The following is a 66,650-nucleotide window of genomic DNA, read 5'->3' as shown; positions in this document are numbered from 1 at the left end:
AGGCGCTTGTAAGGTTGCATGTCGATGGATTCCACCGCGCCATATTCAGAGAAGAATGACCGGACGGCCTCTTCGGTGAATTTCTCTTCAGGGATTTGCTCAACGACAATAGTCGTGACGGTTTGATCATAATTGGGGCCAACGGAGGAGAAAGGAGCACGTCCTCGTCCTTGCTTATCGCCTCGCCCTCGACCTCTTCCACCATGCTGACCCCGAGTTGAGGTAGTGCCGTTCGGGCGGTGAGTGTTAGTCACTATAGATGCGTTTGTTGGATCATACTCTATATCAACTGATTAGTACAACGCATTGTAGGAAGAACTGGATGCTTACCATCAGCTCCCTTGTCAACGTGCTCATACGAACATGAGCTTCCTAACGTGCAAAACCCTTTCTGGTCGAACTCCCTACACCTCCCCTTTTTCTGTATTTGTGCCAGTTGACCAAATTGCCCCTGGCCCAATGGGTTGGGTGCACCCTGTTGTTGCATACCAGCAAACGTCAACGCCTGCATCGCCATCATCGCCGAAAGCGGGTTGTTGGGATCAAACTGCGGAAAGCCTGGCGGAGTAGGCAACAACGGCATTCCCGGCAGCTGCATACCGGGCGGCATTCCTTGCATCGCTGGATTTCCTAAATGACCGATTTGCCCACGTTGATTGCTAAATCGCCCACGTCCATCGCCTCCAGCGGCGAGATTGCCACGGAAGCCACCTCGCCGGAGCTGCTTGATATTGCGGTCGCCATTGCGGTGGTAATGTGGATCTCGGCCATCGCGGGGTATGCTGCCTTCGCGGTCGCCAAACGCGCGTTTACGAGAGTCAGGAAGTTTGTGACCGTTTTGGAAGGGGTCGGAGGCGGGGCGGTTTTGAACACCCGAGGGGCCAGCGGGGGGGTTGAATTCAGCGGCAGATGCGGAGAGAGTCGAGGGAGGTTGGGCTTCGGGATTGTATGATTGAGTGCGAATCGCGGAGAGAACATCGTTCACGAACGTTGCGGTGTCTAGGAGGTATTAGGGAATCCGATAGTTAGACGAACGGATGTGAGCACTCACGATCGTGTAGGAAATCTTCGAGGTTCTCCAAACAATTCTGTCTGACTTGATCATCTGGTTCTTCGGACTTGACCAGAGCCAGAACATAGTCTGCAAGGACATCGGAGTCGGCATCAGATCTAGAACAAATCAGTCGATAGTCGGCTGCAAGGAGACATGGCTCGTACATATCCTCTAAACGCTTAATGATCCACTTCTTAAGCGTAGCAGTGTTCTCCTCTTCAACACGCATTATGATGACTTCTCTTCCGTACCCTCGAATTAAAGCACTCTTCGCCCGATCGGAACTCTGGATGGGGGGGCAAAAGATCACTGGAGCTGCCCAGCAAACATGGGAGTGATGTGATAATAGGTCGATGCGATGTAGTCGGTACGGGAACACACCGGTCCAATGAATTGTGGCTTGGTTTCGGTAAATCGCTAGGCAGGTTTTGTAAGTGTAGCAGCAGCTAGAAAGTTCAACAATTAGACTTCAAGACGCGTTCTTTACCATAATCGAAGTTCAACAAACAGCGGATCATCCTCATTTCGGTGCTGGTTGAGGTGAAAAGTTGCGCCACAAATTGAGGCTGGTGCCACCACGTCAATGGTCACGTGAAACTAGATACAAAAATATATGGATAACTTAGTTACGGAAATACGGATAGTTAATACCGAACTTCCTCAAATTTGTTTCCTATGATTTTCTTCCATCTCAATTCGCCTGCGTGGCACAATTGGTTAGCGCGTGAGACTCTTATAACAAGGAATCTCAAGGCTGCGGGTTCGAATCCCGCCGTGGGTTGACAATTTTTTTCTTTTTACATACATGTCCTGCACTTCTGCTTCACTCATTCAGTCGCCTCCTTCGTCGTCTAGGTTAAGGGCGATATTCGTTTACCATAGCTGAAAGCTCCAACGTGATCAAAAATGCACGTTAAAGCTTTAGTGATCAAGGTGCTAGGTGCTACTAATGTTACCTTCCGAATGATCACAATAACTATTTGGATTACGAGTCTAGTCTGTCGTCATTCGAAAGCGTTGTTCTCTAATCTTCCTCAGTATGAAACTGAACATATGAAAATGCAAATGTTGTTTTGTTCGCCCTGGCATTCTGTTGCCCATCGGTTGTTTTCAGCGTGTCATTCTTTCAGTCTATCGCTCGATCGTGATGAATTGTAGCTTTCATAAGCTAGACCGAGATGAGACTCAATTGCATCAAAACCTGGATTGTGTCAGACGAGTTCCTCGAGGATTTTATGAGGGCGTCAAACCTTTTCGATATATCTGACCCCAACAAGGATACCGTCCGCATCTTGAAACTCACGCTCATCGCCAAAGTCTACGTTCTCGCGATCCAAACAAGTCAGACAGGTTTGAACCACCTCGGTGTACTTTGTACCCATGCGCTGCGGAAGAGCTGTACGTGCGAGCGCCACGAGGTGATCTTTCAGCGCAGTCGGATACTGCATTTCTGGTGTCCCATCTTGGAGTCTCAGTGCCGCCGAGCGGAGGGGTAGCCCATCGAGAGCGCGATATTCCACGAATGACTGCCACAAGCCAAGCTCCAGCAAGCAGATGCCCAGACTGTAGATGTCATGCTGCATGATATAGATATCTTCCGGGCTTGCACCTTGTCGCCGTGGATGACGGTACAAGTTCCGCTCCCAGTTTGAATCCCCTAACCGTGCTGTATTGCCTTGCGTTGTTCGAAACCGGTCGAACCCTACAAGGTACGCTGCCCCTATTGAGGTGTTCTGGTTGCCCAGTACGAGAATCGTCTCGGGAGAAAGGTTTTTGTGAACGAAACCAAAGCTGCGGACATTGCATACGGACCTAGCGATCTGGCTCGCAACCTCGAATCTGGCAGAGAGAGAATGGTTGGGACTGGCATCTGTCAAGAGACTCCGGAGACTGCGCACATCTGTGTAGCTCTCGGGCAGTTTGAAAACGAACGTGAACAAGAGAGAAGCCTTGGTGATTGGGTCCTCTGTCTTGAGGACACCTTTACACATGAGGAGCCCATGCAGGTCTGGATTGGCATATGAAAGCCTTCGGGCCAAATCTCGGACATCTTTGGTAATGACAAGAGCATCCTGCTGGGGAGGACAGGGAAAAGAGTCCAAGATGAATCCTCTGCTCGAAGGTGCCTTGGCTATCGTCGCGGTACTCCAACGAATATTTTCTTCTATCGCGCCCACAATGTTGACTCTCGGGACAATGATCAAAAACTTGCAGTGAAATGTTGTAAACAGGACTTGCGGCCAGCGTTTTGGTGGAGTTGAGCATAACAGCGCAGCAAGTGCATCAGTGCATGTGCTGGGAGGTAGGGTGATGTCTGGATGACTAAGAGGGGCGGCGGAGGTGGCGATACGATCAGATGTGCAGAACATCTTGATGCTCTCTGGCTCTAGGATATCACGATGCAGGACAAGATGCTACACATATATCATCACATGGACCAGACAGACGAGAGCCTGCAATGATTGCAAACGATGTAATTCGGCTATCAAAACAGAACAGCAAGGAGATACGTCCGGTCTACCATAAAGAGAGATACGTCGACCATCAGCATGCATTCGTCGTCGGTCCATCCATCCCTCCCAATCTACCCCTCACCCACCACCGACCACGGCGTTTTGATTTCATCCGGCCGACTCCTCACGACAAGCGTCTCATCACGATGATTTTGGGATGCGTGTATTTGGTTTGTTTGATAACAAAGAAAGTGGATATGCATCGTTGGAAAGCGTTTACAACTTGTCGTAGTACTGCGATGATGGTTAGTGGTGGTTTCATGAGGCATGGATGACGTGGGATAACTTACGTTCTCGACACCCGGAACTTCGACCTTGATTCCCTTCCTCTTGCGCATCTCCTCCACAACCTGACCCGGCAGCGTCGTCCGGTCGAGCGGCGATCCACCCGGCAGCACCTGCCAATGATCGAACACGGACTGCGGGAACGCCTGGCCACTGGTGGCGGCGCGCAGGTCGGCGGTGAATCCGAACGACTCCTTGACGGGGAGGTACGCCTTGACGTTGAACAGCGGGGTGCCGGGACGCTGGGCCTCCTCGAAGACGTGGCCGCGCTTGCGGGTGAGCACGCCGTAGATGCCGCCCATGGCTTGCTCGGGGACCTGGATCTCAACAAGGTAGACGGGCTCGAGCAGCGAGGGCTCGGCGAGGAGCGCTGCGGCGTAGAGTGCGCGACGGGCGGTCGGGATGATTTGTCCACCGCCGCGATGGATGGCGTCGGCGTGCAGAGTGACGTCCATGATGTTGAAGCGGACGGAGCGCATGGGCTCCTCAGCGACGGGACCTTCCTTGGTGGCCCACTGGAAACCGGAGACGACGGAGTCCTTGATTTCGTTGAGGTACTGGACGGCCTTGGTCTGGTCGACGAGGAGATTGGCGCCGTTGGTGTCAGGGCCGAAGCACCAGATCTTGCGTGCGTCGGTGACGTCCCAGCCGTGGTCGTCGGCGAGGATGCGTGCGCGCGCCTTGAAGTCGTCGCGCGGTCCGATCTTGCCGGACTCGATGTCCTTGGAGACCTCCTCGTCGAGGGGCTGCGCGGTCATGTACAGACGATTGTGCTTGTTGGGGGACTTGGAGAGGGCCGTGATCCTTGACAGGGAGGCGACGGTCTCACGGTACTGCACGACTGGGTCGGAGATACGGAGAGGGACACCGGCGTGGTCCTCCTCGAGATCCTTCAAGCAAATTTCCAAATGGAGCTCACCGGCACCGGCGACGATGTGCTCGCCGGTGTCGGAGATCATGGTCAACACGCAAGGATCGGACTTGGACAGACGCTTGAGACCTTCGACGAGCTTGGGAAGATCGTTGGCGTTCTTGACCTCGACGGAGCGCCGAACGACGGGGGAGACGGAGAACTTCATGACCTTCAGGTTGTGGGCCGTCTCGCTGGTGGTGAGGGTACCCGACTTGAGCAGGAACTGATCGATACCGACCAGACCCAGAATGTTTCCGGCCGGGCAATCCTCGATGGGCTCGGTGAGACGACCCATCATCAGCACGGTACGCTGGATGGACTTGATGAACAAATCTTCCCTGCGGCCGGGAGTGTAGTTGGGTCCCTGGATGCGGACCTTGAGACCGGAGCGGACGGTACCGGAGAAGACACGACCGAAGGCATAGAATCGACCCTTGTCGGAGGTCGGCACCATCTTGGAGACGTACAGCATGAGAGGACCCTTGGGATCGCAGTCACGGATACCGATGGCGCTCTCATCGTCATGAGGACCCTCGTAGAGAGTCTCCATACGGTAAGCCTGGGCCTCCTTCGGCGACGGAAGATGGATGATCAACATCTCCATGAGCGCCTCAGCGGCGGGAAGGAACTTGCGCATGATGATCTTGAGGATGGCCTTGCCCTCGAGATCTTTCTCGTCGCTGGTGAGCTTGATTTCGAGCTTCTCCACCAGCTTGGCGATATCCTCCCTCTTGTTCTTGCCAACAGCATCGAAGATGCGGAAGATGGGGTCGAGGATGAAAGTGTTGAAAGATCGCTCGAGGCCACCTTCACTACTCTTGGTCCACTTCTTGGTTTTGGGGTTGAAGAAGTTGTCGCCCTATCCAAAGGTTAATTCTAGTTGTTACATTCAAGGGATATAAGTTCGCTTACCCAAAGACGAGCCATCATCTTCTGCTTGTCCACACCGAACTTCTTGGAATACATGGTCGCGAACTTTCGGATGGTGAAAGCCCAGCCGTGAAGGCCGGATCCGAAAGCAACGGTACCCTTGTCAGGATAGACCTGGCAATCACCCAGAGCCTTGTCATAGTACGTCGCAATGACGACGTTGACTGACTCGATGACACGGGAGAAATTCTGGTACAAGTCCTCCTTGCCCAACTGGAGTTCGAGCAAGGCGCGATCGACTTTGTTGATGATGACGACGGGCTTGATACGTTCACCAAGCGCCTGTCGGAGCACCGTCTCAGTCTGCACGCACACACCCTCGATAGTGTCGACGACGACGAGCGCACCATCAGTGACACGGAGCGCGGCAGTGACCTCAGATGAGAAATCAACGTGACCGGGAGAGTCGATCAAGTTGATCAAGAACTCGTTCTTGGTGACCTTGACCGGAATATCCTTCATGTCCTCCTCGTCTTTGAGGGTGCCGTACAGGGAGATGGCCGTGGACTTGATGGTCACACCACGCTCCTGCTCATCGGGACGGGTATCGGTGTATCGGGCCTCACCAGCTTTGGAGGCGGAGATGATACCGGCGTGCTGGACAAGCGAGTCGGTGAGGGTGGACTTGCCGTGGTCGACTGTGTGATGATTAGCATTGTGTGGCCGGTGGGGGGGTGCCATCACTTACCGTGAGCAATAACCGACATGTTGCGGATATTCTCGGGCGTGTCCATGAGCCCACGGATCTAATGAGCTGTGAGTATACATTCTTGCCTGACGTTGCTTGGCAAATATTGGTACCTCTTCGATAGTGAAGCTGTAGACATATCGTTAGCGCTCACTCCACATTATACCCGATGCTGCTACACGGCATATATAGACATCCATGCGCATCGGATGCACGGAAAAGCAGACAAATGCCAATAATGGATCGGATGGACTTACTTCACCATGATTGCGGTCTTCGATTAACGATTTCCTGAGTGTTTCTTGATGATGGATGTTTGTACCCCGCTTCTGTCCGAGGATTTTTGCGGTCCTGATAAAGCCAAAGAATCTAAGTCAAGGACAAGTGACGATCTGCGTGTGCAGTTCGACAGAATTCCCAGGACGGATTCGAGATGTGTGGGTGAGAAAGAAGAAGGGAAGAGGTGGGGGATGGGCTGAGGTGAAAGGGAAAAGTTTTGGAGGATGAGGTGGGTGGTGAGGTTCGATGGATTCCGTCGTTGTGTGGATTTCGAAGCGGTTGGTGGGGCAAGCTTGCTTCGGATTTACGATCGAGGTTCGCTAAGCGCTGCGCAGCGGGGGGCAATTTACGAGCGATGTCACTAGGCTATTCGCATTCACCATCGATTTATAAGTCACATTCGCTCTAGATGCTATCTCTATGCCTCTATGGCCACTCGTGGATGACTCTTCTTCAATATTGGACTTGATATCGTCAGCGGATGGTTTACAGTGCGGCGATTGTGTGTGTGCACGTATCCCACAACGATTTCGTAATCGTCAATTAGCCAATAATATGCAGAAATTCAATACGCCACTGATACGCTAGCGCCGACGGCGTATTTTATTTGCCAGAATAAGTAATCACCAGCGATATCCTCATCCACATCTACCCGTGCATATTACGATCATCACTCCATCGTGATTGGAGGACTGCGTGCGGAAATATCCTGATGTATACAGTACTCACAAGAATCCCATATTTTGCTTGTGGCCATGGTGAACGTCAATAACTCGGGCGATAAGCACAATTATCCACCGTCTCAATCTTGTATCATTCCACTTCGGTAGCAAGGGATAGCAAGGCATCATCATTATACAGTAAATTTGATATTATCTATCTACAACCCGATCAAGTACCCTATCCGAAGACGTTAGCATAATATAACCATAAATATTCAAAGAGACATACCTTAACGTGCTAATCGCAAACGTCGATAACCAAGCCACCAGCGCCACCAGCAACACCGCCGTCAACGCCTTCTGCCTCGCGCAGATCTGCCCATTCGATGGACACCTCAACGAGCTCAGATCCCCCCTCATCCCCTCCTTACACGCCCACTGGCGATCCGTCAGCGCCGCGAACGCCAGACTAATATTCGCCGAATCGAACACAATGAAAAACAGATCCAGAAACAGCAGCCGCATCTTCGCCCGGTGCGACCGCAGCCCGAGCGGCTTGCTGCTGTACTCGTCGTAGGTAATCCCGACGGTGTAGACGATGGCGCAGGCGTCGAGGATAAGCGCGAGCCAGGTGGAGGAGCCTTTCTCGCAGCCGGTGGTGGAGGCAAGTTGGTAGATGGAACCTGCGAGGCCGAGAGCGAGGGTGGAGAAGGTGAGGACGGTGAGGCGGATGATAAGGGGAATGATGGGGTTGCGCATGAAGACTCGCTGGCAGATATATACGTTAGCATGTCACCATCCCACGAGCGGCGCGCCCAACGCAAAAATGAAGATCAATAAAAATGGAACCATGCATACCTGTATATCCGACATCCGCTGCTTCCGCTTATTTGGACTGAACAACCAGTACCGCGGATCCTTCTCCTCCTCACTCTCTTCCTTCTCCGGATTCCACGGCTGCTCCAAGTCCGGAAAGTTCTCCTCCATCCACTCCGCATCCACCACCTCCGAGTCGTCCCAGGAGACCCCCCGATGGTGCGGCGCGGACGCCCGCACGAAGCGCTTCCACCGCAACGCGCTCTCGCTCACCGGCTGCCTCGGCGCCACCGTGACGCGCTCGCGCTCGTGGTCATATTGCCGGCCGGGGACGGCGTTGGCTTTGGGGGTGGGAGTGTGGTTGTGGGAGGCGGCGAGGGCGTTGTGCGGGATCTTAGGGAGGAGGCGGTCGGTGGGTTCGGAGAAGATGTCGTCGTCGTCGGGGGTGTGGACCCATGCTGAGGGACGGGATTAGTGCCTATCGTGACGCTGGGAGTCGGATGACTTACGAGGAAGAGTTCGTATTAGCCGCTGCTTCTCCTTGATCTGTCTTGTTGTAGGATTGCGCCGGGATTCGGGGTTCCGGTCCGAAATCGGGCTGGCTCTGCTGTTTCTTCTCTCGTTTCCATCGTCACCGACCATCCTCCCCAGGTCGCTCTGTGTCGGTGGTGGAGACTGCTGTTTCCGGGTTGGGTCGGGGGATCGAGAGTGTGAAGAGCGCGATAGGGATCCACGGGGACGGGGATTCCCGGTATTTCCGCCCACCGTGCCACCGAACATATCTTGAAGTCGTGATAGAAGTTATCAGAGGGGGTGTTATTGTGCGTTGCTCATCGGTCAAGCCGGGGGTCGCATGCGTTCACCGGAACGGGGAGTGATTAGGAAAAGGAGGCAGTGAGAGTGGTTTCGGTGGGATATATGGCGATGAAGGACAAAACTGATGTTTTAAGCAAATATATTCCCGACATAATGAACTGCATTGTTTATGAACCGCATAATAACATCGTTATCCTGCCTCACTCCTCAGGGTGAGTGGTCTAGCTCGTATTATCACCAGCCACCACGTGCAGCTCCAGACTAAATCACTAAAACCTGCGAGAGGCGCTCGGACCAGCAGCTATGGAAATGTTCCTGATGACGTTTTCGGCGATACGACAACTTCAGGATAATTCGACAGTGCTTCCCACCAACATTTCCGTTGTTCTAGCATGAGCTGTACGATTCGCAATGGCTTCCACCCCCTGAAACCGCAACCATGAACCCCATCGACGCCACCAATCCCCCACGAACTACGATCCTCTAACTCTCCCATCTCATCCCGTCGAACAGCGCAATGCGTATCTACCTCCTCCCCATCTCCACGCGCCGCACCCTAATCTACTGCGAGCGTCTCTCCGTACACGAAGCCCGCCAAAAATCTCTCGTCGACCGCGCCGTCGACAAAGCCTCCACCACCTGGACCAACTGGGAGCGCACCGACAAAGGCTGGAAGAAGTCCGTCACACATTACGGCAGCATCCTGCTAAACCGCATCCCGTTCGAGGAATGGGGGCTGAAGACGGTTCCGCCGCTGGCGAAGCGGAAGGGGGATTTGAAGGGGGGTAGGAGACGGGTTGAGGTGCTGTATCCCGGGGCGTTTTTGGAGGAGGGGCATGCGCCGTGGATTTTGGAGAGGATTGCGACTGAGAGGCAGGGGTTGCACCGGGGGAAGATGTGGTGGAGTTTTGGTGGGATGCCGTTGGCTGCGCCGTTTGCCCTGATTCCCATGTAAGTCGTTCCGTGGGGTGGGTGTCCAGTTACTGACGAGGCGGCAGAATACCGAATTTCCCATTCTTCTACCTCGCGTTCCGTGCATGGTCACATTGGAGAGGTGAGTCATCCGTGCTATATCGTCACTTGACCACTCCTAACACTTGCAGCTTGGTCTGGTTCCAAACACCTCGAGTTCCTCCTCAAGAACGACCTCCTGAAATACCACCCATCCCCCATCCTTGACCAGATGTATACCGCCGGCCTCATGCACAGATCCCCCTTCAAATCCCGCGCCGCACCCACCCCCACCCCCGATCAAACTGCCAAGCTCGCCGACAACATAGACGCTGAGAAGCAACCGGACGCCAAAGAAGTCATGCTCCTCCGGCGCTGGAACGGGAAGCTCCTCGCCGACCAGCTGAAGCTTCCGAACATGGAGGTAGAGATCGAGCGGGCGGTTGACCAGGTGGAACGTGACATCAAGGCGAAGGAGGTGGAGGAGGCGGAGGATCCGAGGAGAAAAGGGGAAGCGAGGGCGGAGGCGAGAGAGGAGAAGAATAGCCCGTCATGATGAACGTGCGATTGTACGATAGACTGTAATTTTACTACTTAATACACGGATACATCCCCCGTTCGGCCGGCCTGGATTCGATGGAATCGACCTAACAAAGCTGTAGGTCGTGAGGATTTCGAGCTTGTCTGTCGGAGCTGCGAAACGTCCTAGAAGCGATCAGAAGCCTGGCGTGACCAACGCGCCGAACCCCATTCGAGTGCCCTAAAGATAACTATCTTCGTAATTGCCGCAAAGCGGTTTCCAGCTATAAGAATTCGGCAACATTTTCGAAATCCGGATGGAAGTCCACCGATCGCATGCCGTCCCCGCGGAATGGTCCGTAGCAGGTTAATTAACTCCAGACGCCCATTCCCGGCGTCACCCCAGGTTTCTGTAGGCGCATATTACGCATCAATATCCCCAACCCCAATGCTAACGACCCCCAGAGTCCCCAATTTACCCGGCGTCCAACCGGCATCTCGATCGCCTCGTGAAGATCCGTTGCGGTTCGTCGATCGGGATTCTTGGCCGGGGTCCGGTTCAGACGCATATCAAATAGGGCAATTCCGTCCGTATGGCCCGTTTTATACGATGTAATCAAAGCCACCCAGCTTCGCAGATGTACTCTCGGAATTCATTTGGGAGGTTCGTTGGCGGTCGTGGTTCACATGTTTCGTCGCTTCCGAGGCGAATTGGCTCGGAGCCGGTGGTCGTGTTGGTACACGCCAGTGGTTCCAGTCGTCATGAATGAATTATGGTAGTCGTCATGGATTATATTGCCATGTAGATGGTTCGTTTCGATCGCCTACCTTATATAATTTTACCAAGAGAGAAGTTCTCACGGAATTTGTCATCCAGAAGTCGGATGTCTTTCCTTTCGACTCCTCTTCAGTTAGAAAAGTTCCGACGCCCCATTCATCCATCCGTTCTGATCTCTACTTCATTCAAACAGTGTCCATAAAATGAAGAGCATCAGTCTCGTTTCCTTGGCTTTCTGGTCGGCGCTCGGCTCGTGTGCTGCGTATACGGGTAGAACTGAGCCGGAACCAGTGTCCCACCGATTCAACCGAAGACAAGCAGTCAGTCCCTCGTCTGGCAACGATACTGCCCCAGATAACGACTATGTTATGGGCGCACTCCCAGGGGGACAGGGGAAATCCACTATCGATAAACTTCTAGCCCAGCATGCCGACGGCGCTGATATCGCTACCCTCTTGAACCGTAGGCATCCTTCACCACCGTGGACCTCAAACCCGTAAATCTAACACCCCCAGCTCCCCACGCTGGCAAAGTCCCCGACCCACCCAACGCCGCCCCCCGCCGGCAACCCCTTACCCCCCGCATCGAATTCTGGCACCCCAACTCCAAAACCGTCAAGCTCCGCTACGGGCCTTACAACGTGCCTAACATGACGGAAACCGGCAACTTCGGCGGCCACGGTGGAATGCTGTACAACTACCCGGACCTCAATATCGACAAGCCGTGCGATGACTGCCGCATCGTCGGGGTGAACGCGGACCTCGAATACGCGGACGGGTCGTCTGCTAATGTGACGAATGGCATGTGGCTGCACCACTACGTGCATTTCGTGGTCGGAGAGGGGCGAACGGACGCGACGTGCGGGGGCGAGGAGGTGAGTCTTCCGCACAAGATCATTGGGGAGACGCCGAGGAATGCGGAACGGTTCTTCTCGAGCGGGAACGAGAAGACGTTGGCGGCGTTCTACGGGGCGAGTCGGATCGCAGGGTATCGGCTGCGGGAGGAGGATCAGATGGCGGTGATCGTGGACTTTATGAATGAGAATATGGAGGATAAGGTGGTGTATTTGACGGTGACGTATGATTATGTCGAGGGGGATCCGGAGGGGTATGCGGATGTGAGGCCGATTTGGTTCGATATTGTGAAGTGTGGGACGAGTGAGGTATGTCGTGGTGTTCCTATCATCGCGAGGCCGTCTATGGACTGATACCTGGACCTAGCTCCCATCTCCTCGTGACTCCGACTCTTTCGAAATCACCTCTCCCCCATGGACACCCGACTTTGACGCCGAAATCATCGGCTTCGGCGGCCATCTCCATGACGGTGGCACGTCGGTCATCGTATCCGTCGACGGGCGGTCGATAGGAGTTTCCAACGCGTCGTATACCGAGTACACCGTTGCCGTGCCGGACCACGATCCCAATCGCGGGGAGACGGGCCACGGCCACGGCTCTAACCAGACCACACATCTCAGTGGGATGTCGCCGATAATCGGCACCGATCTAATTGAGAGGGAGTTGGCGAAAGGGCAGAAATGGGAGATCAAGGCGACGTATGACTATGGGCTGTATGAACCCGAGAGGGGAATGGATGGAGCGCTGGAGAATATCATGGGTATCGCGATTATGTTTGTGATTCCTGACACTTGACCTGGAGCTGGACTCAAGGTGCGTTGCGGGTAATCGTGGGTTTGATTAAAGGAATAGCCACGAGCAACTTTTTTGCTTTGGTACAACCCCATTTCAGTCCAATACTACCCGAAGGCGTCACGATAATAGTTCCACTGCGTAAGGTGACACGAAGGTGACACGAAGATATGGGTCGGAGACGCGTCGAGGTCATTAACGAGGATCTCGCGATCCAACCCGCGGTGCCTAGATATATCGCCATAGCCCAAAAAACTCGCCTTAAACCCCATTTCGTTAGAGTATTCAATATACCAATAAGATATTCCGGATATTATTGATTTGCACATGGTTATTGCACATGGTTGCGGAGTGCTCCTTGCATCGTTTCATCAAATGCCAAATCGAGGAGTGACGTCGAATTTGAGAATTGACGACTGGAGGAAGTCCGTGCACGATCCTTGTAAACAAAATTACAAAAATACAAAATAACAAATGCAACAGCAAATCCCTCAAGGCGACAAGGCGACAAGGCATCAACACATCTCCTGTCATACAACAACATCAACTCAACTGAGTCTGGAACCGAAGGGAAAACATAACCACCGCAAGACTCACCAGGTCAACAATCTACGGTTTACCCCGCAAGCTCGTCACAATGGAAGACCAAGCGGCCGCGCTTCTCACTGCGCTGAAGAAGTCCACCATCTCCGTGGAACAGAAAGCCACCCTCTTCAACAAGCTCAAGTCCGACATCAAACACCTGCGAGTCCCCGAACCCGCGCAGGCTACCATATTCGAATGCATCCGCATTGCAATCGGCTCCAACACATCCCCCCAGCTGGTGTCCACGGGCTTCGCGTCTCTCGGCCATTTGATCAAGAGGCTTCATCTGCAAGACCAGGATAATACAATTGCCGCGCAGGCAAATAAGCTGTTCCCGTTGCTGCTGGAACGGCTTGGAGATGCGCGTGAAAGTCACCGCGCCGCCGCGTCCCAGACGCTCGCGGATATATGGCCGTACGATCATGCGGACGTGGAGCACGTCATAAAGGCCAATGCGCTACAAGGAAACAATGCGAGAGCGAAGGAGACGGCGATGCAGTGGGTAGTTAAGGTGAGGCAATCGGGACCCTTTATCAGTCCTCCGCTAATGTGGTTGTAGATGAACAAAACAGAAGGGCTACCGTTCCGGGCTTATGTCCCATATCTTGTCACAGCATTAGAAGACGCAGACGGCCAAGTTCGCGAGTCCGCCAAATCTGCTATCATCGAACTCTTCCGGTAAGCCCCTGTTAACGACCTCACTCGACACAGTGCTAACTTTCCACCAGATCTGCCCCAGAGCATGCCAAAGGGGACCTCCAAAAACAAATGAATTCCCATGGTGTCCGAAAGACCATCGTTTCCTACATTAGCTCCCAATTCGACTCCGCGCACCACGCTCCCGAACCCGAACTCAAAGCATCCACCATGTCGCTCCATGCTCGGGCACTGGATCGAAAGCCATCCGACTCAACATTAGGCGACAGCCTTGCATTGGAACCCCCACCAGCAGTCGAAGTCGTTCCTATGGACCCAATATATGTTCATACGCAGCGCGATTTAGAGGACAACTTCCGGAACATGCTACCGGATTTCGAAGGGAGGGAGTCGGAGCACAACTGGATTGCTAGAGATAAGAACGTCACCAAGATACGACGTCTTGCCAAGGGCAATGCACCTTCCGATTTCCATGGCGCATTCGTAGTGGGCATCAAAAGTCTTCTCGACGGCATATTGAAGGTTGCCAACTCCTTGCGGACCACTACGTCGACCAACGGTTGCCTGGTGGTACAAGAACTAGTGAAGCTGCTAGGTCCCGGGATGGACTCCATGACCGAGATCCTCTTGCAATCCTTCACCAAGATGACAGCGAATACGAAGAAGATCAGCGCGACGAACGGGGACGCGACGGCGGATGCCATTTTTCAGAACGTCTCCTACAATTTGCGTTTGATGCAGCATGTCTGGTCCGCCTTCCAAGATAAGAACGCCTCAACACGAGCGTGTGCTCCGGGGTGGTTGAAGACGTTGATCAATAAGCACTCTCCGCACCGGACCCATTTCGAACATTCCGGTGGATTGGATCTTACCGAGAAGTGCATCAAGAAGGGACTTGCAGATCAAAATCCCAAGGTCCGGGAGGGTACACGAGGTGTTTACTGGATATTTGCGAAGACTTGGCCTCAGAAAGCCGAAGCGTACGTGTCCCGCTGCCATGATTAGTACAATCACTAACTTTCTTAGGATCATGTCGAATCTATTACCAAAGGATCGTCTGGCGCTTGAGAATGCTTCTGCCAATCCTAATGCGTCGTTGTCAGCTTCATTCAGCAGTGCTGCTGGACCTGCGACTTCGCGGCCGCCAACGGCCACATCAAGATCAACGTTACGAGACACCATCGCAGCACAGCGGAGGGCCGCACTATTGGCTACCAAGAAGCTACCAGACCGACCCATATCTGCTCAAGCTGCGTTTACTCCCGCAAGACAGGCACCAAGCACATCAACGAGTCATACCCCAGCGACCACCGCCTCAAGAACGGCGAAAAATCCCTCGGTATCGGTATCCGCTGCAAGGTCCGCTGTTGGCGCATCGGCAACATCCAACGCTGGCCTTAAGGCAGGTCCGGTCCGGCGACCACGGCGACCAGAACTACCTCGACCTGCTACTGCTGATCCGTATGCATCCCGAAACGCATCCCGCAAAGCAGTTAAGGCTAGCACTCCTGTTATCAGTCCCAACAATAGCCCAGCCAGAGATACGGTCAAGAAGTCCGTGCCAAGTAGAGCCACTGTGAAGACACCTGCACGCCTTGCACAAACCCATGGAAGTCCAACAAGGACCAGGAACGCCCTTGGACATACCGCGACGAGGAAAAACGTGGCCACTGACCAATCCATGCTAAGTAGTCCAACTAGCACACCGTCCAAGGATGAGAGCTTGACGATGGTGTTGCCAGGAGGGGCAGATGGAGAACATGCTCCCAGCTGGCCGCCGCGGAAGCGGGCAGCGCTTGACAAGACTATGTCCGTTGATATGGGTATTGCCAGCCTGAACGAAGATGATGGCTTCACCATGGTTGTCCCGGATCTCAATTCGATCACCCGTGCCTCTCCCGCTCCTCGAATGAGTCTTCAACGATCGGAGACACCCAGAATGTCTCCCCACATTCTGAGCGAAATCCCTGTCCGGTCAAGGGCGATTTCACCGACCCGGCGGTCACCTGAACGAACAAGAGTCGGCGCTATGGCTGGTTCCGAGATGATCGACGAAGACGAAGTCAAAGTTTACGAAGACCCCTTCGTAGCCTACGACTCAACCGCTATCCCATCATCATCCTCCCCCCAGAAACCCGTCCTCGAAGAAGTCCCCGCCAACGAGCAACCCAACACCTACAGCCGCGACCTCTCCAGCGCCCACTCCACATCCAGCCACAGCACCAGCTCCTACCTCACCTCCCCCCACAAACCCCCCAGCAACCCCGCCCCCGCTCCCGTTCCCCTCGACCTCGAAAACCTCTCCCCCCAAGACCGCGCCTCCTACCAACGCAACCGTCGCCTCCTCACCAGCGGCATTGAGCGTATCCGCGCCCGCACACTCGACGCGCACGGCCTCCGCCGCGTGCAAGACCTCGTCCGCGGCTCCACCACCCTCGACATTTTCGCCTCGGATTCGTACTCCACCACCGACCAACAACCGCAACCTTCATCCCGGTTCGCCGACCTGCTCACCGCTCTCCTCGACTACCTCGAGGCGCCGTCCTCCGAGCTCAAACTCGTGCCGCAGAAGGCCCAGAGTCTCAAGGCGCAGGTCCTGGTCACCATCCGCGCGATGCTCGCGCTGCGGCGGAGGGAGATGGCCCCGGCGCTGTGGGGCGCGACATTACGCTCGCTCGTGCAGGCGAGGAGAGAATATGAAGGCACCGAACACGTTGCCGCGGAGTTGGAGCGGGCAGCCGAGGAGGTGGTGCGGATGGGGCCGGTTCAAGAGTGCCTCACCGCCCTATTAGAGGTCATGGAAGCGGTGGCGATTGGGATGGCGCCTGGAACCGACGCCCTCGACGAGAGCCCGAGCGCCTCATTAGAGGACCCCATCGGCGACGCCCGCGTCGTCGTCCTCGGCCTCAGCGTCCTCGGGCAACTCCTCCGCGTCGCGCAAGGCAACCGCAGCCCCGCGCCCAGCAGCGCGCTCGGCGTCGGCGCCACCGATACCCAGCGACTTGGCAGACTTGCGCTCCGGTTGCTTAACTCGACGGATCCGGACGTGCGGCGCGCGGATCTGGAGTTCTGTCTTGAATTGCATGAGCGGTTGGGGCAGAGCAGTGGGGCTGGGAAGGGGGACGCGGAGGAATTTTGGAAGGTGGTTGGGGGGGCGAGGGAGCAGCATCTGAACCTGATTACGTATTATTTGGCGAGGAGGCACAAGGCTTGATCGCGTGTTGTCTGGCGAGGAGGCAGAAGCCTTGATCACGGATTGTTGGCGCGAAGGCAGAAGGGTTTAGATCGTTGCCGGGATGGAGTTGGGCGGATGGGTGTTCAAAAGCTTATTGTTTGTATTGTAGCTGGGAATATTGTTTTCTGGCATGGGGTACTAGGGAGAACCGCGTGGGCCTAGAGATGGATGGATTGTGTTAGCGATACACAGGCCTTTCGGAGTTCAGTATTAATTTGAAAATTGTATTTGATGGTTCACGGCCTGTATGGCATGGTTAAGTCTGTTGTGAGAAGAGTGCATTCTACAAAGTATTTTTTGATCCGGCAGTATTGGTGACTAGAGTCTTAATCCCTTCATCTTAGTCTACCATTGTGCATACATCCGCCTCAAGCTTGTCGTTCTCCGATAATTTTTTGAGCTGGCCCACGTCGGGTCGTCGATGATGGATGATCCCCTTGCCCGGAACCGTCGACAGCTTCTCCCATTCCCACATTTTCTTTCTGAGCTCGAACAGTCTGCGGTTTCTGATCGTGTCGTGATTGTTCTGATCAACGATGGCGTCAACTTGCATGAGGGCCCGGGCGGAGGGTGTCTCCTGCATCAAAGGTGTCGTCTGGTTCACGAATTGTTCACACCAGCTGAAGTATAGGTTGGGATTTCCCAGTAGTTAGGCTTTTCCGCTTGACAAGCTCGTAGGCAGAGGAGAAGAAACCAGATTTCCCCCCCAGTTCAGGATTCCGATCAGCTTCTAATGTCCATTTGTGGTCTGTCTCACAACCATATTTTGCGGAATGAGGAGTTTGTTACAGAAGACAGTCGACTTCGAAAGCGCAGAATCATGGCGCATGTCCGCATCCTTGAAGACAATCGTGCGTGTCCCTGAAGCACGCTCTGTAACCTTGTTACCTTGATTCCAGCTTCACACACCGAAAGTTTGTGGGGTCAAGCAGTTTGCTAGTGTTTGAAATGTAACTCGGCACTTGAGAAAGTCGTGTACGTCGAGAGAAGATATAATACTGAAACGGGGGCTTCCAAAGGGTAAAGCTCCTCTCGGCAGAGTAACTCCTGGCATGATGAGCCTAGGATTCGTGTAAATTGTGTCCCGGAGAAAAATCTTTAATTTCAGGATCTTTCAAGTTAATTTGTTTGGAATTTCTTCAAAATCTCAACAACTTGTACCATGATGATTGCCCGTTGGCTGGAATCCAGTTGATTCCAGATCTCGTCTAGAACAATTCCGTGTTCCAAGGCTGAGGTTGTATACCAAACCTCGTTTCCACTCGAATCTTTCATCAGAGTGGGGCCATTCGTGAGTTAGGGGACCACCGAAGGGACTAAAGCATGTGCCAATTCTTGATACCTGGTAACGGTCTGTAAAAGAATACCGCGGTGCGTGTATAGATGAAGGATGGGGTCCTAAGAAGAACCCATGACTCAGACGCGATAGAGACATATGTCCAAGTAATCTGTAAGTGTGTGTATCGAGTCGTCTTCCTTCCCCCCAAACGCCACTTCGAGGACGTAGTCATTGAGAAAAGAAGCGCTCGGGGCCATAGTTTGATGTAGATCTTACCAGGCCAATGAATGAGCGGGGAGGGAGTTTCAAGTGTGTATGAGAGCGTTGCTGGTCGTCAAAATAGCTGGGGATCTCCGTCAAATCTTCTCGGGCACGTAAGAAGCAGACGCCAAGTTTCGGAATTATCGGAAACGAAGACGTGCAAGCCGAGACGCAAGCGAGTGGATATTTCAGCCAATTGAACGTAGCGCCTGACTACCGCGAGGTTGAACATCGTTTCTTCTGTTGTAGAAATGACCATGCCGCAGGATCAAATGACCCTAACTTTGCTTTTGATCCACTCCAACCAGTCATGTCAGTGGCCGAGGCGCAATATGGATTGCCCAAGGTGTGTCAATCATGGCCCTATGAAGACTCCGGGTCCTTCACTTCATTGGGCTGGACTTTTCAACGATGTAATTCGATGGGTTCTTAGTTAAATTCTATAGTTATTACTTCACCCCGGCGACTCATCGTTTCCAAGGGACTGAGTCAGTGGGCGAGGAACTTGACTCCCCTTGTCGATGTAATGCGCTAGATAAGGCTGCCTACAGAGCATATAAATGCTTCCTTAAACTTCACTCTACGCAACTCCAAGGTCAGAAAAAGTGCTCCCTCATATTCGAACCAATATCTTGGACTGCTTTACAACCAACCCATCAACTTCTACCATATGTCTTAAGTATGGCGCAACCACCTTCAAAAGGAAACCCCCTCCCTCCAAAGCAGAGTAATGTTATTGCCAATGGGGAGGTGGTGAATCCTTCCAAATGCCTCAGTTGCGGAAAATTTATGGGACTATCTGGAGGGACTTATGTGTGTGGTGAGAAGGCTAACCATGATCACAATACTGGTTCTGCTAGGAACGGCTATTTGAAACCTTAGAGAAAGCACAGACAGGACGATGAGATTTTAATGGTAGCGGAGGCAATTCTAACCCATATAGCTCGCTCTTGGACTAACTTAGTCGCTGTACATAAGTGAGCCACCTAGCCATTAAAACCGTTGATATTTATTGCCACCCCCTTCGGCGGCCATGAAATATTGTTGACTATAAGCATGCATCCATTCCTACATAAAGGTGACGAGGCTGGCAGAATTTTTAAAGTGCACATATCGAGATGATCGAACCATATAGCTATTAGCGATATCTTCAAATCCACGGAGATTCCTGCATTTGCAAACTGTATGTCTTCGCTACAAAACATGCCCGGGTTAAATTTTGCCGATCTCTGCCAAGACGCCCACCTCCAGCTTCTCGTTATCCTCTTTCGTAAACCCTGGGATTCCCCTACATCCGAGGGATATCGCCATGTGCCCCCAGTGACATTAGGAGGATACGAAATGTTGCCCCCTTCTCGAAACTTCTCCTCATTCCCATCCACCAATTTCCTGGCCTGGATCCAGCACAGGCCTCGAATATGATGTGCATGGCGTCGATGATGCTTACCTCCTCCGGTTCCGTGACTTTCACTACTCTTTAGTGGTTCGTAGATCGCTCGTAAAACGAATAGTCCAGGTCGGAGACGCCCGGAGACACATCATATTAGGAGTATTCGTACTCGAAAGGGCAGAACCCTGTTAACTCCCAGTCTATCATTGCTGCTAGAGTATATTGACCATTCTTGATCTTCCTCATAATAAGGTTTGAGTTGTACTGTTTGCCACAGGTTTAATTGGAATGGCTGGCTGGTGACTTTGAAATGGAATACTGCCTTTTTTCCCCATTTGACGGCTTTGGTTTAGACATCTGGCGCATACATTCTCGAAATTGAAATCGGGCAATATATCAAACATATTGTAAGAATGAATTGATATGTACCTTCGTTGAAGGTGAACTGCAAATGATTTCGGTCGCTCAAATCGGTGAGCCCCTTACCATACCCCTGACTCTTGCTCGTACTAGGTACAGTCAGGATAAACTTCAAGTACCCACCTTGCGCCGAACCTTATCTTGACCACAACTGTCACCATGAAGAACCCAAGCGACGGAAACTCATGTTATTAAGAAATTTGATAAGGCAGCCTCTGGATCATTCATTGGCTTACGTTGGTAGGAAGAGAAGAGTTCGATTTTAGCAACATCTTCTGTAGGCTGTACATCTGCTCTCTGACTTCCAGCAAGCGGTGTCATCTGTTTAGGCTCACAGTAGTGCGTCCCACTTGAGAGCATAGTGCCCGGCATCTATATTCTCGCTGTATCGATTTACCCTGAGACTCCTTTGCAAATGAGATTCCTGAGCCGGTTAGATGCACAAATTCATGTTTGAGTGTTGAAGGTTCGCTTGGCTGCTTCATCCAAGAAGCGGCTGATAAATCATGTCACGTGCAAAACAAACTCTTGGCCCATACCGTAATTCAACTACCTAAAATCCGTGCGTCGCGTAAGCTATGTCAGTTGGGGAATAATTCACTTCGCTCCATAGTTCAGTGCTGCAGATTACATTCATCTTGAGGGATTACCAAAGAATTCCCATTAGAGTTCCTCAAGTGTTACTATGAACTACAGCACGTGATAGAAAGATTGGGGCCTTTGCCGCCAACATGTGTCCCAAGTAGATGGCTCGACCGATGGAGATGCCAGTGAATAAAGCCAACCTTCTGCCTGATAGATTATCAACTCTATTTCACGCCCACTTCCAAGGTTTCATTTCTGCATCCTTGAAACCTGTTGAATGTGGTAGAGGCCCAGGATATAACATCAACCACATTTTCCGCCTCGTGTGCGGTTCATTCATCATCTATTAAAGTGTGTCCACACTGTCACCCATTCATCTTTCTGTCAGCAAGCCTCTGCCCTAAACTACTCTTCACGGCAACGCTATCTGACTTCCGCCTTATCTACAATCCCCTAGTCATCCCATACACTGGCTTTACGGGATGGCGCCGACCGCACCTATGGAGAGGTACACCTACACAGTGCCTCACCCTCCTCCGATCATCGTTCCCCCTCTTGTTGGGCCTCAGTACAACCAAGTCAATATCAGACCCTCGAACTTTTCTCCATCCTCATTGCGGTACAGCAGCAAAGCGATAAACCTCGGGATGATGGACATGCCATTGACACTGGATTTTAAACACGCCTACGACTGGGACCGGTCATGCCGATGGAAAGCGCAGCAGATCCTTCCGAGAGTGTACCTGGGTCCTCAAAATGTGGTCAAAGATCTGCAATATCTCGAAAAAGAGGGCATCACCATGGTCTTGGGGGTAGTGCAGAACCAATCACTACCAATTGCAGAATCCGCTACGCGATTGGCAAGAGAGGTGGGAATCGAGATCAAATGCCTTGGCGTGGAGAGCAATGCAACCACCTCTCATATGTTTGGGCAGGCCACTGCCCTCATCAATGAACACATCTCCCGGCTCTTAGCACAAGTACCCTCCGCGCAACATTGGGGGAAGGTCCTCGTTTTCTGTGAATCCGGCAACGAGAAGTCGGCAGCCATCGTTGCAGCATACATGATCGAGATGTTTCTAGGGATTGATGAAGTCAGCGCCTTGCAGCTCATCGGCAAAAAGAGGTTCTGCATTTCTGTCGATGACACCATCAGACACACCCTTCAGAACTGGTCAGACATGCAGCAGGCCCAACGAGATGTCGCCTCGCACAACGCCCTTTCCGCAGAAACACAGCTTCAATCAGGCATTGTCAAATCCAACACAGCCCCCCAGCTTTCTTTAGTACCGCCTGTGAAGCCACGCAAGCGAAGCTATTCGGATGTAGAAAATGAGGAGTCAATGGACTTGGACTTCGAGACTGAATCAGCATCCCGACAGCCGTTCCAAGACGTGCCAATGAGCTGAATGGGAAATAATGAGCCACACCATGTGTTTCTCAGGTGAAAATCTGTGAAGGAGACCTGAAGACCCAATATCAGTACTGTATTAGAGTTGTCCTATTAGAATTCTGACCACCCACCATATAAGCATTGCTGATTTCCGTCCCTCCTGAGGTTCAGTTAATAAGAGTAGCAAGTCCCACATTCGAACCCAGTTCTGCAGGCGAATGCCACCGTCATAAGGATCATGCCTCCCTCGTCATCGTCTTCGATGGCAATCAAATGCCTTTGAAAGAAATGAATTTATGAGTGCGGTTTTAATTGATATTATCTTGGAGCTTTTATGATCATTGTGATTATTGAGAGCCGTCCCTTATCATCGCCAAACCATTGTCGTCCATACCCCCGTCGTCAACGCCACCCCGGTCGTCGCCATCCCGGTCATCGCCATCCCCGTCGTCCCCATCCCCCCATTGCCTTAGCACTGGAAGCATTTCTATTCAGTGTGACTCCTTGAGGAGCGAGCATGAGGGAGTTTCTATTAGTCGTTAGAAGTCGCTGCCTGATACTCGTTGCCTGATCGTCATATGAAAGTCCTTGTCCTGCTTCTCTTCCGTTTGCTTCCCTTGTGAACTTCCAATGGAGGTGACCTCTTCTTGTGATTCTTCCTTCCATTGCCTTTCTCTCATGTCCTCAACTCGCTTCAACCTTCCACTTTCTCCCTTCCCCCTTTTCCTCCAATCCTCGACTCCGTTCGACCATCCACTTCCTCCTAACACGCAGTTGATTAGCACCTTGCTGACTCTCACCTATTGATATCCCAGTCCACTCCGAGCATCGTGAGCAAAAGTTTTCCCAGATGTTCCGATTGAGTCAAAGCAGATAAACTGTGTTGTTCCCCATGCTGATTTTGACATCTCTCCCCCAAAGTTCTAGTTCCCTCTCTGCCCTTCGTCTGGTTCATGTCCACAAACAACATGCCGTTTCAAGGAGAAAGATGATTTGCTATGATACGGAGGTAATTATGCCTCGAGAGCGTGCTGCTGAATATAATATCCACATGCCAGTTATATCCACAGTCACTGCCAGCACTGAATCGACGAGGGCTGAGGGTCCTAGAGCAGGCGGAGGACTCATAAATATAGGTTCAACAGCGCCACTACTTCCAGAGATGTAAGTGTAGCAATGTCACACTATTTCACGAAATGTATCTGATCGACATATAGGAATCCGCATGCATGAAAGAAGATCATGCTGGACAAGGAAGCAGCTATGTGAACGCGATGATAATAGCGAAGGAAACCAATGAAAGATTTGACGGACGGCAAGACTTCATACCAAACACGTATCTATATAGTAGACTGACAAAAGATATATATTGTAGAGGCCACCAAGAGCGAGCACAATGAGTTGCACACGATCGGAGACGTTCGAGTATTGGCATCCGGCGAACGACAACGGCCAAAACGCCTCGAACTCAACCTGACCTCAGCCACCCCCTGAATCAAATAACACAACCGCATGAGGCCATGGTTTACAGGAAACTCCTGCACCTGAAGAGACCATTGACCAGGGCTTCCTCCTGGTCAGAGGTGGGCTGCCAGTCACAACAATGCCAGGTCCGCTACAGTCACCCAACTCTCCTAACAGGCTTGTTCCCTTCTCTGCGATTGTGGGTGACACATTCAACTGGCAGAACTTTGTTGCAACCTCACCGAGGGACACTAGGGTCAGGATTACCGTTGGCACTTGGGGGGGCATCAACCACCCCAGATGCGACAGGGGCGCCACATGACGCTCATTATGAACATCCTTTTGGGTCGCTGGTGCCCGAGCATCCCATTGGAAATTCTCTTGCACCAACGGCAGTTCAATCCGGTGTTGTTGATGGTACCGTTGGAGTGTGGGCGGCCCTCTCAGGAGGCGCAAGCCCGCAGTTCAATCCTTCAGTCACTCCCTTTGTGCCATAATTTCCTTGGCAAACAACAAACATCCCAGCAATACGACCAACCATCACTAGATCTGTCCTGGGCCATATCATTTTGAACCCGTCCGCACCACCTTTTGCCCTGACCACAGACAATCACTTTCAATATTGGCATCAGGTCGAATGGAGCCAACATTTCCCTGCCGAGATCAACGCTGCTCCTCCCGCCACCTCCTCCGCCGCCCGCACAGAAAACCCGATCAACTTCCTGCAGAAGTTTTGAGACTGCATCGTGTCTCCAACCACCGCGCAGTCTTTCGACTGGTTTGCAATCGGGCACCCATCAAACACCACGGGAGAGAATCTACCACTATTCCCGACCCTGGGTTCCGATTTAGATGCCGACGAGTATTCCCAGGGGTTGCAAAGCTACTTGGGATCTCCTCCAGATTTGGTTTGGGACAGCGGAGAGCTACTGCCGCCTCACCCCTTCTCTAGGCCGCAATTCGACCGGGACGCCTACTTCCGGGGCCTGAGGTCCTTCATGGCGGCGCCCACAGCCACCCTGCGGACGCCGATGCGGAATCACAATGGCATCTGACCAGAACCGAACCCACCTCAATTTGGGAGCGCCAACCCGGGCCTTGGTGGACATATCGATCAGGCCCGTCCTCCGATCCCGATCCCGATCCCGCCCCAATTCCACAGCACGACCTCTCAACGCCCTAGCAACCACCTCGATCAGAGCAGTCCCTCGAACCACAAGCAGATCCGCAACCAGTGGCCGCAGAGGTATGTTAACCCTTTCGAAAACCCATATCAATTCAACACCCGGAGCGGCTATTGCCGAGGTGATTATTGCCCATCGAGGATATTTGCGACTCCGAAGAGACTCTACTTCATCACACCCCCAGCCCCTAGCGCCCATCAATAGAGTAGGGCAATTAAAATTTATTCGTGCTTCCAAAGTGGGAGAATTATTGACCTTGAAGTGAATTCCTTCGGCGTCAAATTCCCTCAAACGTGAGATATTCTCACCTTATATTCCATTGCTAAAGATATTGAATCGCCCTTCCTTAAGTTTGGTAAGTAACATGATTCTCCTGTTGCAGAGGGTGGGGAAGGATTTTGAGGGTGAAGAATGTTCAATTTCTTCCACCCCAGATTATGACATCTTACTTCTGTGGTAATCTCTCAGGCACTCACACACTGCTGAATTTAGATTAATGACCACTTCTATCATTGATATTTACCCATTCCTGAACCTAAGGTCGCCCATTGATGTGCACATTTGGCAGCCATTGTCCTTTTTAATCCATACCCTTCTTCTCTCTTCGCTCTTGAACGCGGTGGGCTTTCGATTCTGGATAGGGAAAATGGGAGAGCCGACGGAGGTGTGGTGACCTCTGTTTTAGTTGAAGAATACTCAAGGGCAGTAATTTTGTCATTCTCGGGACAGACCGCAGCCGTACCTACATTCTGGACTTCGGAAGCTCGATATGAAGCCTGACGCCTGCAAAGGAAGTCGGCAATGGACTCACGGTTGTTTGGTATATGGTCCTTGGGGAAATCTTGGCGGGTATCACTGAATCCACTGCATGTTGTGGACGGGCAGCTGTTGCTAACCGGACAGAACTGCGCATTAGATTTTAGCCAAGCATAACTACATCCTCAAAATGGCTGAAAGCAGTGTCGTTGTCACGCAACATGACTATCTGAGTGTGGATGTTGCTAAAATCCATATTGAAAAGGCGGCGATAGTTGGAGAGAGCGAAAAAGGGCTCACTCACTCTCTCTCTCTCTCTCTCTCTTTCTCCCTCTCCCTCTCCATATCCCTCCCCCCTTCCTTCCTCCCTCTTCCATACCCTCAACCCTCTCTCCTCTTTCTCCAGCTTCAAACTCGCCAGGAACATCGCGGTAATCATCGTGAAAATGGGTGCTAGGACGGTCGCCGCGGGGCTCCCCATCCCGCCAGTCGTGCGGGTGATTGTGGAGAGCGTGCTCTCCATTGCGTTTCTGCCAAACGCAAGATGCTGTAGTATAAAATGTGCCATTAGAAGGGGCAGTAAGAGTAGTGGTGGATACGCCTATTTCTGAGTTATTCCCCTCTCTTCCAAGGTTAACACCATCGGAAAGTTCCGAAGAGAACCTAGCATCGTCCAACTCAACACCGCGATCCGTAGGGTCCAACTCCACGTCTTGCCGGTGATTAGTCGGGTACTCGTAGACAAGTCAGGAGGGAGTACTCACCAAACTTTTGTGCTTTGCAAAAGCCACACCAACAGCAGCCAACGTCCGCAGTGACTTCGCAATATCTGCAAGAACTGTAGATTCAGCGGGTATCGGAGTACTCGTCATCGCCCCGGCGCTGGCTCGTGCACCACTCAGCGGGTAGTCGCAGCCGAGTCCTGTAGGAACATCCACCGAGTCTCCTTTTCTCGACATCTTGGTATAGACTCGACCCTGAGCGATCTTGTCAACACCAGCGACAAACCAACAACTGCCGATCGTGAGTACCTCACTACTCGTAGGCGAGAAGCCACCTACCTCTCCGGCACTGTTGAGTCGGAGTCCAGACTCGTCCGCAGCATGCATGTTGATATGGATAACTTGGTGTTGTGCAAAACTGGTTTGCGCTGTATAAGCCCCTGAACCATCAACGAACAGAGATTGATACAGCACTCACATCTTGATGCTGTTGAAAGTGAAAAAGGAAAGGAAGTTCAAAGCGGAAGTGAGATCTTTATATCCTACACAGCAGGCAACGCATGCAACATCGACTTGGTGTTATCACCTATTGATTCACTTGTGACTCTCCACTAAGTACACGTGAATACACAGGCAACAAGGCGACCCATTTCCGTCTCCGATGAGCTCTCATTCCCAGTACTTTTCCCCACGAAGGGTTTTTCTTGAGTTTTCGCGAGCTCATCCGGACGGCCATATGGCAGCATCACCACACCACTACTCTTCGGCTATTATCAAACGAATACCTTGTTTTCAACGGGCGAGGGACCGCCCTTTTCAAGGGGAGAGGTAGTGTGAAGACACAAGTCAAGCTCTTCACACTCTTTTTGTTCTTCTTTAAGGATTAGTCTCGGTACATGAGGCACGCATACATCAATACCAATCAACTACTCGCCGCCTACTCGTCCACTACTCGTGACCATATCACTCTATGCTCGCCCACTCGCGTGACCTCCCATTTTCCTCTTCTTCATTTCTCTAGCAATTCGATAACGTCTCCGCTATTCATAATCCTCATTGAACCCTCACGCCATCCCACTGTATTTTTGGAGATATACATCTTTAGGCCCTTTTGGCATGTGAAACGTAAGGAAAGTAGGCTCGGGGGTTAGGACGCTGAATTAGGTGATTCTCGTTCAATTGGGTGCTGTTCAGAACTTTTTCAGGGTTGAATGGAACCATTCTCGTTCCACGGAATCCCGCACGGGTATTATTATGTATACTTAGAGCCTGAATTCGTAATTTATAATATATGGAGTTAAATTCATGCCTCTTTACAGGCGCAGAGTCATCAAGAGATGACGATTGACTCAGTTCTTTACGGTATTTTGACTTCAGAAGTGAAAAACACGAAATATCCAGGGGCTGGAGGAGATGGGAAGTAAATATGAGCGGGCAAAAACAACAGAAACACGCGGTGTTCTTTGGCCAACTTCATAAACTCTACCCCGGTGTGAGAACCGTGCCCGTCGCATATTTAAAGGCGCCATTCGTCCGCGGAGGAGTCCAGAGGCTTGATCTCCGGTAAGAACTTCTTTTCGAGCCATTGGAGACCGATTTCGGTAGAAGTCCAGGCATTTTCAGAGCCTGTATAATTTCAATATGGTAAATCTTTCTCCTGTGGTGGAAACCACGAAGATTGGACCGTTTTTCCTTGAAAACGATCAGGGGGGAGGTTTCACGGCCGGCCGCAGAGATAGCCTCAAGAACTGAGACCCATTCCCGATCCTCCGGAGATTTGATGTATGTATGGCTCTATTTACATTCTGTTGATGAAGCCTGAGTAGGGGCCATTACTCTTCCACTGGTCCCCACACCCAAGGGAGATCCCGTGCTCGTCTAAATTCCAGTCCTCGGGTTAGTGATCGAAGAATCGAAGGAGGGATCGAAGAAGTGATGGTTGAAGCCGTGGGGGCTGAAGCCGTCATTGAAGTTGGGGGTGGAGTTGGAGTGGTCGAAAGTGGAAGTGGAGGGGAAACCCGAGAAGTTGTTCTAGAGCCTCTGTCCTACCATTTGTTCTCCTCCAACTGCTCCACGCCAGCATGTACTGCCCGCTCGTACAACTTCCTCGCATGAAGGGTCGAGTCAACACTTGCGTTCTCCCTTGCTCGGTGAATATCTCTCTGTGCAGTGCGCCAAACTCGGCAGTATTCGTGACGCGGAGTTGGGTTTTCATTTCCCATACTTTTCTCCTCTCAAATTCCAAGAGCTTTAGATAAGCGTCCTACATTGCATGTCAGAGTGGTGAATATAGATATCTGAATAGTAACAGCCTTCCTGTGACTAGCAGTAGACCTTGGATGTGAGGTTCTACGTGGCACGGTGGGTGTCGGGGATTGCCCGGCCCAGTCTTGCCGCCCGTCAACTCATCGGCGATCCTGTAGCGAGAAAAATGGGAAGTAGAAAATGGAAATAAGGAACAGACTAATATATGTATAGGAACCCCTTAATTTAGGCATAACGCGGTAAACGCTTCTTATTCTTTATCAGGAGCTTTATCGAAGAAATACCCATCCTCGTACTCATCGCCCTCCGGCTCGGGCTCATCGTCGCTATCGAAATACTCATCCCTATTCTCGTGCTCGCCAGCATCGGTATCATTCTCCAGCTCGGACTCCTCGTTTTAATAAAGATCAAGGGCTTATTTTCGTCGATATCCGTAATAGGTTCGATGGGGGAGGGGGAGACTCGTAGAGCTGGAACTGGCAGGCTAAGTATAAGCTCGACATGGCACCTATAAATGGGGCACTTTAATAAGTGGACCAAAGGTCGATTTCTCCCGTGGATGATCTGGCCTTGCGCTTAAGGTTTGGAAGTGCGAAAATACAGCGGAAGACCGGTTGCAGAACATAAATATTTATGAAATTGCTGTTGCAGAAAGAAGGAACAAACCCTCTTGACTGGCAACGGTATTGGATTTCGCTCAACTCCAGGTGAAAGAATTCGGAAAAACGAAAAGACGAAACAGAAGGGTTAGATCGAAAAGACTCGCAATGCTTAAGACGAGTGATGTTGACTTGGGATGATGAGGATATTCTGGAAACTTTGTCGCAAGCTGGTTATCATCAAGGAGCTCAATATAAGTAATCGTCCTCTCAGTAATGCCGCGTTTGCATGGCGAAAATGATCTGAGTGACTGGAATAAAGGTTTGCAGTATCCGCGTGGATCCCCCCAACTACTGCAACTTGAGGGACCGGTATTCAGAGACGGTGCCGTACAATTGACAAGATCAAACAATCGTCTGTCCAGAAAAGTGTACAAGTATTCACTAACATGACTGGTGAAACAGTGGACGAAGGTCCAAGAATGTAGTTTTGAGGCAGGAGCACGACATGCTAAAACACAAACGACGAGGTGAAGAGCAGAACGAGGACAGTAGAGTGAACTCATTACCATTAAAATATCTTAGATACCCATGTATTGGATCCAACAAATGCAAGTTCAAAATGCCAAAAGCGCCCGATTCCAACCCCATCCCCGCAGCGCAAATATCGCATCCACCACAAAAGGAATGACTATTATCAAACAAATTTTACCGAAACCAAAGGAATCCAACGCTCTCTTGATCGCCCTACATATTCGCCAACTCATAATCAATCACCCCATCCAAATACACCTTCTTCTCCCCCACCAACGCTGTCTGCAACCGCTGCTCCGCCAACGCCTTCAACTGCTTCTTCGTCACCGTATCCAGATCCACCTCCCGCAAACACTCCCGCACCGCCTCCGCGATCTGCTCGTTCGTCGGCCCGTTCGCCATGTTCTGAAAGTTCACCGTCGACACTGGTCGGCTCACCCCGCCGTACGGGCTGCCACCTGCGCCCGCACCGCCGCCCATTCCCATCGCGCCCATGCCGCCGAGACCGGGGGTGGAGCGGCGCGAGGGGCCGAGCAGGTCCGCTTGGCTGCCAGAGGCGCGGGCGTTCTGCATGTGGGTGAAGTGGTCAGAGAGGTTTCCAGTGCTCTGGCGGACGTCTTGGTTGCCGACGAAGGAGTAGGTAGATTGACGGTTGGCGGTGGAGGCGAAGGGGTTGACGGGGCTAGCGGTAGCGGGGGCGACGTGGGCGCCGGGCGGGAAGGACGTGAGGATGGTGGAGGCGGGGGGGACGGAGGAGTAGACAGAGTGGAGGTCGTCGTGGTGCATGGGGTTCATGGGGATGGCGGGCTGGATGAATGAGGTGTGGTGATTGGCAGGGGCTTCGTAGATGGAGGTGCCGAATTTTTCGAAGGGGGAGGGGGTCCCGGGGGCGGTGGGGATGCCGCGGCGGCCGGGGAGGCCGTTTTGGTCGGCGTAGTCGTCCCAGCGCTGGAGGGGAATGGAGCGGGGGTCGAAGTGCTCGTCTTCAAGGGAGACGACTTGCTTGGTGCCCTTTTCGGCGACTACGATACGGGTGTTGCCCCAACTGAAGTCGTCTTGCTTCCAGAAGGAGTAGACGGGGAGAACGAACGAGTAGATCGGGAAGGCGAGGAGGTAGATGATCATCCAGCCGATATGTTGCCATTGGCGTTTGATGATGAAGATGATCGCCTGGAGACCGTACACCGCGGCCAGCAAGATGATCGAGATCAGCGGGAACGGCCCGCTGCCGGTGGCGACCACGTAGATCAGATACGCCAGATACGCGCACGTCGCCGGCAGGATGATCGTCCCGAACAGATCGAGGATGACCACGAATCGCATGCTGAAGCAACAGAACCCGCACAGGTCCTTCAGGAACATCAGCTCCGCCAGGTTATGGATAGTCGAGTTGATCCAGCGACGTCGTTGCGAGAGCAGGACCGACCAGGTTTCGGGGGCGGCGGTCTGCGCGTAGGCGTCCGGAACGAACCGGTAGGACATGTGCGGGAAGTACTTGGTCATAAGGGTCGTGAGGTACCGATCCTCTCCAAGCGCGAGCAGATTCTTCTTATGCAGGGTATCGACCTCGCAGTCGGCGTACTCGCGGATCAAGTTGTCGGATATAACGAGAGGCTTTCCTTTGTCGGCAGTGCGAATGCGGTACATGCAGAAGCTAGACAAGTTAGCATCGAGAATTAGGGAAGAACCCGTCGAAGCGGATGAAAAAAAAAACTTACCAGCCCGGCAAACACGTCACGCTCCCAAACAAACTCTCAAACGCCTTCGCCAAATGATGACTGATATAATACTCATACACCTGAATCATCGTCCACCAACTCCTTTCCTCGTTCTCCAAGCTCGTTTCCCCACAAATCCCCGCGATCTTCGCATCGTTCGCGCAACTCGCCACCAGCCGATTCAAACTATCCTCCTTCACCATCGTGTCCGCGTCGACCATCAGCAGATACTCGTAGAGCTCCGGGTCGACGCCGATGATGTTGTTGATCTGGTGATACATCTCGAGCTCGAGCGGCGACATGGGCGCGCGATGATGCACGCGATTGAGGAATGACATGAGGAGGACCTGCGAATCCCGCTTCCCGCGGTTCCCCGGCTTCGTTTTCCGCTGTTCGGACTCCTTCCCGACCTTGACGACGACGAGGTACGGGACGACGTTGCCCTCGTACTCGTAGAGGCCGGAATAGACCTTCCCGTAGTTGAGCTGCTCGGAGCCGTTGCCGACGGACTTGAAGGGGAGGGCGGGCGGGTCGGTTTTGGGGTCGACGCCGAGGATGTCGAGGACGATTTTGGGGGTGGGGCGGTCGTTGCCGCCGCCGACGATCATGCCGTCGCAGATAACGGTGATGAGCTTGCGTTTGTTGTCGTAGGCGAGGGCGGTGAGACTGTCGAGGGACTTGCGGAGCTGGTCTTCGCCTTCGGTGTAGGCGGGGACTTGGCAGATGACGAATTTGTCTTGCTGTTCCGGGCGGCGCTTGGAGCCGAGTTGGAGGGCGGCCAGGAATTTCGTGAGGATGACGGAGGCAAGGACGACAGTGAAGGCGAGGAGGATGTAGTTTTGCACTTCGCATTTAGGGGTCTTGCGGAAGTCGGTTTTGCCGGCGTAGAAGTAGTTGTCGAAGCATTGCTTGTGGGCGCCTTTGGTGGTGCGGTTGAGCTTGTCGATCCAGCGGTCGGTGATGTCCTCGCCGGGGTTATTCTTCACCAAGTCCTCGACGGCGGGGTCCAAGAAATTGTAGCGCGGGTCACGCCCCTGGAAACGCTTCTGCGTGTAGAAGTAGTCGGTGAGATCGTAGATGCTGTTGTCGATGATGACCCATTGATGGTTATTATTTTTCCCATCATCCTTCACGAAGTTCTTATCAATGACCAGATCTCCCTTGTAAAACTCCTTCATCCGCGGCAGGAACGACTGCGTGTACCAGTTGATGTCGTGCAGTGCCGTTGTCGGGTCCGTCTGGTAGGTTGGGCCGGACGTGTGGGCGGCGGACGGATCAGTCAGCGTCTCGTTGGTGTCCAGCTTGACCATGGTGTCGGTCACCAAATTCGGACAGGCGATGGTCAGCGGTGGGCGGATGTACGAATCCATATTCACCCCGCCGAACGGTTGCATGTTATCCTTCGTCGTCTCGATCGCCGTGTCGGAGTGCTGAATCCTCCAAAACTTGGACAGATCATACACCTTTCCGGCATGCGAGACCCAGAAATCGTCGTCGCCTTGATGATAACCGACCTCTTTCTTATCCCACGCCTTGTTCCAGTTCGGACAGAGTAGTTTCCCGAACTGGATGATGTAGAACACCACGATGCCGTTTAGCAGGAAGATGATGAACATTAGCACCACCTTCTCCCGCCACGCCAGGCGTACGTCCGGGCGCTTCATCCGCCCGATGTACCGCAGCGCCGGCGAGGGGATCCAAAACGTCAGAGCCCACACCAGACCCACCCAAAACCTTCTGCCCGCCGTGATCGGGCGCGCTTCCACAACGCGATTCTGCCCGAGCTCCGCATCCAGATCATTACCGAACGTGACGCCCTTATGCTCGTCGCCCTTCGACCCCAGCCCATAGTCACCGATCGCGCTCTGCTGCGTCGTCGGCGCGATGCTCTTCGCCAGCCCCGTCGCGCTACTTTGCCGGCGCATCAGATCCTCACGACTCCCGCGCAATGTGGCGTTATCCGCGAACTGGTTCCCAAAGTAGCCGTTTCCCCCCATGCCAGGGCTCGGCGCGGGGAACAGCTCCTGAGCGGGCGGCGGCGGTGGCGGCTCGTTGAGTTTGAGATCGAGCATGCTTTCCGCCTCCCACCACGCGGACTCACGGATCCACACGCGCTCGTGGCCGAGGTAGACCTCGCCATTGCTCCAGCCGCGCTCCATGATCCAGGACTCGACGCCGTCTTTGCCCTCGAGGCATCCGAGGCGGGCGTAGCGGGCAACGAACTCGTCGACGTCGAAGTCGGCGGTGTAGTCGAGGGCGCGGTTGCGGCGGGTGGCCCATTCGGGGAGGCGCCAGGTGCGGAGTTGGCGGGAGACGGCGCCGGCAGACCAGGGGGTGAGGGAAGTGGTGAGGGAGGCGGGGAGATCGTCGGTGGGGTAAAGGCAGAGGTGGAACCAGACACGGGAGGAGGAGATGAGGGCGGAGAGGTCGAAACGGCCAGATTGGGGGGTGCCGAGGAGGATGCCGGCGTTCGGGGTGGGGAGGAGGAGGGACTTGAGGAAGCTGTCGTCGTCGATGGAGTGGGCGACTTTTTCGAGGACGGCCTCGCGACGATCGGTGGCGATGTCCCGGTCGCGGTGGGCGGCGGAGTCGGATCGCATACCAAGCTCATACCCGCACTCCGCGACGGCATTGTTCACCTCCCTTAGCACCGATGATCCTGCCGACTCCACCAACACGCCATCCTCCTTCATCTCCAGATTAATCCCATCGCTATCATCGAACACCGTCTTCAACGCCGCCGCCTTCCCCAACATCTGACCGGGAATCTCCACCACCGTGATGGACACTGAATCGCCGAGATCGACGTCCGCTCCGTGCCCCTCAATCCCCGCCAACTCCGCCTTGATCGCCTCGTTCGCCCGCGCCACCACCCAGTCCACCAACGCTTCGTACACTCCCGCAATCAGCGCCTCGCGGTCGACGGTGTCGCATTTCCGCCGCAACACCTCCGCATCGACATCCAGGAGGTCTGCAGCGTCGTCGCACACCCGCACCAGCACATCCTCGTCGACCAGATACCCGAGGGTGTCCCCGAGCTTCAGGAGGCCGGCGAGCGTGCTGATCAGGTTCCGGAGCGCGGGGCCGCGGATGCCGAGGGATTTGAGGTTCGCACGGAAGTCTTCGGCGGCGGCGGCGTCGTCGGCGGTGGGGAGGTAGGTGGGGGGATGGTAGGTGCCAGAGCGGTTGAGGAGGGAGTAGGCGGAGGGAGCGCGGAGGTCAAGGGCGTCGCGCTCGGCCTGGGAGGCGGAGGAGGAGTTGAGGTAGTAGAAGACGTCGAAGGCGCGGTGGCCGGGGGCGTCAGGGACGTTGAGGAGGCCGAGCTGGGTGTCGATGCCGGAGGTGGAGAGGGCGAGCCGGGCGGAGGCGAGGTCGCCGTCGAGGGAGAGGGCGAAGGTGGCGGAGAGGGAGGAGTGGCGAGGGAGGGAGGGATTGGTTGGGGTGACGCAGTGGGTGAAGGGGCGGAGGACTTGGAGGGCGGTGTAGACGGCGGAGGGAACGGAGATGGGGAGGGCGGAGACGAAGGGGGCGAAGAGGGACGGGATGGATTCGTGAAGGGAGCTGTGGGAGTTAGTTTGAGGATGGAACTTGGAAGATTGGGGAGGGAGCGTACCCAAGAATCACACATGCATCCTCTGCTCGCCGGCGGGCGTGTTCCCATGCTTTTCTACCAAGTTCAACGTCGACTGTGCCGCCATACCGTCCATCGGGGCCGGTATTCGACGCGGTCAACCATGTGTTTACCACCAAGCTGGTGCTGGATTCCAAGACCAGCGGCTGGCCGGATTGATACGACGTATGCAGAGCATTGAGGAGGGTGGTCGTCGATACCTGCTGGGAGGAAGACGTCGGACCCGAGAGGGTTGAGAAGGTGGAATTCCGGTTATTATTGTAACTCGCCATGTTGGCGGTTGGACGACGCTGTCCTCAGGGTGTTGTTGTGTTGATGATTCGATCGATGGATGAATGAATTATATCAATAGTAGATGAATGAATAGAATTTGAGATAGCCTGCAGGTTTCACAAGATATCCTGATGAAGTTGTGCCGACTTCTTCGAGGCTGCAGTTGTCTTCGTGTGTTTCGTCTCGTCAGCACCGAAGGGGATAGAAGCGAATGTCAAGCAAGCGAGAGCAAGATGGGAACAGACCCCCAAGCACAGCAAGCGAATGCAATGACCGTATTAGTCAAGATGAAATAGAATCAATCATGTAACGAAAGATGAAGGATGAGATGAAGTCAAAAACGATGGCAGGCCAACGGGCTCTCATCCAAAGAAAATGGGTGGTGGTCGTGGAAACATGGAGCAGCAACACGTTGTTCTGCAGAACAAGGGGACAACTGATAGACACTCTGACCAACGGAGCAGACGAGGATCCAGCGAACGAGAGGGACCTCACGATGAGCGTATTAGCCTTAGCCCTTAAGCCCTTCGCAAATCGCAGCTAAGACCACGGACTGTTCTCGAACTCGCATCGCTCTGTTGCAGCCTGCAGGATTCTCCACGGTTACCGGAGCATTACACGAAACAAGCCCCCAATCACATTCCCGGACTAATTCCTCCTTATTCTCCTGATGGTGTCCACTGTGCGTTGCCATGTTGATTGTTTAGTTGCATTTAGTATTGTTTCTATCCAGTCTAGCGCGGTAATATTGGGTGAGAGCTGCAGGGGGGCTAATAAGGGATGGTTGTCAGCGCTACGGCGTATCATATTACTGTATCATATTGCCGTGGACGGCAGCGATTCCGATGGTGGCGAAGTGTGTCCCGAATTTAGCATCGCCAAATCCAAATCGTTGAGTGTTGGTCATCCGTCTCATATCATAAGAGAGAGTTTTTTTATCGTCGAGGTTGAGACAATAACTCCTGAGTCCTGGACAGCGGATCGAGGCAAGCAGGATATCCACATGAATGATGTAGCCGCCAGCATGGAGTGGTTCGGTGCGGTTCGTCTACCACCTACCAACTTTTCTTCTACAGGGTCCGCGCAGGGAAACATCTACAACTGTCAACTGTCAACTGGAATGATATATAGGGAAATGGCAATGTTTACACTTGGTCTCATCGATCATTCTAGACCTCGGGTCAGTACAATTCATGTCCCCAGCCAATAGACAATGGGCCCTTTGAATGCCTTCCAACCGTTGTCCAGATGATTCGGATGACTTCGCTGTGAAGAAAAGCGGTTTGTCCTGTGCCGTCCCATCCCCAAACTATGGTCCACCATCCCACGTATGATCATCCGCCAAAAATAGTCGCCCATCGCTTGCTTTCGCTACCCAATACACCATCATCGGGCTCGCGAAGCTTGCTGAACTGTAATATTGTATTGAGGCTTAGGTAGGACGCCTGGCAGTATTCTCTGTCGCCTAACTATTCTCCTTTATCGCCAACAGAAACACCTAAACATATCGTCTACCTCCTCAGCTCTACAAGGATACCCGCCAGAGAAGAAAGTTTCGTTACACCTCGGACGGGACGAATGACGATCACACTCGAGCCACCCGTCCTTCCAAGTTCCATAATGTCCCTTTTCCTGCTCGTGCGGTTCCCCTTTCCTAAAGAGAATTTTTGCCATAGAGCACAGAGCCAGAGCCTAGGCCGTCTCACAGCCGGGCTTGTGCCCGCGGAGCGGAGCTTGGTAACACTTCAGTAACCCCGGACGACGGGGGATCCCTGGATGTAGGAAAATTTGGGGAGATCGAATGATGGTGTTCTGGAAGGTGGAGATGGGAAGCGTCGAGTTTAGTTGGTGGTGGGTGAAGGAGAGGGAGAGGAAGAGAAGAGCGATAGATTCAGCTGAGCTTCAACAGCCCATGAATCAACTACATCCACGAATTCATGAAATTCTCTATACAGAATTCCAGATGGAAATCAACACAAGCACATGCAGCCAAGCATCGATCATTAGACTTGACCATCGCCGCCACTCGATCCCAATTCCCAACGATACCTAATCCAACCTACTACGTATGTTGACTGATGGTCCCTTGTCTAGTGTCCCTGTCTAGTCTCGCTCTGTTTCCTCGAAATAGCCCGCACTATTGTTTTCACCCCGATTTTGCCTCACACCAATGGCCCTAAGATCTACAATGCCCCTAATAACCCCAAGTACAATGGTAATGTAATATACACCCACAGAGGCTTAGTATCATGAACTCTCTCCAAACTCGAAAGTCCCAAGTCCAAACAACTCCGGTGGACCTCACGCCTCACAATTCGCTTTCGTTTCCTGCTCCAGTAACCATCACCACGTCTTTCGCTCCACCACCCGTTCCTCTGGACGAACCTCCCTCGTTGCCATCTTTTGCATCTTCGCAATCTTTCGCTTCTGGTACTATTTGCATTTGGGGTTTATTATCATTCGCTTAATATCACCCGTCGTTGCCAGGTTGCCAGATTCAATTCCCCCTGGAACCCGACATCGTTTTCGAGGTCGTTGCTTGGGAAGAACTGTTGCCTTCCATCCTCATTTCACGCCTCTTGTCCTCGCGAGCAGCCTTCCAACACCTTCGAATCCCAATCTTGTCAATCCAGCTAATCCAACTCCTCGAAATCCATCCTTGGACTCTCGACACCCTTCGTAATCTGCCCTGCGCTCCCCACCAGGGGAGGCTACCCATCATCTCCCATTCCTACCTCACCTCATCCCCTAATTCCCATGGCGTTAAACACCATGTCCAGCTTCCCCTCCCAGCACGCGGAGTCTTCCCTCCACGCCCTCCCCGAACACCTGCAGTCCGATACCAACCTCACCGCGCACCTCGCCAGCCGGTTCCACGCGAACTTGGCCACCGCGACGCTGTCCAGTCGGGCGCTCATCTCCGTCAATAATTTCAAGTCGAGTGCCCAGGGGCCGAATGGCACAGAGGAGGGGAGCGCGTTGGCGGGGGTGAAGGAGTTGGCGTCGAGGGCGTGGACGAGATTGGGACATCGGGGGGAGAATCAGGCGGTGGTATTCTTGTAAGTCTCCTTTTCTTGTTATGCACACTATTCAGAGCTCGTGTTCGGAATATCATAGGTCAAATCTAACTCGTAATAGAGGAGAATCCGGCTCCGGCAAAACCACCCTTCGATCCCACCTCATCTCATCCCTCCTCTCATACACCTCCACCCCCTTATCCGGGAAACTCTCCTACGCCGCCTACGTCTTCGACACCCTCACCACCACCAAGGCCGCCACCACCCCCACTGCCTCGAAATCCGGCCTCTTCTACGAATTCCAATACGACACCTCCACCACCCTCCACCCGGTCCTCATCGGCGGCAAGCTCCTCGACCACCGCCTCGAACGCTCCCGCGTCACCAAAGTCCCCACCGGCGAGCGCAACTTCCACATCCTCTACTACCTCCTTGCGGGCACCACCCCCTCCGAAAAACAGCACCTCGGCCTCGACAATCCAGGCATCGTGGCCAATGAGCCCGGGAGTCGTGCGTCCGCCGGCGGCAAGTTCTGGCGCTATCTCGGCCATCGTTCGCAGCTGCAGGTCGGGATCAACGACGCCGAGGGGTTCCAGGCGTTTAAGTCCGCCCTCCGCAAACTGGAGTTCCCGCGTAGCGAGATCGCGGAGATCTGCCAGATCTTGGCGGCGATTCTGCATATCGGGCAGCTGGATTTCATGATGACGCAGTCGACCACGCCGACGGGCGACGATAGCGGCGGATTCTCCCATGAAGGTGGAGAAGATGTCACGGTGGTGCGGAATAAGGACTGTTTGAACATCGTCGCAGCGTTTTTGGGGCTCCAGGCGGAGGATCTGGAGCAGAGTTTGGGGTATAAAACGCGGACGGTGCATCGGGAGCGCGTGACGGTGATGCTGGATCCGAAAGGCGCACGGGACAACGCGGATGAGTTGGCGCGGACGCTGTATGGGCTGCTCGTGGCGTATGTCATCGAGTCGATCAATCAGCGCATCTGTGCGGTGGAAGACACGGTTGCGAACACAATTTCCATCGTCGACTTCCCCGGCTTTATGCATCAGTCGGCTGGGGGCGATACGCTCGACCAGCTGCTCACCAACGCGGCGGGAGAGTCACTGTACAATTTCACCCTGCAGAGCTTCTTCGACCGACCGGAAGACCTCCTGCAGACGGAAGACGTGACGGTGCCGGCGACGAGCTACTTCGACAACAGCGACGCGGTCAAGATGCTCCTGAAGCCCGGCAACGGCCTCCTCAGTATCCTCGACGACCAAACCCGCCGCGGCAAGACCGACGCCCAGTTCATCGACACCATCCGCAAGCGGTTCACCGGCAAGTCGCCCAGCATCGACGTCAGCGCCGCGACCGCCGTCCTCCCCGGCAGCAACTTCGCCTCCGCCAACGCCGCCGCCTCCTTCACCATCCGCCACTTCGCCGGCGCCGTCGAATACCCAGCCGACGGCCTCCTCGATGCCAACGCCGAGGTCATCGCCGGCGACATGCTCAACCTCATCAACTCCACCCGCAGCTCCTTCGTGCGCGACCTGTTCGGCCAGCCCGCCCTCAACACCATCCACCACCCCCAGGAGAAGACCGCCATCGTACAGGCCTCCCTTGCCAGCAAACCCGCCCGCAAACCCAGCATGGCCCGCCGCAAACTGGGCGCCACTACCCGCGGCCGCCGCGCCGGTCGGCGCACCAGCGAAGAAGAAGACGATGACGACCCCCGCGCCGAACGTAGCGTCTCACGTAGCCGCAACCCGACCACCAACGCCGCGGGCATGCAGCAGGGTGCGGCCGCCCAATACCTCAGCTCTCTCACCACCATCACCAAGTCCCTCTCCCTCCCCAACACCAACCCGTACTTCATCTTCTGCCTCAAGCCCAACGACCGCCGCATCGCCAACCAGTTCGACAGCAAGTGCGTCCGCCACCAGCTGCAGACCTTCGGCATCGCCGAGATCTCGACGCGGCTCCGCAGCGCGGATTTCTCCGTCTTCCTTCCCTTCGGCGAGGTGCTCAGCCTCGCCGAGGCGAAGGGCACGAATGGCGGTATGGGCCTCGGATCAAGCATCGTTGGCAGCGAGCGCGAGCGCTGCGAGATCGTCATCGATGAGCGGCGCTGGCCCGAGCAGGAAGCCCGCGTGGGGAGCACCGGGGTGTTTTTCTCCGAGCGCTGCTGGGCGATGCTCGCGGGCATCGCGGCGGACTCGCTCGTCGGGTCGCGAGGCGCACTTGGCTACCCAGAGGGCGGGGACACTGACGAGAATAACCTGCTGTCGCCCACCGGAGGGCGGTTTGATCCGCAGACGCGGCTGATGGGCTCGAACGGGTCGTCGCCGGCGGCGTTCTACCACGACGACAAAGCGGCGGGGTACTTCGGGCGGGAAGTCCCCGCGGACGGAAAGTCGGAGGCGGGGATCAGCGTGATGACCGGAGGTGACATGTTCCGCAACCTAGCGACGCGGGAGCAGATGGCGGAGAAGGCCGGGGAGAAGAAGATGGAGACGGTGGACGAGGCGGTGGTGACGGGGAGTCGGAAGCGGTGGCTGGTGGTGGTGTATGCGTTGACGTGGTGGGTGCCGGATTTTTTGGTCCGGTTTGTGGGAAGGATGGGAAGGAAGGATGTGCGAGTGGCGTGGAGGGAGAAGTTGGCGATTAATATGTTGATTTGGTTAAGTTGTGCGGCGGTGATCTTTTTTATGAGTAAGTTTCATCCTGCCTTATTTTCCTGGAGATGAGCAGCGTGGACAGCCGTGCTAATATCTTGCAGTCGGGTTCCCCGAACTCATCTGCCCTACCCAACACGTTTTCTCCGCTTCCGAACTTGCCACCCACGACGGCAAAGATGGTCACTCCGCCTTTGTCGCCATCCGCGGCGTCGTGTACGACCTCGACGCCTTCGCTCCCGTCCACTACCCCAATATCGTACCGCAGTCTGCCCTGAAGAAATACGCCGGTGTCGACGCCACGAATCTCTTCCCGGTGCAAGTCTCCGCACTCTGCGAAGGCAAAGACGGCACCATTGACCCGGCTGTGAATCTGAACTACCAGAACTCCAATTACTCCGGGTCGCCCGCCTTGGTGTCGCTGACCGACAACAACGCCAAATACCACGATTTCCGCTCTTGGACCAACGACTCGCGCCGCGACTGGTGGTACGAGAAGCAGATGTACCTCAAAGCGAATTATCAGAAGGGCCGTGTCGGGTACTCCCCGCAATACCTCAAAACGCTCGCCAGCAAGGGCAACTCCATCGCCATCCTCAACGAGCGCGTCTACGACTTTACCTCCTACGTCCCAGGCGGACGCATCGCGCAGTACCCACCAGGCATGGAGCAACCAGAAACCAAACCCGACGTCAACTTCATGGACTCCCGCGTCGTCGACCTCTTCCAGCAGCGCGCCGGGCTAGACGTCACCAAGTACTGGGACGCCCTGCAAATGACGACGGCCGAAAAATCTCGCATGTCTGCCTGTCTGACCAACCTGTTCTACGTGGGCGACGTGGACACGCGGAACAGCACGCAGTGCCAGTTCGCCAAGTACCTCCTCCTCGCCATCTCGTTGGTGCTGGTCAGCGTGATCGGGTTCAAGTTCCTCGCGGCGCTCCAGTTCGGCAAGAAAAACATCCCGGAGAACCTCGACAAGTTCGTCATCTGCACCGTGCCGGCGTATACCGAAGACGAGGACTCCCTGCGTCGCGCTATCGACTCCGCCGCGCGCATGCGGTACGACGACAAGCGCAAACTGCTGGTGCTGATCTGTGACGGAATGATTATTGGGCAGGGGAACGATCGCAGCACGCCGCGCATAGTGCTGGATATTTTGGGGGTGCCGGAGACGACGGATCCGGAGCCGTTGAGCTTTGAGAGTCTGGGCGAGGGGATGAAGCAGCATAATATGGGGAAGGTGTATAGTGGGCTGTATGAGACACAGGGGCATATCGTGCCGTTTATGGTGATTGTGAAGGTGGGGAAGCCGAGTGAAGTTACGAAGTGAGTTTTTCCGTTCGAATTTTTTATCAGTTCGGAATTCGAGGTGGTTCGGAAGATGAGGGAGCATACTGACATTCGACAGACCTGGAAATCGTGGTAAGCGAGACTCGCAAATGGTTCTCATGCGCTTCCTCAACCGCGTCCACTACAATCTCCCAATGGCGCCACTAGAGCTGGAAATGCACCATCAAATCCGCAACATCATCGGCGTCAACCCGACGTTCTACGAATTCCTCTTCCAAATCGACGCCGACACGGTCGTTGCTCCTGACTCCGCCACACGGATGATCTCCTCGTTCCTACACGACACGCGGGTCATCGGCGTGTGCGGCGAGACGGCGCTCTCGAACGCGAAATCCTCCTTCGTCACCATGATCCAGGTGTACGAATACTATATCTCGCACAATCTGACCAAAGCGTTCGAGTCACTGTTCGGCTCCGTGACGTGTCTGCCTGGGTGTTTCTCCATGTACCGCATCCGCACCGCGGAAACGGGCAAGCCGCTGTTCGTGAGCAAGGAGATCATCGAGGACTATAGCAACATCCGTGTGGACACACTGCATATGAAGAACCTGCTGCACTTGGGCGAGGACCGATATCTAACCACGTTGCTGCTGAAACATCATTCAAAGTACAAGACGAAGTACATCTTCCGCGCGCACGCCTGGACCATCGCGCCAGACAGCTGGACGGTGTTCATGTCGCAGCGACGACGATGGATTAACAGTACGGTGCACAACCTGATGGAACTCATCCCATTGCAGCAGCTTTGTGGATTCTGCTGTTTCTCTATGCGCTTTGTCGTCTTCATCGACTTGCTCTCTACCATTGTCCAACCCGTCATCGTCGGCTACCTCATTTATCTCATCATCCTTATTACTCGAAATAGCTCTGTCATCCCCATCTGGGCCTTCGTCCTCCTCGGCGCAATCTACGGCCTCCAAGCCATCATCTTCATCCTGCGCCGCAAATGGGAGATGATCGGCTGGATGATCATCTACCTACTCGCGACCCCCATCTTCGCCTGCGGCCTCCCTCTATACGCATTCTGGCATATGGACGACTTCACCTGGGGCAATACGCGAATCGTCACCGGCGAAAAAGGCAAGAAACTCGTCGTCTCCGACGAAGGGAAATTCGACCCTGCCTCCATCCCCCGCAAGAAGTGGGAGGACTATCAGACCGAGCTCTGGGAGGCCCAGACCCAGCGCGATGACCGCAGCGAGGTCTCCGGCTTCAGCTACGCCACCAAGAGCTTCATGGGTGGCCAGGGCCCCTTCGCCACCCCCGTCACCACCGCCGGGAGCGAATACGGCGGCGCGCCCTACGGGTACCCGGCGCCGCCGTCGCGGCCGATCTCCACGCTCGACATGCCACGGTATGCGGCGGGGTCGCGGCTATCGCTAGTGCCGTCGGGGTACGGCGATATGGCGGGTGGGAGCAACAACCTGGGGATGGAGATGGGCGACATGGCGGCGCTGCCGTCGGACGATGCGCTGCTGGCAGAGATTCGGGAGATTTTGAAGACGGCGGATCTGATGAGCGTAACGAAGAAGAGCATTAAGTTGGAGTTGGAGAGGCGGTTTGGGGTAGGGTTGGATGGGAAGAGGCAGTATATTGGGAGTGCGACGGAGGCTGTGTTGAGTGGGCAGTTGTAGGGGGAAAGTGTGAAGTTGAATTTAAGGGGATTTAAGAACGTGATTTGGAGATGAGGGATTTGAAGGGAGATTGCATTAGCTGGTCGTATTTCTTGGATTAGACGCTGTTGGCGCTGGGTAGGAGCTTGGGTTTGCGGAACCGTGTCTTAAACCTTATTAATGTCTCGCCTTATTGACGATCAGATCTGAAAGAAAGCTTGCTGGTGAACACCTCGAATTGCCACGATGCTCGCTAGTTACTAGAATTGGGGAAGAGTCTTGTTCATCCCCTCTATTCACTACCTTGCGATCCTCGTAGAGGGATACGTGACAATGTTGAGTTTAGGTAAGAACTAGCATGGTAGCAGTAACACTAACTAACATAATCCGCCACCGAGCTAGCCAAACCACCGGGTAGGCCACTTCAACTATACAGCAGCTCGATTTGATCGAACTTAGTCTTGTTCGATAGCCACTTTAGCTAAATTCATATTACCTTCGTTTGAAGGCAATGAAACTTGTTTTTGTCGAGACATCGGGAAAAACGGCGATGATCGTTATTGGTGGTGAGGTGGCTAACTCCGTGGTTTGGCTAGCTCTGTGATGGATTACATTAACTAAACCTATGGTAACTAACTAGCATTAACTAAGTTTAACTCTATTTATCGTATATGGTGGATGGTGGCAGGGCATCCACATGGTGATTTTGTCCATGGTGGTGTCTGAACAAAACATTAATATTGGACATCGTTATCTCCGGCGCTTACTCATGCTTAATAGTTTGCTATAGAACGATCCTAGGGGCTTACAAACGGACACCAATCGCCGCGCTTGAGAAAGAGGCGGACGTTCCCCCAATCGAACTGTACGTCCAAGAACGGGCCGCTCAAAGAGCAGCATCGACGACCTCCCATAAGGTCACTACCCAGATTGAGGGAGCCCTGACGCAAGTCTGGGATGCTGCTTCTGCTCCCCCGAGACGAACTCGAGGCCGACCCCGCCGTGTCCGGTCTAAACACGAACCCGCAATATGTACTCTCCGGACCCAATATGACAAACTTCTGTTCCCCCGGCCCGAACCAGCTAGGGGATATCAGACACAACAGCGAAAAGGCCCGCACCGGATGATCCAGGACGAGTATCGGGCGAAATGGAGGGAGAGATGGCAAGCCGAAGCGGCCAAACCAGGAAGGAGAGCAAGGACATGGAAGGACCCGTGGGAAACCCAGTGCCTTAACCGGTACGACGGCCTTCAGAAACACGAGGCCTCGGCGCTCATGGCACTACGGAGCTACCATTACTAAATCAGTCAATTCAGTGGAATTTCTGACAATAACCCTCTCAAGATGCGAGATAAACTTTAGGAAAAATTTCAACGGGGGGAAAATCTCACCAGCCAATCTCATTTGGTGGGAAAATCCCAAACTCGGGTAGGAAAATCTTACCAGCCTTGAGCAATAGGTGGGCTGGCCAATCACTAGACAAATGATCTTAATCCGTATTCATGGAGCCCGAAGCGGCTCTAGTTCTGCGTCTCAAATAGGGCTCTGCGGTCAGCCAGCTAATTAAGCTTCCAGATCCCCGCGATCTTTTCTTTTCTGATCGAGACACAGAGTAATTAAGATAGTTCGCCCTTCGAGTCCGTTGGGCATCTATAAAACAGTCCCAGCTCTTAACCATACTCCTCATCTAACCTAAGTGCCTTCAAGACAAATGGATACGCTCTGTTCATGGCTATCCTCTTGCTCTAGGAACGGCCATATGTAGTGCCCCCACAGGGCTGTTGGATATCGACCATCCCCTCTTAAGGTTGGGAGAGGTGACATCCCAATACGGCTAGTATCGTGTGAAGTCACCTCCTATTCCTCCAGATCTCCCTACTCCTAGACAAATCAATCAATCACGTATTCATACTTCTACAAAGGCCAGTGGCGGAATCGAAAACCAGCGCAACTAAGGCTCCCCCGCAATGATAAGCACTATGACATGGTATGGCCTCAAGTCCATGCCGCCTGGGGCGAGACACTCGTAGGTTGGAAGGCATTGGATGGCTCTTGCGACTATAGATAAGGTAAATTTGTGCAAATGAGAATTTCAGAGGGCTATGGAATAGTCAGCTACTCCTTCATGCATCAGACTGTTGCCCAGGGGAACAAGACCATCGTCTGCATTACAAGTCGAAAATGAAAAACTTTCGACCGGACTCAACGCAGACTTTCTATATTAATATAGATATCAAATTATAACTCTAAATCAGGCGAGTATGAGAATGTAGGGCACATAGGGAACGAACGTGGTTCCGTAAAGATATTGATAGTAGCTGGAAGCAATGTGGTTTCCGCATACAATAGAACCCTGCAGGTACCATATGTCACAGAACTGGAATTTCACGTGATTTCGCGTTTCCATCTACGCGTCATTTGTCGGACGTCGCGTTTCGACTTCAACCAACCCGCTCCAACAAATCCCAAGGAAGTCCCATCTGAATTTCCGTACTCCGCGGTACGGTGAATCTCGCATCGATTGTTAATTACGGATATGGGATGAGATGGCTACAATCAAGCCGATTGAGGGCAGATCCGTAAGTCGGTTGCCACGATTTTCAACATCATGTCTAATGTCAGTAGATCCACCAAATACAGTCGGGACAGGTTATAGTCGACCTTTGCTCGGTAGTCAAAGAACTGGTTGAGAATAGTCTGGATGCTGGCGCTACTTCAATTGGTAAGACGAGTGAGACCAGCCGCGTTCGAGATACTAACAGATTTAGACGTTCGGCTTAAGAACCAAGGCCTAGACGCGATCGAAGTACAAGACAATGGGTCCGGGATTGGTCCAGAAGACTTTGAGAGCCTTGGTATGCATCGCATGGAAATATATTAGCACATGACGGCTAACATCAAACTAAGCCCTCAAGCACTACACCTCGAAGCTCACAAGCTATGACGACCTCGAATCCCTCGACACCTTCGGTTTTCGTGGCGAAGCACTCTCCTCTTTGTCGGCCCTATCCAAACTCAGTATCATAACTACACGAGCGGAGGATGCTCCCAAGGGATCGAAGCTCGAATTTGAAATCAGCGGTCGACTCGGGAACAAATCGACTATAGCCAGCACGAAAGGCACGGCTGTTGCCGTCAGCAATATCTTTTACAACTATCCAGTTCGACGCAGGGAACTAGAAAAGAATATCAAAAGGGAATATGGGAAGGTTCTTGGGATATTGCATGCATATGCGTGTATTAGCACCGGCGTTCGATTCTCCGTGAGCAATATAGATAAGAAAGGGTAAGTGAGGACAACCCGACCTCCCTGATACTGTTACTGAGACCGTTGCATAGGAAGAAAACGGTTGTCTTCTCTACGAAATCTAATCCGACTACGAGAGAAAATATTGCCAATATCTATGGTGCGAAGACATTACTTGCTCTCGTACCACTTGATCTCCAGCTCGAGATGGAGTCATCCTCTAGTATTGCTGCGAAATTTGCGCAGAACGGGCCCGCAGAACGGCAGGTCATCATTGAAGGCCACATCTCTCGCCCTGCATCCGGCGAAGGCAGACAGCTGCCAGATCGCCAGATGTTCTTCGTGAACTCTCGTCCCTGTGGTCTTCCACAGGTCTCGAAGGCGTTCAACGAGGTGTATAAATCCTTCAATATGTCCCAATCACCTTTCATCTTTGCGAACTTGAAGATGGATACCGGCTCTTACGATGTCAATGTGTCTCCTGATAAGCGAACCATTATGTTGCACGACCAAGGGGAGCTCCTGGAATCCTTGAAAACGGCATTGGTGGAAATGTTCGGCGCACAGGATCAAACGATGCCGCAAGCGCAGCTGCTACAGAAAACCCAAACGCCCTTGCGGCAGTACCCAGCTTTTGCGAATACAGTCACAGGGCCAAAGCGGCCAATTGATGAACAATCTTCACCATACTACGGCAATGGTGGTAGCCGTGCCGCTGACAACGACCCATCATCAACGGTGGAGTTAGCGGACACCTCAAGCACTGTCGGAACCCCCAACAACCTAATCCAGAAGTTCGCATCACGGCTGGCCAACGTGCGTAACGACTCTGCGGGTGCCAAATCTCTTGCTGTACCTCATGTTTCAAACAAAAAGAGAAAGGTATCTAAGGCATTCGCGGCTCAATCTCCTACAGATGACGGCCATTCAGCGCAAGTCGATCTTTCGGATACGGAGGGCCAGGAACGTGAACCTGCGGCCCACGGAAGTCCTCTGTTCATTCCTGAAGGAGCGGAGGAGCCACCAGCTTCACCCCACGATTCAGAACAGGAGGAGATTCCATCCACCACCACAACTCCTCGACGTTCTCAACCTGGGGTTGTGCAGAGTGCTTTCGATCGTATGCGGTTCAAGAGACGCTCGCCCGACATTGCCACTGTCACGATTGGTGATGAGACTACCCAAGTGCCAATTGGATCAACACCGCATAAGCAAGGAAAAATTGCAAAGGCGAAGTCGACTGAGCGTCCTACTGTATCAAAGAAGTCAGCTCGGGAATTCAAGTCCGGACTTGCACTGTTTGCTGCGATCCGGTCGGCCGGGGAAGACACCTACCATCCTATAGCAAGCCAGATGGATGAAAGCGAAGATGAAGAGAGTCAAGCGGGCAGCCCTGCAGTCTCGTCAGAACCAGCTGAATCGGATTTGGAACGTGTCGCGGATTCTCCAGATCGTGATACCGTCAATGAGAATGAGGAAGCTCTGGAAGAATCGCAAGGAAACTTGGCTGAAGAGAGCCGCGTCCCTAGGGACGGCCCCAATATAGGTGAAGCCAGTGAAAGCGAACTACCCGCAGACGAGCCATTGCGCGGAGAATCCGATGATGAATACATCGATGAAGGCGAGGCTGCCAGAAAGCACCAAGCAAAAGAAGACGCACGCGTCGCGCGGCTAATTGCAGAAGCCGAAAAGCATTCTTCGAGACCAACAGATGAGAATTTGAAGCGGACGGCCAAAGCCCTGACGCCTAGACCCACCAAAACCTCGACATTCCACTTACAGAAGTCGGTGAAAGTCAATCTCTCTGCAATTGAGCGTCGACTGAGGGATATCTCAGACGTCTCGCTTATTGAGAGTGACGGAACCTCCGAGGCTGGATCACTCCTGGATGTGGAGGACCGAAAGGCAGAGGAGCGTCTATCTCTAACTGTCTCGAAGGCGGATTTTACCCGGATGCGAGTAGTCGGCCAGTTCAACAAAGGCTTCATCCTCGCGACCAGGCCAGACCATGCAACGAATGAAAAGTCACAGAGTCAAGACGGGGACGAGCTGTTCATCATCGATCAGCATGCCTCGGATGAAAAATTCAACTTCGAGCGCCTCCAAGCCGAAACCATCGTCCAAAACCAACGCCTCGTTCAGCCTCGCCGCCTCGAACTCACGGCCATCGAAGAAGAAACCATCCTCAACCGCCCGGCCCCCTTCCAAAAGAATGGCTTTACCCTCGACATCGACACTTCTGGCGCACACCCCGTCGGCCAACGCTGCAGCCTGCTCAGCCTGCCCATGAGCCGCGACACGAAATTCGACATCCGCGACCTCGAAGAGCTGATCGCGTTGGTCGACGAACAAGCCGTCGGGTCCGACGTCCCGCGCCCGAGCAAAGTGCGGAGGATGTTCGCGATGCGGGCATGCCGTGGGTCGATTATGGTCGGGGATGAGCTGACGATGCCGAAGATGAGGATGGTCGTGCGGCATATGGGGGAGATTGACAAGCCGTGGAATTGTCCCCATGGACGGCCGACGATGAGGCACTTGTTTGCGCTGGGGGGTTGGAGGGGGTGGAAGGAGGGGGATAGGTTGGCGGATGGCGTGGAGGAGTTGGATGAAGAGACGGATTGGCCGGAATTTTTGAGTCGGTATGGACAGGCGCCGAATAGTGATGAAGAGGATGAAGGCCCGAGCTCAGGGAACGCCGGCCCAGCCTCATTTGCAGGAATTAGAGGTGCGGCGATAAATGTCGACATGTCTGACGTCTCCCACCCATAACAATCGAGAAGACCATGATATCCATACCCCAAACCCAAAATTTCAAATTAACGCCAACTCCTCAGTCTCTCCGCACTAAACCATCCCGTCCCATCCCTGTTTCCAGCCGCGTCAAAATCCCCCATCGATTCCCCAACCGGCCTTGCTGTGCCGCGCTGTTTCACACAGCCGCCTACCCTGCCGCCTCCGGCCACGCCACCGCATCATCACCCATTCACACCTGCATCTCGCGCAACACAATGGTTAAATTAACCTCCCAACGAGGCTCAAAGTTGCTGCTTGCATACCCGCGTGGCACAGTGCGTGCGTGCGCAGACGGAAGGAATCAATAATGTGCCACTGGAATTCAGGCCGGCGGTCCCTTGCCGGACTTATCTTACGTGAGAATCGATAACTAGCGACATGGGCTACTTGTTACGATTAATCAGTTACAAGAGAACATCGCGGCCCAACCAAACGAGGGGAAATTGAATACAGTTTGGTTGAAGCCCATGTCTAGGCTTCTCGAATTCTCAGACTGGTTAAAACCCACTAATCCCAAGGGGACAATGGCACAGAATCACCAATCCCACCTAACGTCAGATATTGATCCTATAAGGCTCCATATCTATTATTGATCGGTATCCGCAGGCTCGGCGTTGGGTTGCAGCTCGGTGTCAGTTTGGCATCGCATACCTCCGTAGAGGCTGCTCGTTGGGAACGATGCCAATCCCCGGTGCTCAGTCCTCTCTGCTGCTCGTATTTACTGTATAGATGGGAATGCGGCGTGGAAATTTGACAAACCCAGCCTCATCTCTGTCTCCCACGGGAATGTCGTCCATTTTTCCTTTTCGTTCACGTCTTAATGTTTGATGCCATACTATCGCCATTCTATTCCACTGCTCGTTCATATCTCTCATGCTTCACTATTTTAATGCTTCCCTATTTTAATACTCACAATGTACTTTCAATTCTCCCCCCGCACAGTCGACTTCTCCTGCCCCGTTCAAGGCTCCTCCTGGCACGTCTGCTACGAGAAAGATAGCTCCCACTTTGTCGGCTGCTGTCGAACCGATCCATGCGCGAAAGGCTGCCCCGACGGCGCCCTCGAACCCGCGAGTTTCCCCGCGGAAGAGCACGACAAACTGGGCGACCAGTTCTGCCAGGTGGGCCAATGGTATACCTGCACCGGGACGCACCCGCCCTTCGTAGGATGCTGCGTGAGCGACCCGTGCAAGGCCAAAGGATGTCCGAAGAAAGATTTGCGCGCGGGGCAATTATCGCAGAATGCGGCGCAGGCGGCGGCGTTCTTGCCGGCGGGCGTCTCGATCGTGCCCGTCGCGGGTCCGTCCGTGACGAAAGCTAGCGATCCGTCCGCGACGAAGGCCAGCAACCCAGCCAACGGCAAAGCCAACGGCTCCAAACTCCGCATCATCGCCGGTTCGGTCGTCGGGGCCGTCTCATTCCTCCTCCTCGTAGTCTGCGCCATCATCTACTTCATCCGACGAAACCGAAAACGCGCCTACGCCTACAGCAGAGCCCACACCGCTCACACTATCCCCAACCAGCGCGATAACGACGTCATCCCCTCCATGCCACTGAAACACATGTCCACCACCACCTCCGAATCCTATACGTCTCCGCCCCCCGCCCTCATTGTGTCCTCCACATCACAGACACCCCGCTTCTCAAACGGCCAGCTCACCGGGACAATGGTAGGTTCGGAGGGGGATGAAACGGAGTCGAGGCCGGCGGCGACGCCGCATATGAGCCAGTACTCGTCGTGCTCGCCGTATGTGTCGGGGCTGGGGATTGGGGAGGTGAACAGCGCGGGGTGGCCGAGTCCGCAGCAGAGTCCATTGCCGGATTGTTTGCATGTTGGGCCCGGAATGCAGTCACGGACGGAGGATCGGGCGGTGGAGTTGGAGGCGGAGGTACCGGGGCGGAATCAGGGAGAGAGGCCGATGCCGGAGCTGGGGAGACAGAGGATGTGGTGATGGGGTCGAGTGCTTTGTTTGTTCGTTGCAGCGTTTCACATAGCAGACATGTTTTGAATATCGGTTTTTGGTTGGGCCTTCACGGAAGAACGCGTGACCACATTGTATGGTATATGTCGATTCGCTAATGTACAACCATTTACACATCGCTCTTGAAATACACAAATTCCAGGTACGCAGCGATTCTACGCCGCCGCGAGCTGCGGCGCTTCGATCGGTACGGTTCCCATGGGTTCTCGCATGTTGATCACTATGATCTCTCGGAGATATCGGGATATGATTGCACCATCCGCCTTCAAGTCGTCCAGGAGCTGATAGCAGCGTCGGTCCTTGTTTTTCGCCAAGGCGACGGTTAGCTGGTTGAGGGTCGCTTCGGTCGGTTTGAAGTTGGCATCCCTCATTTCCGCATAATATTGGATTGCGTAATCTAGGTCGCCCGTCCTCGTGCAGGTGCCAATGATATCATCGAAAACAGTGGCATTCGGGGTGACCTTGAGCGCAATCATCTCTGAGGCGAGGTACATGGCCGTATCCTTTCGGTCCGCGTTGATAGATGTTCGACAACACCGGAAGAGGTGTGAGAAGGTGGTGATGTTCGCTCCAAATTTGCAGAGCTCGTGAAGGTTGTTGTAGATGTCCATGGCGGGTCCTAGCATTTGAGCACTGGAGGCCATAGTCTCTAAGACCACGTTGACAGCCTCAACTGGGATGTCTTTTCCCTGCCGTTTTAGATATTGAAGCATACCCATGGTGGTATTCCAGTTCGTCTTGCTCTCCTTCATATATGTAAATGTGGACCGGGTGCTCCCCCTATCCGGAGATACACCGGCGCTCGCCATGGTACACATGATGGAAAACGCCCCAGGGAGGTTTTTCTCTTTGATATGGGTGTCGATGAGAGCATCGTATTGGTCCACGGTGAAGACATGCTTCCTGTTCCCGAGCACGCGGAAAACGTCCAAAGCGAGCTTGACGTCTCCTGCTCTTGAAGCAGTCTCAAGGACGTTCAAGCAGATTCCTGTCGGCGGATTGAGATACCATGTGCTGATCCTCCTCTTCCATGCATGAAGGGTGGCATCGTAATGGTGAATGCTGCTCGCTGCATCTAAGAAATGATACCAGATCGGTCCCGTAAGCGCATTGGGCGCTTGCTCTTCCGCAAGCTTGACTTGACGAAAAGCTTCTTCGATCTCCTCCACATTGCAGAGACTGTGGATAAGCATACCTCGTAACCAGTTGGGAAATGGGATTGCCCTGACCCACATGTCCTCCAGCTTTTTGATGGCCATTTCGAACTGTCCCTCCCGTATCAAGCCTGACACCACATCGTAATGATACGATGAAGGCAAATTGTACCATCGTTGACTGACGTATTCCAGAACCTCGTTTCGAAGAATGAAGTCTGGATGCACCGCGAGGACTTTGATCACACTGTGGCACAGTGCCGCATCCGGTTCGAGACCTTCGTCTGCGAGTTCCTGAAGAATGGATATCACCGACTCCGCGGAGCCATGTGGGGGGTTTATGTTGGCCAGAACCAAGGCGCGGTACAATCGCAGGTTCGGCTGCTGTGCCCGCTCGCTGATCAGGTATTTAACGAGTCGCTCCGTGTCTTCGATATATCCCCGGGATGCTTGAGATAGGAGGTCTTCGTAAAGCTGGTCCGTAGACTTCGTGGGTAGAGTCGTCCAGAAATCATCGTCGTGTGGTAAGCGGAGCTGGTCATAGCTATAGGTCGCATACGACTTCGGGTTGAAGTTCAGAGTACCGGTCAGATTACTTTTGTATCGTAGATAAGGCAATGATGATATGGAGGGAAGCGCATTGAAATGGGGAGCGCGTCTCGGAGTGATCTTGGAGAGGTGGTGGAGGCTGGAGACTTCGAAGGAAGGGCAAAGGCAGCGCCACAGGCTGTCTATAAGAAGTTTTGAGGATGGCATAGCATTACGGTATCGAGCAAGTGGTTGGTAGGAAGGAAATGGTCGCAGTGAGATTCTTTTACTAGAGACGAGACAGCGAAAGGTCGAAGTTGCAGTCGAACTTTGACGATGGAGGACCCCTGCCACTGGGCCCACTTTTAACCGGCTCACTCACAGCTTCCGTTCAACGTCACTTCATCACTACATATTCAATATCAAATCGCATAGCATCAGGAATTCGGCGAGGTTGGGATACACAGGATGGATATCACTCATTCTATTCTCTCCAACCGTGAGAGTGCCTTGCTCACCGGGGACTATGGCACTTATCATGCGCAACTGTCTCGTCAGCTACGCTCGGTCAGAAAGCGAGTGGGATGGACCACGTCTTCGAAAAATACAAAATATGTCCAGCGACCCGATATCACCGCAGAAGACATTGGTGGGAATAAGGAGTATGATGCGAAGGATCGTATATCCATTTAATATTTGCTGACAATATGCCAGATTCGTTACTCTGCTACTCCTCACCGCGGAGCGTGCTAGAGCGCATGCCATGCAATTGAAGGCCCAAAAGGCAACCGACAACTCAGGAAAAGGACCGACTGGCTCCGCTCGAAGCCACATAATTTCTCGATTGAACAAGGCGGCCAAGTGTGCGAACAACCTAACTCTGCTATTGCATGACCGTGGAGCCACGAAATCCACCGATGAAGATGTCCTCGAAGCCGAAGCATGTGTGCTGATGTTGAAGGGCGAAGAAGAGTTCGAAAAACAATCCCAAGGCAGCAGAGATCGCGATGCCCAAGGCTCGAGGGAGCGATGGCAAACCTGCCTCACCCACTTCTCCGCTGCACGAGTCATCTACAATGCACTGTTCAAGTCGACGAAGAATGAGCAGTTCAAGGAGTTGATTGCGAATACGATCGACCCAAGTCTGGAATACGCGTCGTACCGTGCGCATGGGACCCGAAAAACTGCCGTGGCTGCGGTAGCAAGGCGGTATTTCCCAGCGGACAACGAGCAGCTGCTCGGCCTGATTGAGAAGCTGGACTCCGATGCGCTGAAGGATCCCAGGGAGTTGGCCGGGAGGACGTCGACGGAGAATTTCCCCACCAACATATCTTGGCGTGGCAGGGAAGCGAATATCACCGACGCTTCAATTGGGCAAGCATTGGCGACTGTTCAAAGCGAAGCGGCGAAGCTGAAGTCCGCATTGGCCGATCTGATGCAGTCGTCGAACAAGGAGCGCGGAGCCGCGTACGATGACATTCTCATCGCAAATCAAGATGCCGCTGACACGGTCCGCCATGCGATCGAAGAGCTGGAGAAAGAAGGTGTCGATGAGGGCGATACCAGAATGCAGGATCTCCGTGTGACGAGCCTAGCGATCAACTATGATCTCATTGGATGGCGGGTTGGCCGAAACCGCATGCTTATCGGTTTAGATGATGGATTGAAAATGGAAGGGGAGAAAGCCAGGCGACCACGACGACCAAGGAAAGACGGTAAGGAATGGGTCGAAAAGCCTGAAGGGACTGGAAGAGCACTGGCAAGATTCCGAGAGCGAGTAGTGCTGTACAATGGCATCTTGCAGAGCATCGATTCGGTCAAGGAGCTGAGGGGTGCTGCGCGAGACCAGACATTTCTGAAGGAGTTGGAAGGGCAGCTGGCGTACTTCCGCGCCCTGAAGTAAGTCCCCACTCGATCAATTTCGAATGAACATAAAATAACCAGCCATAGGTGCCTGAACATAGCATATGCGCATTCCTTGCAATCCGCAACAACCAACGCCCTCGCCCTCCTCTCCCAAGCCAAAGACCTCTCAACCAACGCATCCTCGACCGTCTCATCCTCGCTCTCCGAATCCGACGTTCCTAAGCTATCCTTCACGTCTCAGCAATCCACATCCCTCCAGTCCCACCTCCAATCCCTCGTCCTCCGCTTCCACAGCCTCGCCGACATCCAAGACCGTCTTGAAACCGAAGCCGCCGAAGCCAACAAGGCCCGCACCGCCGCGCCCCCGGTGATCGAGCGGCTTGCTGCCTATCCACCTGGTGGGCCGGATGTAAACCAGATGGTGGAGTACCCGCCAAAGCTGAGTCCGGTGCCGGTCAAGCCGCTGTATCTGGATTTGGCGTGGAATTATATACATTATCCGGGTCAGGGTGAAGAGGTTGCGGCTGCTGCCGCGCCTGTGGAGGAGGCTGGGGAGGAAGAGACGGAGGCAGAGGAGCCGAAGCCGGCGAAGCGGGGGTGGTTTGGGTTTGGCAGGGCGTAAGCTAGCGAAATCAGATACAATTTCACACCTGAACTATGGTGATCTGCGATAGTTTGTACCAACTACAGATTCTTGCATTCCACCCTTGACTTCGCGACCGCGCCCCACTTCTAACGATCCCCAACTTCAAAATCACGCCTTCAACCCCTCCAACAACGCCCCATCCCCCTTCTTCTCCACCACCGTAAACATCTCCCCCTCCAGATCTAAACCCCTCTCCGCCCGCTCGTACGCCTCTCCCGTCCGATCCAACAAGATCCGTAACTCTTCATCCCCCAACAAACCCCCCTTCCCCATCTCCTCCACATCATACCTCTCCCCATCCGTCCGCCTTAACAACCGCTGCAACTCCTGAATCTCGTCTCTTGCCTCCCTGTCTTTATTATCCGTCCTCGTCAACCCCCCCTTCCGGATCACCAACTTCTCCAACCGCCGTTTTCCTTCCGCCTGGTCGAGGATCAGCTGCTCGACCGTCCCCCGCGTCGCGAACCGGTAGACGATCACGTTGCGCGTCTGCCCGATCCGGTGCGCCCGATCTTGCGCCTGCAGGTCCTGTTGTGGGTTCCAGTCGCTATCGAACAGGATCACGGTGTCGGCCGCAGCGAGGTTGATGCCCTGTCCGCCCGCCCTGGTACTCAGTAAGAACAAATTGCTCGCGTTTTTCGCTGTCTTGCCAGTGGGGGGCTGGTTGAAGGCGTCGATCTGCGCTTGGCGCTCGACCTGCGGAACGGAGCCGTCGATGCGGCAAATATTCCAGTCACGGAGAGCGGTGGCATAGAGTTCGAGGAGGTCGAGTTGGGTTTTGAATTGCGAGAAGATGAGGACTTTGTGACCGCGTTGGAATAATGGGGGGAGGAGGGAGTCGAGGAGCAACATCTTGCCGGAGGACGTGACTAGGGATTCATCGACGGTCACCTCGGCGGCGTTGGAAGCCTGTGCGTGGATGTCGAAAGGGTTGAAGAAATTGTAGGGGGAGTCACAGCAGAGTCGGAGTTGCATGATCGGGTTTTGCAGTTTCTTTTGTGCGACCTGTTTCTTTGCCAGTGCGAAGGTCTCTGCCTGTATGCGGTCTGCTTCCTCGTCGGATACAGGCTCAGAAATGTCGGGACTCTCTGAAGACCCGTGCGTATTTTCGAGTCGCTTGAAATATTTAGAGTCACTGACTTCTTGGTAATCTTTTTTCCTACCCCGGGTGCGACCGAGCATAGTCGATCCAGGCGTCGATTCGCGACTGGACTTGGCGCTTTTTAGAGGAGTGTCTGCTCGGCCATCGTGACCTTTGCGCTTTAGGCTGGAACTGCTGCCCACTCGTCGAGGTGTCGAGGCACCGCTGCTAAGCGTCTCGATGACTTTGTCTTCAAGATACGTCCGGCTGGTACCATCAAGAATCGCCTGGTACAGTTCTCGCTGCATGGGACTCAATGGAGCGTAGAGCACGTACTCCCGTTTCTTCGGCATCATGCTTTCGACGTCGGCTTTGACTCTTCGCAGCAGGAATGGCTTTAGGATGGCATGTAAGGAAGCGATCAGCTTTTGCTCCCGTTCCGCCGTGAAGATCTGATCGTAGTCATCTTTGTCTTTTAGCGCCGAGAAATCGAACCAGCTCTCGAAGGCTTCGAGCTTATTAAAGATCTGCGGCATCAGGAAGTTGAGCAGGGACCATAGTTCGCGGAGGTTGTTCTGCAGCGGAGTTCCAGTGATGAGCAGCCTGTTCGCCGAAGCGTACGACTGCAGTTCGCGGATGAGTCGGCAGTTGATATTCTTGATCCGATGCCCTTCGTCGATGATGATGAACTTCCATCCGAACTTCGACAAGTATTTGCTGTCGTTCATGCAGATCTCGTAGGTCGTGATGACCACGGGGAACTTATCCGTCCCCGGATTCTTCAGCTTCTTCCTCCGTATCTCCTCCCGTTCCTGTTTGCTTCCATGATACAGCACTACCGGGATGTCCGGGGTCCACTTCTTGAACTCCGATACCCAATTGCTCGTCGTGCTCAGCGGTGCGGCGATTAGAAACGGTCCGTAGCTCTGGCGCTCCCACAAAAACGCAAGGAATGCAATCGTCTGAATCGTCTTCCCCAATCCCATCTCATCTGCCAATATCCCATTCAGTCCGTTCTCGTAGAGCGATGCTAGCCATTCCAGCCCTTCTAGTTGATATGACCGCATCGTTCCACCGCTGACCAAGTCTGGTTGGTGCGCTCTTCGGAGATTCTGCACGCCAACATCGCTTGTTTGAATATTATCGTCCACCGCTTCCTTCAACGATTCGGTGATATCACCCGTTCCGGCTTTCGCTTCGACGTCCTCCTTCTTGAAATAGCTGGATATCTTCCCCTTTCCCGGCTCTTTCTTTGCAGGCTTTCCGCGCCCTCGAACGGCCAGTTTCTTGGATGGCGACTCAGGCTGAGCTGTATCCTTTGTAGTTCCTGCCGCCGATGCTCTCGTTGCCCGCCGCTGCGAATCTTCTGCGACTTTCTCAGCGACATCTTCGCGCTTCTGGGCTCGTTTGCGGTCTTTGGAGTCTCGCGCCACGTCTTCATCTTCTTGACGTTGGATCTGTTGGAGGATAATTGAGGAATAAAGCTAGGATTCATCAGCAACTTCACCAATAGGGAATAACTCGCAGTGAGAGCGCCTGTGTACCTTGCTCTGGCTAAGCAAATACTCCAGTGCCTTGAACTTCTTATCCACGGCCCCTTTGCCACCGCTGAGATCCTGTTGCCGTTCCTTCTTGAGTTCCTCGTCTCGTTTCGCATCTTCTTGTTCGTGGGCAGTTCGTAGGTTCTCCTCTTCAGATTGCATGGACTGTGACACCGGCTCAATACGCCGGTTGGTGCTCTCGTCCGCAGCCATCTTGAAGGCGAGTGAGTGTAGGGATTTCGGATCACTGTGGATCTCTCGTATGATGGTATACAGAGCAGAATTCCGCCACCGGAGGTATAATTATCAAAAGCTCAACTCCCACCAGGATAAATTATTCAGATGCAACACGTCTGGATACCATTGGCTTTGTTGATGGTTCACACAAGGAAGACACTTTACGCGGGCGATCGATTTTGACGCGTCGAAGTCGTGACGCGATTGCGCCCTTCGAATATCCATAATCCCTGTCACACACCCAATATCCATGGATAGTTCCCATCACAACAGACCTGAAGAGTGAAGACCAACGGTCCAGAAGACGAGATCTAGTTACACAACTGCATCACTCGGATATCAAACATCAGGGTGAGTTTCCTGACATCTACATGTCGCATTGTATTGATCGTGTTTTTATACAGATAGTAATATTAAGAAAGTGACCTCGTATCCATGCCCTGACTAGCCATTCCATCCAAGGAAATAACTCCCCCAACTTTTCGCCAAAATGCAACCCTGACTAGATACCCATCGCCATCGTGACACATATTTTAACTCTTTAGATGCCCGAAAGCGCGATGATCGGCGCCAAAATCGGGCAGACGGCATCCAACGTCGACGCGGGAATGTACGCCGGCTCGCGGCTGCCAAAGTGCCAGACCTGCGTTCCATTTCCGGAGGGGGTAAGCTTCGGCCACCCACTGCCCGGTCCGAGAGTTGGGTTCTTCGCGAACGAGGCCCAGGAGGTCTGCATGAGCAAGCTGAGGAGTTCCTGCTGCGGCACGGAGCCGTCCCGCTTATAGGTGCCGAAGATGTAGGGGATCTCGGACGAGTGGTATGCACCGCTGCCCTCGAATGGCGTGTCGTTGGCGAAGGTCGAGTTGAAGAAGTAGCGCCAGACCGGGGTGTTGATGCTGGCGGGGATGGAGGCGACCTGGGAGGCGGGGCAATGGAAGGTGAGGTCGGTGATGGCTTGGCCGACCTTGAGGATATCGGTGTCCAAGGGGGCATAGAAAGTGCGCAGCGCCTCTTGGATTTCCGGGATGGGGATCGTGGTGAGGAATGCTTCGAAGGCGCCGGGGAAGTTCAGGCCGAGGGAGATGGCGAAGGCGGATCCTTCTTGCGCGTTGGTGCCGATCAGGATGGGAACCTTGGCCGTGTCCCCGGCTTTGAGTTCCGCGGCCACAGTGTTGGATGCGGTGACGTTGTCAACGACAGGTCCGAAAGACAGGGCTTGTCGCTCGACGATGTCCTTGACCTTGGATGCGGGAGCGGCACGCACACATTCCAGGGCTGCAGTCCCAGTGCAATTGAGTGCGCTTGCAAGACCGTCCCAGCCGGAAGAACCAGCAGCGAACGATGCAGCCTGGCTTTGCATGATGGCAGCGCGGAATGGAAGCGGGTTGGGAGGGTTCACGTAGAGTTGTTTGACGGAATACCCGCCTGCAGACTCGCCGAAGATGGTAATCTTGGTGGGATCGCCTCCGAACTTGGCAATGTTCTTGTAGGTCCAGTCGAGAGCCTTCCGTTGGTCGAGGAAAGCGAGATTCTGCTCAGTCGGAGGGATTCCCGGCGCATTGGGGAAGCCGAATACTAGATTTGTGTAAGCGAACGCTACGGGATTGGACGGGATTAAACTCACCATTTGTCCTGTAGTTATGCGTGACAACAATCACATCCTGGACTGCAGCCAAGTTGGAGCCATCATAGATAGGCAATGAGCCGGTGCCAAACTGCAAGTTCCCGCCATAGATCCAGAACATAACCGGCCTGCCACCTCGTGGAGCCGCTGTAGATGGAGCATAGACGTTGACATACAAACAGTCCTCGCTCTCCTCAGGCATAGGGGTGCTGAAGACCTTGATTGTGAAGTTCCGGGTATCTTCGGGATCTGCCAACCTAGTCAGCCATAGTGTCATGAGCTTCGGTAAGAATACTTACAGTTGAACTGCTGAATACATGCCGGCTTCAACGCCGTTGCACTTAATGGCGATGTCCATGATGCCGGGTTTTGAGGAGGGCTGAACCGTTGAGGCGGCGCAGCAAACGGGATCCCGAGAAACTTGTTCACGGTTCCAGCGAAGTTGGGCACGCTCGTCTGTGTTCCAATAACAGGACCGGACGAGATGGTAACAGTTGGTGATTGGCATGAAACAGCACCTATCGCGAACAAGAAGCTCACAGCGACATGAGTGAAGGTATCCTTGAAAGCCATGTTGAAGGAAGGAGTTCTGGAAGGATGCTGATCGACAAACACCTCACCGATTAGTGCCTGGCTCTTTCGTTTTATAAACGTCGATTGAACCTTATCCTTTCGCTGAGATAAAATAAGCGACCTTCGTGCAGCTTCAATCAGCTTCATCGACCTGTTCTTGCGGACTTATGCCCAAGGGCGGATTCTGGACGCCGAAATAGGTACGCAGTGTCTGGTCTGTGGTCTGTGGTCTGTGGAGCTTTTAATTGCGACCTCTAATATTCCCGAAGGGTCCTTTGGGACCACTTTCATTTCACACCGTCAACCTCTTCGTACCATAGCCTAGAAACCGTCACGCTGGGATCACCCGGCCGCGGAGCCGTACCGCTATATACTGTAGCTCCATATCCAGGAAGGCTCCCCATATATCTCTTGGAAGCTAAGCATCAGCCTCGGTAACCGAGCCGAATGGACGTTTTCTTCTGCCTTCCATGCAGATGTACGTACCCACCTCACTCTCTGACCATATGATGAACACTATAGGTAGGTGTAGACAGTGGGAGCCATGAAAGGACTAAGGAGGGAGGTACTACATGTATGACTCAAGAGAAGACTGCTGCATGATTCAAAACAACACTGACGCCCGAGGGGCAAGCATGAGATTCTCGGAGAATACTTCTGCACTGTTCTAAGCAACGGTGACGCATGATAAGATGACAAGGACACCGGTACAGCGACGATGGGATAACCGGAGGGCGTCCCAATTCCCAACGCTGCGGTGACTAGGGCTCGGTTAAGACGACTTTGTATAGACTTCGGAGGAATGATGATCGACAGGTTCGGGTCAAGCCCTACATTGGAAAGCTCTAGAAGGCTTATACCGTGGACCGGTAGACGTTATGTATGCTGGGCGCAAATCTGTGTTCGCCGTCCGTTCCTGTTGCAGCTAGATGAATGAGGCTCACGTCGTCCCGGGATGAATGCTGGAGACAGGCGCAGGGGTTCGTAGTGACCAGGATGCGTGGGGGGTTGTGGGCAGGGACAACCGAATGTTACCCCGGCTGTCATCTCTGCCGAATATTGTAGGCTGAGCCACCAGGAAATCTCGCGCCCATTTATTACGACACCGCCACATCGACGGACCGGACGTCTAACGTCCCGTCAGACGTTCAGGAGAGGAACTTCTATCAAACGTGATAAATCATAGATGTGACTTGCTTCCTGACATTATTATTGAGCGCTGAATCGATGGGGGTCATCCTCGTATAACTACACGAGTCAATCAGGTGGCTAAGCGGCGCTAGGACGGAGGCGTCTGAGTCACGTGATTATTATGGACTCCTGTCGCTGAGTGTCGCAGGCCAAGGCATGAGCTCTAGGAGTCCAAGGCTACAAACTGCATTAATAATCTTGCCGTGACTCTCGTATATCTGTAGGGCCGGGGGACCAGGCATTCAGCTAGAACACACAACTTACACAATACAACAACTTCGCTGCTGGAACAACAGCACCTCACTCCCAACCATTTTAGCACATCACGTGCGGCAACTCCTTTTATTGGATCGAAACGTGTCTTATTAAGAAACTATACAAATGAGAGTGAGTGACAAGGTCTGGAATCTGGATGCGCAAGGTCTGCGATTACCAAGTTCCATTAATCTAAACTGAAGAGAGAGAAGGAAAAAATATCCCAGCGCCTCTGTGCGCGAGATATAAACTCTTCTCTCTGCTATCCTAACACAGCTCAACACAGCTCCTTAACACAGCTCCTTAACACAGCTCCTTAACACAGCTCCTTAACACAGCTCCTTAACACAGCTCCTTAACACAGCTCCTTAACACAGCTCCGTCCTAACACATAGCTCCCATATATGACTATCCTTGATAATCCTCCATGCCATCCACTAGCCACATCCCTGTGGCGTCAGCCATACTTAAGGGCCCAGGCCACAGGCCCGGGACCATAACAGTGAGAGTGCCTGGAGGAACGAAGTTCCGTAAGGTCTGAGTGCCCCGCGAGGATCGAAATACTATGCACTTAAATCACATGACATTCACGTGAGTTTCACGTGATTTGTCCCACTTCAACCCAGGCTGGAGACTTGAGTCGAGCCACTCGCTTCATTTGCACTCGCTCGCCAAGGACTCGCTCGATGCTCGCTCAAGATTCGTAGCGAGTCTCCCGCTAATCCTCTTCCATACTAGTCTACCAATCTTGCTGGACTTGGACCCCAGATTTGCTCGTTATGGCTATAAAACCATATGAATTACATAGCAATGACGGCTTCATGTCGAAATTCGATGTTCATTGCTCATGTTACAAATGTACAGTAGCTCAAAACCGAAATTCAAGTCTGTGTCTTGGTCCGGTTTCACCAAAAGTCCGTGAGATTTCAAGAAAACGAGATTCCGATCATGGAAAACATCAATATGGCATCGTATACAGACTCGTACTCCTCGACCTCGTCGTCTGAGACCCCATATACCACGGAAACAGACCGACTGCTAGAGTTTGTCCCCCTGCGACCTCAGCTCGACAAATACGGTCTATATGCGGTTGACGTTCCTCCAACGCGTCAAGCAATGCGGAAGAAACACCGGACAAGCTCCATATGGTACTGGGGGTTTACAGTACGGAAAATGGGCGATACAGAGGAAGAGATACCGTACTGGGTCTGTCGTAAATGCTGGTTTCAAGCGAAATCGATCAACGATATCAAGATGTATTCGATATCAGCTACTTCCAATGCCCGTCGACATCTCATAAACGATCACGGTTTTCTCAGGCATGGATCGAAGGTTATCCCTCCAGGACATCCAGAATCGTGGGAGGATTTTACAGGATACCGTCAGAGGACCCTCCTCAACGCCCACACAGCCTATTTGAAATGGCTAGTGGTTGATGGAGTGCCTTTTCGTCAGGCTTCGTCAAACAGCTTCAACGCGCTGATGGAGTCTTTAAGTGGTGGAGAGATTGAGATGGGAGTACGCAACCATAAGTCTGTGCGCAAGAAAATTGATCTCGCATACAAGGAATGTCGTCGTCTCGTTTCTCATAAGATCTCGCGGAGTCTTAGCAATGTTTCACTGTCTTATGACATCTGGACCTCTACGAACGACCTTCCTTTCCTTGGGATCGAGGCGCATTTCATCTCCGGGGAAGGAATACCGCGTCAACAAAATATCCTCTTACGGCTAGAGGAGATCGAAGGTGCTCATACCGGCGACAATATCGCACAGCTCCTTACCAAGGCTATCCAAACGTTTGAGATACAGGCAAGGATTGCGTTCCTAATGTCTGATAACGCGGAAAACAACTCTACCGCGGTTAAAGAGCTTGGGAAGCTCCTAAATCTCACTTTATCGGGAAGGCGTTTACGCTGTAGTACCCACATCGTGAATTTAGTTTGCCAACAGCTTTCCAGGGACCATTCGTCTAATATCGAAGCCAGCAATGACAATGGGCTTGATACTATACGACCTAGGCGGGCTGAAGGCTACACGGATTTGGATTCTGGGTTTCCTACCAATACCGACATAGAGCCCATTACCAAGCTTAAAGCTATCATTGGTCATATCAAAAAGAGTCCTAAACAGGAGAAAGAGTTCTTTACGATACAGACTGATATTATTGAGGATATGACGGGCAACGAAAAGTCCATTAAGACCGATCGGCCCCTTAGAATCGTACGTGAGAACGCCACACGGTGGAACTCGCGGTACGATTCGGTCCAGCGAGCCATCAAGCTGCGTGTCGCTATTGATCAGTACTGCGAGCGGTATCAGCACCTTCAGGGCCTTACCGTCGACGATTGGCGTATCCTTGAGAAACTTATCGAGTTGTACGAACCGATGAAGCATGCGACCTGGATCCTGGAAGGGAATGCGGACCATGGTGCTAAAGGGGCTCTTTGGGAGGCGTATCCATCGCTTCTTATGATTATCCGGGCCCTGGAGGGTTTCCTCGCGGATCTTTCACAGAATCAGGAGCTCCAGGAGCTCGTAAGGGCCATACAAGCGGCCCTGGTTAAGGCGAAGGAATACCGGTCTAAGATGGAGGATATTCCTGCGTACAGACTCGCCCTTCTCCTCCACCCAAAATACAAGAAGGCGTGGTTGGACGACTCCGAAGCTAGTAGCCACAAGACTGCCGAGCTCCTACGCAAACTCCGCGAGAATGTATCCAAGATACAGGATAATGATTCGGGTGCAGAGAATGCACAGGAGGCCTCGCAGGAGACCATCCCTAGTGATCGCCAAAGGGTCTACAAGGCCTTCCAGGCAGCCCTCGCGCCTCGTTTTGAACCACGTAATATCTCCACGCCCGATGAGGTCTCCTACTATCTCCGAGAGGCCCCTGAGGAGACTGATACGCCTATTACGTGGTGGGTAGCTAATCGCACGCGGTTTCCCGCTCTATACCAGATCGCTCTGGACCTCTTCGCGACTCCTTCCTCCGCCGCTGATATGGAGCGGATTTGGTCAGCTTGTGGGAGACTTCTTGATACCGAAAGGCCACGGATGGAGGGAAAAACGTTGAACAGACTGATTTGCCTACAGAATTGGTTTAATCAAGGTATTATCAGTGATATGGAGCTCGAGAGGATTATCTATCATCAGGCGTCTACGGAGGCTATGTAGATAAGTAGTGTAATATAGATTATCATCCTCTTCACCATCTTCACCACCACGAAATCTCTGTTTATACATAAGCAGGAAGGAAAGTTGGAACTTTATTTGGTTGGCGCAACCACGGTACAGGCACGCTCGCCAAGGTTCTTAGACGAGTGTGAGTAGAGTCGGGCGACTCGATTACGTAAGACTTGAGTTCGCTCAAACTCGCTCAAGTCTCCACCCTGCTTCAACCCCAACCTTCGTCGACTACCCAAAAGGTGTGCCCACTACCCGGGCAACTATACAAGAGTAGATGCGAACCGGCAAGCG

The 66,650-nt window shown here is 53.4% G+C and overlaps 16 protein-coding genes and 1 non-coding gene across 17 annotated transcripts in view; 9 read left to right on the top strand and 8 right to left on the bottom strand.

The window, feature by feature from the left end:
• The window catches only part of P152DRAFT_449926 (uncharacterized protein), a gene marked incomplete at both ends in the record, with an annotated part of 2,495 nt that extends 1,212 nt beyond the window's left edge, over window positions 1-1,283 (bottom strand). Inside the window, 4 exons of the mRNA XM_033678140.1 lie at window positions 1-280; window positions 331-999; window positions 1,052-1,170; window positions 1,219-1,283. The exon at window positions 1-280 is cut by the window's left edge and continues 859 nt beyond it. Of these exons, the coding sequence (XP_033533276.1) occupies window positions 1-280; window positions 331-999; window positions 1,052-1,170; window positions 1,219-1,283 (1,133 nt within the window). The remainder of the gene's footprint in view (window positions 281-330; window positions 1,000-1,051; window positions 1,171-1,218) is intronic.
• A 469-nt stretch (window positions 1,284-1,752) lies between these two features.
• Window positions 1,753-1,835, top strand: P152DRAFT_t46. The gene has a single exon. It is a non-coding gene; the product is annotated as a tRNA-Lys (tRNA).
• Window positions 1,836-2,222: 387 nt separating this feature from the next.
• On the bottom strand, window positions 2,223-3,045 carry P152DRAFT_474375 (uncharacterized protein; the record flags this gene model as incomplete). The annotated part of the gene is made up of 2 exons (XM_033681316.1): window positions 2,223-2,255; window positions 2,305-3,045. The coding sequence occupies 2 exons, from the start codon at window positions 3,043-3,045 to the stop codon at window positions 2,223-2,225; spliced, it is 774 nt and encodes a 257-aa protein (XP_033533275.1).
• A 558-nt stretch (window positions 3,046-3,603) lies between these two features.
• P152DRAFT_47584 (P-loop containing nucleoside triphosphate hydrolase protein) lies at window positions 3,604-6,815 on the bottom strand. The gene is made up of 6 exons (XM_033681445.1): window positions 6,641-6,815; window positions 6,497-6,512; window positions 6,384-6,441; window positions 5,678-6,333; window positions 3,858-5,624; window positions 3,604-3,801 (listed from the first exon to the last, which is right to left on the bottom strand). The coding sequence occupies exons 1-6, from the start codon at window positions 6,646-6,648 to the stop codon at window positions 3,784-3,786; spliced, it is 2,523 nt and encodes an 840-aa protein (XP_033533274.1). The 5' UTR covers window positions 6,649-6,815; the 3' UTR covers window positions 3,604-3,783.
• Window positions 6,816-7,484: 669 nt separating this feature from the next.
• P152DRAFT_47573 (uncharacterized protein) lies at window positions 7,485-9,270 on the bottom strand. The gene is made up of 4 exons (XM_033681434.1): window positions 8,650-9,270; window positions 8,183-8,598; window positions 7,614-8,092; window positions 7,485-7,562 (listed from the first exon to the last, which is right to left on the bottom strand). The coding sequence occupies exons 1-4, from the start codon at window positions 8,918-8,920 to the stop codon at window positions 7,535-7,537; spliced, it is 1,194 nt and encodes a 397-aa protein (XP_033533273.1). The 5' UTR covers window positions 8,921-9,270; the 3' UTR covers window positions 7,485-7,534.
• A 203-nt stretch (window positions 9,271-9,473) lies between these two features.
• Window positions 9,474-10,463, top strand: P152DRAFT_398639 (uncharacterized protein; the record flags this gene model as incomplete). Its single annotated transcript, XM_033676477.1, has 3 exons — window positions 9,474-9,907; window positions 9,955-10,010; window positions 10,060-10,463. 3 exons carry the CDS (start codon window positions 9,474-9,476, stop codon window positions 10,461-10,463), a joined length of 894 nt encoding a protein of 297 aa, XP_033533272.1.
• A 944-nt stretch (window positions 10,464-11,407) lies between these two features.
• Window positions 11,408-13,208, top strand: P152DRAFT_514786 (uncharacterized protein; the record flags this gene model as incomplete). The annotated part of the gene is made up of 3 exons (XM_033682874.1): window positions 11,408-11,666; window positions 11,720-12,366; window positions 12,425-13,208. The coding sequence occupies 3 exons, from the start codon at window positions 11,408-11,410 to the stop codon at window positions 12,851-12,853; spliced, it is 1,335 nt and encodes a 444-aa protein (XP_033533271.1). The 3' UTR covers window positions 12,854-13,208.
• Window positions 13,209-13,426: 218 nt separating this feature from the next.
• Window positions 13,427-17,571, top strand: P152DRAFT_482681 (ARM repeat-containing protein). Its single transcript, XM_033681902.1, has 4 exons — window positions 13,427-13,946; window positions 13,995-14,113; window positions 14,164-15,072; window positions 15,119-17,571. Exons 1-4 carry the CDS (start codon window positions 13,488-13,490, stop codon window positions 17,304-17,306), a joined length of 3,675 nt encoding a protein of 1,224 aa, XP_033533270.1. The 5' UTR covers window positions 13,427-13,487; the 3' UTR covers window positions 17,307-17,571.
• A 4,191-nt stretch (window positions 17,572-21,762) lies between these two features.
• Window positions 21,763-22,671, top strand: P152DRAFT_398446 (phosphatases II; the record flags this gene model as incomplete). Its single annotated transcript, XM_033676462.1, has 1 exon — window positions 21,763-22,671. The coding sequence occupies one exon, from the start codon at window positions 21,763-21,765 to the stop codon at window positions 22,669-22,671; it is 909 nt and encodes a 302-aa protein (XP_033533269.1).
• Window positions 22,672-30,304: 7,633 nt separating this feature from the next.
• P152DRAFT_47454 (chitin synthase) lies at window positions 30,305-35,958 on the bottom strand. Its single transcript, XM_033681329.1, has 3 exons — window positions 35,511-35,958; window positions 31,898-35,458; window positions 30,305-31,833 (listed from the first exon to the last, which is right to left on the bottom strand). The coding sequence occupies exons 1-3, from the start codon at window positions 35,798-35,800 to the stop codon at window positions 30,393-30,395; spliced, it is 5,292 nt and encodes a 1,763-aa protein (XP_033533268.1). The 5' UTR covers window positions 35,801-35,958; the 3' UTR covers window positions 30,305-30,392.
• Window positions 35,959-38,573: 2,615 nt separating this feature from the next.
• P152DRAFT_398530 (uncharacterized protein) lies at window positions 38,574-44,474 on the top strand (the record flags this gene model as incomplete). The annotated part of the gene is made up of 4 exons (XM_033676468.1): window positions 38,574-38,860; window positions 38,940-41,524; window positions 41,592-42,816; window positions 42,899-44,474. The coding sequence occupies 4 exons, from the start codon at window positions 38,574-38,576 to the stop codon at window positions 44,472-44,474; spliced, it is 5,673 nt and encodes a 1,890-aa protein (XP_033533267.1).
• Window positions 44,475-47,001: 2,527 nt separating this feature from the next.
• P152DRAFT_437269 (DNA mismatch repair protein MutL) lies at window positions 47,002-50,471 on the top strand (the record flags this gene model as incomplete). Its single annotated transcript, XM_033677577.1, has 5 exons — window positions 47,002-47,034; window positions 47,081-47,177; window positions 47,224-47,310; window positions 47,363-47,741; window positions 47,795-50,471. The coding sequence occupies 5 exons, from the start codon at window positions 47,002-47,004 to the stop codon at window positions 50,469-50,471; spliced, it is 3,273 nt and encodes a 1,090-aa protein (XP_033533266.1).
• Window positions 50,472-51,439: 968 nt separating this feature from the next.
• On the top strand, window positions 51,440-51,970 carry P152DRAFT_375968 (uncharacterized protein; the record flags this gene model as incomplete). Its single annotated transcript, XM_033675612.1, has 1 exon — window positions 51,440-51,970. A coding segment is annotated over one exon (531 nt), but the record flags the coding sequence as incomplete, so codon positions are not given.
• A 782-nt stretch (window positions 51,971-52,752) lies between these two features.
• P152DRAFT_376498 (uncharacterized protein) lies at window positions 52,753-54,114 on the bottom strand (the record flags this gene model as incomplete). Its single annotated transcript, XM_033675625.1, has 1 exon — window positions 52,753-54,114. A coding segment is annotated over one exon (1,362 nt), but the record flags the coding sequence as incomplete, so codon positions are not given.
• Window positions 54,115-54,579: 465 nt separating this feature from the next.
• Window positions 54,580-56,707, top strand: P152DRAFT_507864 (uncharacterized protein). The gene is made up of 3 exons (XM_033682556.1): window positions 54,580-54,821; window positions 54,874-56,058; window positions 56,110-56,707. The coding sequence occupies exons 1-3, from the start codon at window positions 54,628-54,630 to the stop codon at window positions 56,645-56,647; spliced, it is 1,917 nt and encodes a 638-aa protein (XP_033533263.1). The 5' UTR covers window positions 54,580-54,627; the 3' UTR covers window positions 56,648-56,707.
• Window positions 56,708-57,060: 353 nt separating this feature from the next.
• P152DRAFT_514776 (uncharacterized protein) lies at window positions 57,061-59,688 on the bottom strand (the record flags this gene model as incomplete). The annotated part of the gene is made up of 3 exons (XM_033682873.1): window positions 59,297-59,688; window positions 57,138-59,236; window positions 57,061-57,094 (listed from the first exon to the last, which is right to left on the bottom strand). Exons 1-3 carry the CDS (start codon window positions 59,504-59,506, stop codon window positions 57,061-57,063), a joined length of 2,343 nt encoding a protein of 780 aa, XP_033533262.1. The 5' UTR covers window positions 59,507-59,688.
• Window positions 59,689-60,071: 383 nt separating this feature from the next.
• On the bottom strand, window positions 60,072-61,727 carry P152DRAFT_398615 (Carboxylesterase; the record flags this gene model as incomplete). Its single annotated transcript, XM_033676475.1, has 3 exons — window positions 60,072-61,105; window positions 61,155-61,403; window positions 61,454-61,727. The coding sequence occupies 3 exons, from the start codon at window positions 61,725-61,727 to the stop codon at window positions 60,072-60,074; spliced, it is 1,557 nt and encodes a 518-aa protein (XP_033533261.1).
• Between the last annotated feature and the right edge of the window lie 4,923 nt (window positions 61,728-66,650).

This window comes from Eremomyces bilateralis (genome assembly GCF_010015585.1).
Source record: "Eremomyces bilateralis CBS 781.70 unplaced genomic scaffold P152scaffold_12, whole genome shotgun sequence".
In the NCBI taxonomy this organism is placed as follows: domain Eukaryota; kingdom Fungi; phylum Ascomycota; class Dothideomycetes; order Eremomycetales; family Eremomycetaceae; genus Eremomyces; species Eremomyces bilateralis.
Note: the sequence above shows the minus strand (reverse complement) of the source record. Positions and strands in the feature narration are given on the sequence as shown.

What these genes read in the sequence shown, in the direction of transcription:
- P152DRAFT_47584 (XM_033681445.1), bottom strand. An exon ending in CATGTCGGTTATTGCTCACG is followed by an intron (nt 6,334 to 6,383) that starts GTAAGTGATGGC and finishes ATCATCACACAG; the next exon opens with TCGACCACGGCAAGTCCACC. An exon ending in AGATGATGGCTCGTCTTTGG is followed by an intron (nt 5,625 to 5,677) that starts GTAAGCGAACTT and finishes ACCTTTGGATAG; the next exon opens with GGCGACAACTTCTTCAACCC.
- P152DRAFT_47573 (XM_033681434.1), bottom strand. Translation starts at nt 8,920, where the DNA reads ATGTTCGGTGGCACGGTGGGCGGAAATACCGGGAATCCCCGTCCCCGT. An exon ending in GCTAATACGAACTCTTCCTC is followed by an intron (nt 8,599 to 8,649) that starts GTAAGTCATCCG and finishes CCCGTCCCTCAG; the next exon opens with CATGGGTCCACACCCCCGAC. An exon ending in TTTGCGATTAGCACGTTAAG is followed by an intron (nt 7,563 to 7,613) that starts GTATGTCTCTTT and finishes GTCTTCGGATAG; the next exon opens with GGTACTTGATCGGGTTGTAG.
- P152DRAFT_482681 (XM_033681902.1), top strand. Translation starts at nt 13,488, where the DNA reads ATGGAAGACCAAGCGGCCGCGCTTCTCACTGCGCTGAAGAAGTCCACC. An exon ending in CGATGCAGTGGGTAGTTAAG is followed by an intron (nt 13,947 to 13,994) that starts GTGAGGCAATCG and finishes ATGTGGTTGTAG; the next exon opens with ATGAACAAAACAGAAGGGCT. An exon ending in GCTATCATCGAACTCTTCCG is followed by an intron (nt 14,114 to 14,163) that starts GTAAGCCCCTGT and finishes ACTTTCCACCAG; the next exon opens with ATCTGCCCCAGAGCATGCCA.
- P152DRAFT_47454 (XM_033681329.1), bottom strand. Translation starts at nt 35,800, where the DNA reads ATGGCGAGTTACAATAATAACCGGAATTCCACCTTCTCAACCCTCTCG. An exon ending in GATGCATGTGTGATTCTTGG is followed by an intron (nt 35,459 to 35,510) that starts GTACGCTCCCTC and finishes TAACTCCCACAG; the next exon opens with CTCCCTTCACGAATCCATCC. An exon ending in GTGACGTGTTTGCCGGGCTG is followed by an intron (nt 31,834 to 31,897) that starts GTAAGTTTTTTT and finishes TAACTTGTCTAG; the next exon opens with CTTCTGCATGTACCGCATTC.
- P152DRAFT_507864 (XM_033682556.1), top strand. Translation starts at nt 54,628, where the DNA reads ATGGATATCACTCATTCTATTCTCTCCAACCGTGAGAGTGCCTTGCTC. An exon ending in GACATTGGTGGGAATAAGGA is followed by an intron (nt 54,822 to 54,873) that starts GTATGATGCGAA and finishes ACAATATGCCAG; the next exon opens with ATTCGTTACTCTGCTACTCC. An exon ending in GCGTACTTCCGCGCCCTGAA is followed by an intron (nt 56,059 to 56,109) that starts GTAAGTCCCCAC and finishes AACCAGCCATAG; the next exon opens with GTGCCTGAACATAGCATATG.